Source organism: Magnolia sinica, chromosome 8 (assembly GCF_029962835.1).
Source record: "Magnolia sinica isolate HGM2019 chromosome 8, MsV1, whole genome shotgun sequence".
Classification (NCBI taxonomy): Eukaryota; Viridiplantae; Streptophyta; class Magnoliopsida; order Magnoliales; family Magnoliaceae; genus Magnolia; species Magnolia sinica.
In genome coordinates, this window is record NC_080580.1 from 2282668 (window position 1) to 2354577 (window position 71910).

The following is a 71910-nucleotide window of genomic DNA, read 5'->3' on the forward strand; positions in this document are numbered from 1 at the left end:
TGTGAGGCCCGGTTCTTCATGACATGGATTTCGCCAGTGATACTGTTTGGGCATCGGGAATTCCTCGCCTTGGAGAGCCTCTTCAAAGCTCATCGTTTCGGGTGTTTGATGATTCTTTCGACAACAATGGATTCCCGGCGCGGGAGCCAGGTCTTGAAACCTCTGGTGGATGCTGGTTTCAGAGTGATAGCAGTCACACCAGACTTGCCATTTCTGTTCAGAAACACGCCAGCAGGGGCCTGGTTTAATGAGCTGAAGAAGGGGAATGTTGATCCAGGCGAGATTCCATTAGCTCAGAATCTATCCAATCTGCTACGACTTGCAGTCCTATATAAATATGGCGGCATTTACTTGGACACTGATTTTATAGTGATGAAGAAGTTAACAGCTTTGAGGAACTCGATCGGGGCCCAGGCCATCGATGCAGAGACTGGGAATTGGAGCCGTCTGAACAACGCCGTCCTGATTTTCGATAAGCAGCATCCTCTCCTGTTCAAATTCATTGAGGAATTCTCACTCACTTTCAATGGAAACAAATGGGGCCATAACGGGCCGTATTTGGTTTCAAGGGTGGTCGCAAGAGTAGCCAAGAGGCCTGGATATAACTTCACTGTCTTGCCACCGATGGCCTTCTATCCAGTAGATTGGACTAAGATAGGTGGGTTGTTCAAGAGGCCGGAGAATCCGGCTACGTCGAGATGGGTTGCTGCGAAGCTGCTTCAACTGAGTGGAGAGACCTACGCGATTCACCTATGGAACCGACAGAGCAACAACTTGAAAGTCGAAGAAGGGAGTGTCATGGGCAGACTCATATCAGATCACTGTCTCTTTTGTAAGCATGCATACAGTGCCTCAATATAAGCTCCCTGATTGTTACGAGTTGTTCTTCCATTACATTATTCTTTTTCCATTCTTTCAATGTAAATAGGAAATTTAATTTTCAATCAGACTCATATCAGATCACTGTCTTTTTTGTAAGCATGCATAAAGTGCCTCAATGCTCCCTGATTGTTATGAGTTGTTCTTCCATTCCATTATTCTTTTTCCCATTCTTCCAATGTAAATAGGAAATTTTATTTTCAATCAGACTCATATCAGATCACTGTCTCTTTTGTAAGCATGCATACAGTGCCTCAATATAAGCTCCCTGATTGTTATGAGTTGTTCTTCCATTCCATTATTCTTTTTTCCATTCTTCCAATGTAAATAGGAAGTTTTATTTTCAATCTGAAAATCTCATACAAGAGAAGGAAATAGCTGTTTCAACTTTCAAGTATTAATACATGTAAATGTTCAAATTCCTTTGATTGTTTCCAAGGAATGGTAAACTAGAATCTGAAATTAATTATAAAAAATCAATGGGCATGATTCCTCTGTTCCAATCGTACACCAACATCTTCCACTGCCCATCGATGGTGGGTGGGAATCCCGACTCATTGTAGGATGCTGGACTGGAAATTATATGATAAAAACTTTCTTCCGCAGATGATGACCCTCAATCGTCTCAACCTCAGCTTGAATCCAAAACCTCTGCATCTCCATATGCCAAATCCTGGTAAAATTTTAAATGATTTTTTTCTCATCAATCGATGTTTGCTTTTTGCTCTCTTCTTTGCGAAACCCAAATCTCTTTCTCCAAAGCTGCTATCTGATGCAAACCCATTAAGAGAACCCAATCCAGAACCATTGTCGATTGGTTGGACTGTTTTCCTGGCTGCCCAATGCGACAACCCTTGAAAGTCTTCATCATCACTGCCCCACAGATATATAGGCTTGATTATGGGCGGCCCACTATATTCAGTGAAACGTGCAGACAGACTAGTATGCTCCATGTCAAACAATCTACTAAGGGACGTGCTTCCTCCTTTCATCAGATCTAGCAAACTGCTGCTTTTTCCTGACAAGGAAAATGAAGAACATGAGGCAGCAGAGGAAGAGAGAGAAGCCAACGAGGAGCAAGAGATATACAGAGATTTTTGGTAGTTGATTATCTGCCTGATCCTGTCCTTCTGAATCTCAGGATCAATTCTGCCCAGCATTTCATCATCAACTTCTTCAGTTATCTCCGACAGATTCTGAACTGCTTTCATCTTGGCAAAAATAACTAATTCATGCAAGATACAGGAACCTTATGTAATATGTTGTCACAAGCCCCGGAAAAGGATGATGTAAGGAAGAAACAGAAACTGGGACAATGCAAAGGAGGCTGGAAAACGACCTGGACCCATCTGTTGTTTGATGGGAAGTCATTCTCAATGGATAGAAATGCAGACAAATTTAAAATGCAAGTGACTGTTTTTATGTTTGTAAATGTAGAATAAATGATATCCATTTATCTGATCAGAAGGAAATAGCAAAATAATTGGTTGTGATTTCCATAATTCAAAACTCGAAAACTCGACTCAATCTTTAATCGACTTAATTCGATATTTTCATAATTAAATTTCTAGTATTTAGTGCATTTAACATGGTTATAACCCAAAAATAATTAAAACAGAAATTAGATAATTGTTTGTGATTTCCATAGTTCAAAAAACTCAAAGTCGACTCCAACTGTACCTGGGTCGGGTCAACTCAAAGACCCAACTGAGTCTTTAATCAACTTGATTTGATATTTTCATAATTAAATTTCTAGTATTTAATGCATTTAAAATGGTTAGAACCTAAAATAAATAAAATAGCAATAAAATAGTTGGTTGTGATTTCCTTAGTTCTAAAACCCAAAAAGTCGACTCACTGATCAACTCAAAGACTCAACCAAGTCTTTAATCAACTTGATTTGATGTTTTCATAATTGTATTTCTAGTATTTAGTGCATTCAAATGGTTAGAACCTAAAGCAATTAAGATAGCAATAAAATAATTGGTTGTGCTTTCCACAGTTCAAAAACTCAAAAACTGAACTCAATCTGTACCTGGGTTGGGTCACTTGAAGACTCGATCGATGATTCAATATTTTTATAATTAAATTTCTAGTATTTTATACATGTAAAGTGGTAAAGCTGAAGTAATTAAAATCACGAAAAATAACATGCAACCTTGTGGTTTTGTAAGCTTGCAGCACCTTCTTGCCTAGATGAGTGAGGTCGCCTGTTTGAGTCAAGTCTCCCGCCATTTTACTTTTGAAACAAAAGCGCGGCTGGCTAGGCAAGTGACTCAGTCAAGTCAAGCCAAGTTGAATCAAGTTTTCTGAGTTTTTTAGCTGACTTGATAGGTTGTGTCAATTCCCAACCGGGTCATGCCACTCAGCGAGTTTCCATGAGACTCGATTCAAAATCTAGCCTAGTCGAGTTGGGACTTGGCTGAGTTTTGAGTCGAACTACCAAGTTTTTGAACTATTATGATTTCTAGCAAGCCACAAGGTCACACCAAGGCTCAAACATCAATTTAAATTCATGTTTACTCTTAACCATGTGAAATGCCAATTGCACTCCAAGTTTAGGATATACACCCCTTTTTTCTCTACCTTCTGAATGTGTATAGATTTTTCTCCTAAGTATGTTTAGCCAAAGAGGAATTATATGATTAGCAGATTAGCAGCCCATGTCTTCGCACAGTACATACACATTTTCAATTCAGACAAGTGGGCTGCATGGTCCAGTAGTCCAGGCCATTGGACAGCTGAGTTCCATCATGGATGGACTATGCTCCAAATGTCTCCAATATAGGAAGATCTTAACCAAATTTGAGGTTCTAAAAGCTGTTGTATATTAACTTACTGGCTAGTTGTTAACAATGTCAAAAATCAACAATTAACCACTCCTCACCCAAACTAATATAAAAATGGAGATCGTAGTGTCTAACTGAGTTAGATTCGAGAATATAGTGACTACAAAAGAGAAGTAAATAAGAACAAATACGACATGTTAATGATCAAATAAAAATAAGAATGTTTAGACAAAGACTTGACTTCTAATACATCAGGACTTCAAAGTTCGACGAAGCGTAGAGCATTAGGCACGCCCATCCATGGGGATGGAACAGGCCAATGATCTGGATTACAAGACCATATGCACCACTCAGAATTGAAAAACTACATATAGCATCAGCATGCATAGATGCAGGTTGTGTATCATATGATTCCTCCTATGGAAATTTATTGAATTCCCAAGAATCTTTTAGAAGTTTGACACAGAGCTTCGTCCCCTAGAAAAGTCATCTCGTCGAGTTTTCAACCATTTTCTGTCAGTATTGCTTAACAAACAAGTAAATTGGAAAAGATCATAAAGGTCCCTCTAAAAATTTACAGAGCCAAAAGCCAGGAAAATAAGGGCCTTTAGGAAGACAACTGAAAATGAGTTCATCTCATTTTAGTTAATCATAATTATGTATTACAGATCTTGATCTCTATTACATAATTCCATTTTAATTAATCATAATTATGTATAAAAGACCACGATCTCTAATACATGATTATGATTTAAAAAATGAGGTGAAGACATTTCAGATCTCTAAGGCATGATTATGACTAAAAAAATGAGTTGAAGCCATTTTCAGGCGTCTACTGAACAGGGTGTAAGATTTCTTTTCAGAATGTGATCTGCAAAGATAAAATAAGGGTGTAAAACAGACAGAGGTACAAGAGTGCAAGGTTTTCGAATTTCTTGCAAACTCATGGGAAGACCCTAGGTGTCACACTTTTCCTTTTGATAAAGAGAGCAGGTCTATTGAAAGAGAACTAAAATCAAAGTGGAGAACAAATAGCACAAGGCCTGAAAACAGAAGAGAGGTAATATAAACTGCCACAAGAAAGCAAGAGAAAATCAATGAACTTGCACGTATCCTATCATCGTAGGAGTAGCCTACTGTAGAGAGGGGAAAAAAAAGGAAGAAAAAAGGAAAATCACTGGCATACAATCCCAACTAAAGCAATGCTCAATTCAGCAATAAGATATTGACATCTTCAATTTTGATCATGCTATCAAAAGCGCCCGTTCTTGTGCAGACAAAAAAGCTGGTTTTAAGGAATATGTCTAGAAGTATATAAACCAAGAGGAATTATATGATGTTGAAACACTGATGTACACAGTATACTCGGGCATTCAGTTTGTACTTTGTAACATTTTGGGGCACATGTTACTATAATCCAAAATTGTGTTGTAAAGTGATCATGTGTGGATGGACCATGACATAAAAATGTCCCAAATTGGTAGATCCAAGGCACCAATCTTGGGCACTTCTTTTTAGTGCTGACTATGGACCATTGTTGTATTTCCCTTTGAAACCATCCATTTGCAGGCCACGAACTAAAAGATTAGATATGTCCTATCGAGGAGATGGTCGAAGCATTATCGATGTACGGTGGGGCCGAACAGATGAACAGTCTGAATTTCTGAACCAAAGGCCCTGCTCCAACAAACCGAAAGCCCCAGCATATCGTTCATATCCTTGGGTTGAGGATCATAAAATTCTATATAAACAAGCATCTTACTGATTGAATAAGAACTAATACATGTATTTCAAGGAAAGCACCAATGTGCCATATAATTTCTTGCATTAAAGTGCTAATCTTGTCTTCCATCCAGATCATTTGGAGAGGTATTATATAACCATTATTGACATTTAGTAGCCCAAAAACAACTTGTTGAAATTGGATGCCCGATGACCACTGATGGAATATGTCAAGCTAGGCCCTTAAATCATTAGGGATTGTAACAAACCACCACACTCCACAACCCACGTCAGTTGTAACCCACTTTGTGGCAGCACTCACCTGGCACCTGGCCTCTATCAAGGTAGCGCCTTCCACCTCATGGATGGCCTGTAAATTGTTTAAGTCCTTCAAAGGGAGAGTCAATCTTTGAAAATATAGTTGTTGGGCTATAAATGGAGAGCCTGTAAATGTAATCACAGGTTTTTCTTGTAAATCAAATGGGGCTGAAAGCTGTAAATGATTTATAGCCTGTAAGAATGATTTACAGGCATTTTTTTAGCATCCAAATCCGGATTGTAAATCATTTACAGTTAGCCCCATTTACAGGCATACGAATGACCCCTACTCGCAATTTGCTCAATTCACTCTATAGAACTGGTTATTTCAATTCAATTCAGAAGTGCATCCAAATGCAGCTGAAATTAGCCAATGAAATGAGTATAGAATTGCCATAAAGATCAATTGGCTTTTATAAAGCCAAAAAACCCCTTAGCATGGAATCAGGATTTCATAATTTCATGAGAAAGAGAGAGAGCAGAAAAATGATTTCCATCCACTGGAAATGGCATTAAAGAATGAAAGTCCAATCGGCACTATGGAAACCACACAATATCAGCCATTCACCAAACAATTCAAAGAAGTAGTCACTGATTTGGAATTTCAAAAGCCAAGGAATGTATCATCATAAGAAGCTTAGTAGTGTAATAAAGAAATCAAAGCAAGTCACTTCTAACTAACTAAACAGAGACTCATCTGTTTTAATGTGGGACCCACAGAGGATCTCTTACCTTCTTCTTCCTGTGGTAAGGCCTCGCCTGATTTAAGGGTGTGTTAGGTTTCATCAATTTCATGATATTTAGGGCCTGTTCGAATGCTTGTAACTTTTCTAAAATGTAAGTAAGTTACAGGAGACTTTGTTACAGTTGGCATTTGCGGGAGGAAAGTCACAGGTGACTTTCTCTTAACCTTTAACTAAGTTACAGGAGAGAGCCGAAAACCTTACAAACGCTGGAGTCATTTTTCAAGTTACCTGTAACTAAGTTACAGGTAACAGTTGAAATTTTTGAAATGAAAATCGTCGGGAAGAATCGCACATGCATTGAAAAAGCGTACCTACCTTCTCAGACAGAGGGAAGGCTGAAGGGCCATTGAAGGCTATAAGCGGCCATTGAAGGCGAGGCTATAAGAGGTCATTGAAGTCTATCAGGCTACATGCGGGCGCAATGAGGCTGACATTGGGGAGAAACGGAGCTTTGTATTGAAGAAGGTTGGTGGCCATTGTTGTATAAATAGACATCCATCCCTTTCCAATGTCTTCATCTCCCTCTCCCCTCCATTTCCCTCTCCCAAGTCTCCTTCTCCCTCTCTCAGTCGACTTCTCCCTCTCCCATTGAGCTTCCACAAGGTACAAAACCCGTTTTCTCTCTTCTGCATTTTCCTTTATTTATTTATTTTTTTCCTTGTACGTTGACGGAGGCAGTTGGGTGAAGTGGCGTGGTTAATGCAAATGATCTATGGGGCCCACCATATTGTATTTGTTTTATCCATGCCGTCCATCCATTCTTTTAGATCATTTTAGGGCTTGATTCCAAAAACGAGGGATATCTAAATCTCAGGTAGACCACACCACCGAAAATAATAATGATTAAAAGTCCACCATTAAAAAACTAGTAGGGCCCACTGTAATGTTTGTTTCACATCCAAGCTGTTGATTAGGTCCACCTCAGGTACGGTTCCTTAGTTGGACCACACCACCGAAAATAATAATGTTACCTCAAGTTTTTTTTTTTTTTAAATGAATATGTGTAGAAAGTATATAAACAAAGAGGAATTATATGATGCTGACCCACTGATGTACACCGTATCCTCAAGATTTCAGTTTGCACTTTGTAAAATTTTGGGGCACATGTTACAGTAATCCAAATCCAAAACTATGTTCTAAAGTGATTATCTGTGGATGGACCTGACAGAAAAACTCTCAAATTCTACCAATTTGGGAATTTGTTTTAGTGCTAGAAATGGACCATTGCTGTATTTCATTTTGTAACTGTCTATTTGCACGTCATAAACTAAATAATTAGAGATGTCCTATTGAGGAGATATTAGAAGCATTATCAATCCATGGTGGGGACAACGAGGCAAACAGTCTGAATTTCTGAACCATGGGCCCCACTCCAACAAACCGAAGGCCCATACATATCCTTGGGTTGAGGATCATAAAATTCTATATAAACAAGCATCTTACTGATTGAATAAGAACCAATGCATATATTTCAGGAAAGCACCAATGTGCCATACAATTTCTTGCATTAAAGTGCTAATCTTGTCTTCTGTCCAGATCATTTGGAAAGGTATTATATAACCGTTACTGACATTTAGTAGCCCAAAAGCAACTTGTTGAAATTGGATGCCCGATGACAACTAATGGAACACGTCAAGCTAGGCCCTTAAATCATTAGGGATTGTAACAAACCACCACACTCCACAACCCACGTCAGTTGTAACCCACTTTGTGGCAGCACTCACCTGGCACCTGGCCTCTATTAAGGTAGCGCCTTCCACCTCATGGATAGCCTGTAAATTGTTTAAGTCCTGTAAAGGGAGAGCCAATCTTTGAAAATATAGCTGTTGGGCCATAAATGGAGAGCCTGTAAATGTAATCACAGGTTTTTGCCTGTAAATCAAATGGGGCTGAAATCTGTAAATGATTTACAGCTTGTAAGAATGATTTATAGGCATTTTTTTAGCATCCAAATCCAGACTGTAAATCATTTACAATTAGCCCCATTTACAGGCATATAAATGACCCCTAATCAAAATTTGCCCAATTCACTCTATTGAACTAGTTATTTCAGTTCAATTCAGAAGTGCATCCAAACGCAGCCGAAATCAGCCAATGAAAGAACGAGTATAGAATTGCCATAAAGATCAATTGGCTTTTATAAAGTCAAAAAACCCCTTAGCATGGAGTCGGGATTTCATAATTTCCTGATAGAGAGAGAGAGAGAGAGAGAGAGAGAGAGAGTAGAAAAATGATTTCCATCCACTAATGGCATTAAAGCATGAAAGTCCAATCGGCACTACGGAAACCACACAATATCAGCCATTCACCAAACAATTCAAAGAAGTAGTCACTCATTTGGAATATCAAAAGCCAAGGAATGTATCATCATAAGAAGCTTAGTAGTGTAACAGAGAAATCAAAGCCAGTCACTTGTAACTAACTAAATAGAGACTCATCTGTTTTAATGTGGGGCCCTCATAGGATCTCTTGCCTTCTTCTTCCTGTAGTGAGGCCTCGCCTGCTTTTAGGGTGTGTTTGGTTGCACCAATTTCATGATATTTAGAAATAATTTAAAAATAAAAATAAAAATTGCATACCAAGATATCAGCAGAAGATTACAGAGTGAGGAAACAAACAGTGGTTGACGAAGCAGGCAGGCTGAATCTTCTGTCATCAAGGCTGCTCATCTGGAGGGGCCAAAACGGATGGGTCATGCCCCCGGAAATGAGAAATGAGTCGATTTTCTTCCCATAGAGTGTGGACTGTTGACTACACCCCCCAATCGTATGCAACCAGTGGGTAACTTAAAATCAGCAGCCGGCAAAGAAGAATCCCAAAGCATTGCCAATCTAAAGTGGGTTGCAGTGTATGAACGGGTAGGATCGCCGAGCTTTGGCTTATACACGTCGAGCAGATAGCCTAACTGAAAGAAGATGTTTTGCTCGACCAAGAATCCCGGAATAAAAGAAATGAGAGAGAGAGAGAGAGAGAGAGAGAGAGAGGGAAGGAGGTATTGTTGGCCAGAAAAGAACGACCCAAAAAAATAGGGTGTTGTGGGTGCACTCAAACGTGCATGGGAGCGGATTAGCTATTACCTAGCATTTTAGTTACGGTTGTCAATGGGCCGGGCTCGAGCCTACCAAAATCTAAAATTTGAATAGGCCCAGTCAACGGCCCCGCCTTTAACAGTTCAAATTCTGGGCTGAGGTAAACCCCAAGCCCACCTCTGAGGGCAACACCACCTAATACGCAACCTCACCCTTTTGGCCGGGAGTTGATTCATGCTGGACGCGGATTGCATGTGACACCCTGTGAGGAAGTTTCTATGGTCAGAAGTTAAGTGGGCCCACACTGATGTTTGTGAGAATTCCACCCTGTTCATCCATTTTGCTGAATCATTTTGGGACATGAGCTAAAAAATGAGGTAAATCCAAAACTCAAGTGGGTCACACGTCAGGAAACAATGAGGATTGAATGTCCACCATTGAAACATTGATGGAGCTACATAAGTTTTCGATTGGGCTGATATATATATATATATATATATATATATATATATATATATATATATATATATATATATATATATATATATATATATATATTCAGTTCATCCTGGTAGGAATGACCTTATGAACTGATTGGATGGCAGATCAACATCACGATGGACCCCAAGGAGGTTTCAATAGTAGGCATTTTCCTGCCCACTTTTTCTCTCTTGTAGCCTACCTGACTTTTGGATCAGTGTCATTTTGGGGCTGATGTCATAACATGAGTTGGAAAAAATGGATGTACGGGGTGGATTTCTCTTTAACATCACAATAGGCACCCCTTGGCTTCTAACCACGGGAACTTCCAACTGCCTACTAATATTTGGCACAGTATGATGGTTCATGCATGGGCATGGAAGGGGATTCCCCCCCCGGATGGACTCAAATCCAGTTAAGGGCTCTCGGTGGCCTAGCGTAATGCATGGGTTTTAGCCATGTTGCCCATCCATTTTTTCATGTCATTTTAGGTATGAGCTTAGAAATGAGGCGGATTCAAGGCTCAAGTGAATCTATGATGCCATCCCATAAGTGGGCGCGTGTGCTTCCAAAAATGCATCTCATATCATCTGTGACTTGATTTTGGATAGCTATGGTACTGTTAATTCATAATGGTGCATTTAAAAGACTTAAAAGTTGCCAATAGCCCATAAAAGCCTAGAATTTATGGTCCACTAGACCCATAGAATCGCCTTAAGTTGGGGAATTAGCTAGATACTCTAAACTAAGATGACTCTTATATAAAATCTATGATCAAGGATTCTAGGTGAGGACCTTGTTGATGGATAAAGAAGGGGTTAGGCACCCATGTTGCCCATATTTGCATACAATCTCTACTTTACACGATTAAGTTTTTATTTTTTATTTTTAAAAATATTGAGGTTCCAAAAGGTGTTATATTAACTTACTAGCTAGTTGTTAACAATGTCAAAAATCAACAATAAGCCACTCCTTACCCAAACTAATATAAAAGGAGATCGTGGTATCTGACCAAGTTAGATTCAAGAATATAGTGGCTACAAAAGAAAAGGAAATAAGAACAAATACAATATGTTAATGATCAAATAAAAATAAGAATGTTTAGACAAAGACTTGACTTCTAATACACCAAGACTTGAAAGTTTGACAAAGAATAGAGCATACAATTGAGAGTTATGCAAACTATAAGCAAATAGTGTTTGAGAGGGATGATATGCAAATGTAAAGGCATGAAATAAAATAAATGGTCGAATTGCTGCCCATGTACATGGAGATGTGGGAGGAGAAAAGAAGAGATACGACACTCTTCATAAAAGGAGATGATCAGAGATACCAAATTCCAACCCTACTCCGTCGATCCTAAATTGTAAAGATGGCTTGGACGCTAGAATAGACTAGGTTGGAAGGTTTGGATGGATGTTGCTCACTTTCACTCTTTTTTCTACTATACTCTTGCTCTACCCTCACTTTCACTCTAACTCTCTAATATCTTCTTGTAATTCTCCTCGTGTTGTTGTTGTTGTATATCTCTTTCAACAAAAGGTGAGCCTCTATTTATAGAAGTTTGCTTGATTTTCTGATAATTAGTAGTAATTTGGAGAACAAATATACCATGTGAAATGATCTAATCGGCCAGGAGACACGTGTCATCAAGAATTTGCTTTGATAAGTGGTAAAATAATTAGTTTCACCTCTTAAGGGAGGTAGCGGTAATATTATTACCACTTGGCCACTGATTTCTCTTTACAACCATCTTAGGAAATCTTGGGAGAGATATTGGGATCTTTTTAGATTTGCAAAGGTTTGGGTGGCAATATTATTGCTGCCTCAACACAGTTTTTACATTTTTGAGCTCAACGACTCTTAAGGTGACTCTATGTGCACTTAGGCTTGTTGAAACGGCCTTGGGCGGCAATATCATTGCCGCTAATGTGTACTTTTGCCCATGCAGTGACTTACGCCAATCCAGTGATGATTTGTAGTGTCCTCAAGTTGTCAAATATCCTTGGGTGGCAATATCTTCACCCCCAGGTGGGGTTTACCTCATAAAATTTTACATAGAATCCAGTGGCTAGCTCATTTTATCCAGGTCGTCCATCGATTTTGCTAGCTAGCTCATTTTAAGGTATGAGCATAATATTGAAGTGCATCCAACGCTCAAGTGGCCTATACCACTGGAAAATGTAAGGATTGAATGCCCACCGTTCAAAACTTCTAAGAGCCACAAAAGCTTTTGAATTAAGCTGATATGTGTTTTCACCAAGGTCCTTGTGGCCTTATGAATGCGTTGGATTACATATAAACATAACTGTCCTAAGAAGGTTTCCGCAGCAGACCTTATCATCCTCATTGGTTTCCAGCGGTGTAGTCCTCCTGAACTTTGGACTCGTGTCCTAAAGTGAGCTGGCAAAATGGATAGCAACCCCGATAATATATATATATATATATATATAGAGAGAGAGAGAGAGAGAGAGAGAGAGAGAGAGCTCACAGACTCCTGATACCATGTAGTCCCTTATCGCTGGGGTCACCACGCAATCTGCAATATTATGAGATTCGGATGGAAAGTGGGTGGTGAGCACATCTGGTGAAATGATGGGGTGAGATTTGACTGTGGGGGCGCTCAATGATCACACATTAACTTTCTTGCACCCCTTTGCATGCAAATTAATTAATACTCTGGCAAAGAACGATGGTTGATGCACAGGCACATAAAAATGAGGTATAATAGTATGGCGATTCGCGCTTAGCAGGGACATGCAACAAGAAGCTCCGTGAGGCCAATATTGATGTGTGCGCATGCCATCTGCTCAGTCCATCTAGCTCATATCAGGACACGAGTAGAAAACCAGGTTCATACAAAATTCAAGTGGGCCACAGCAGAGGAATAATGGAAATGGGGACGCGCACCATTAGAAACTCTGTGTGGCCTATATCATTAAGGTAAGCACATCTAGGATGACCCGAGAAAAAATTCAAATATCAACTGGTCCAAAACTTTGGTGGGCCCAGGTAAGTTTTAAGTGTGCACCCCATGCCCCGTTTCATGTGGTGTGGGCCACTTAGGCTATTGGGCTACGTTTTGTCTTCGTCACTCAGTCCAAGGTGTCTCTGACTAACCATCTAGGCCCATGCTCTAAATAATGCCTGTTGGGCTTCCTAACCATCTAGGGCCATGTCTATAGGGTTCATGTTCTAACCATCCAGGTCCATGGCTGTACCAGCCCGCTACCCCAATATCCAGATCTGGGTCGTTTACCTTGACTTTATATGTATCAAGGCATACCCGACCCTTTCAGATGTTGGACCTACATCTTCTGTTCAGGCCTTAGTCACAACCTTAAGGTCAAGCTTTGCCCAAAGATGGATGGGATAGGCCCACCTTAAAACGGACGGATCAGAAAAGGCCCGACGGAGGCCCGATCGGAAGCGGAGGTGCTCCGGACTGTCAGAACTTAAAATGGACGTATCACGCAAACTGGAATGAGCTATCGAAAGTACCATATATAATTTTGGGGTAGGACGAGCTACTTTTTCCGCCCAACCCGGCGCCGAATATGCGAAATACCCGGATGGAAGTTGCGTGCGAGGATGTTCCTGTTGGCCAAAGGCAGGTGAGGCAACCATGATGTTTGTGAGAAATTTATCCTGTCCATCTGTTTGGCAGCTATGTTAAGAGATAAGCCCGAAAATCAGATAGATCCAAAAGTCAAAGTGTGTTGCATGATTGGAAACAGTGGGGATTGAACACCCACCATTGAAACATCTGTACGGCCCAAAATTTTGAATCAGGATGATATTTTTGCGTTTTCAGTTCATCGCAGGAGTATTGAACTTTTTTTTTTTTTTTTTTTAACAAATAGATCATATCCATGCTTTCACATCTGCATGCTGTAGCACAACAAACGTGGGACCAGCCGATAATATCCCATCTATTAAAGTGCATGTGATATCTAACCCTTCTTTTCCTTTCTTTTTCTTTTTTTTTTTTTTTTTTTTTGCATTTGGAAAACATGTGTAAGTAAATCTTGCCATGCACATAGTTGCATTTGGAAGTTTTATCATTCTCATGACCTATCTGGTCCGTCCATCAAATCTAATCAATTTTCATTTAGTACTATGCAAAAATACAATAATCAGGTGGTCCTAAACATCTGTAGCTGGACTTATCTTTTAAGAAATAATTTTGTCCATTATTCCTAGACACTGACTGGACAGGATGGATTATCTGATTAGTATGATTTTTTTTATTTTTTTTTTCATGACTGCCCATGAAGAGCAGACTGGACCTAATGGACCGTCCAGATAGGTGATGTGGATGCAAACAAGTACACTCAACCTGCTAAATCATTACCTTCCTTTGAATATAGTGTTGGATTTGTGGGCCACCCATGGCATGACTTTTTGTGGTCTATTCATTTCCGGTCTTTGTGACCTTATCAACAGGTTGGATGGCAAATAAACATTCCTGTGGCCTCCATGATTTTTTATTTTTTTTTAATGGTGGGGATTCAGTCACTACTGTTTCCTGTGGTATGGTCGGCCTAAGATATGGATCTGCAATATTTTTGGGATCATGCCATAAAATGAGCTTTCAAAATGGATGGACGGTATGGATGTAAGGCACATGAATCACAGTGGGACCCACGGTTAGGGATTCACCGACCTAGGTGGATCCTACCCAAACCGTGCCCTTAATGCATACCCTCCAACGGTGGGCCATATGGTTGATGGAACATAATAAAAGTCATTTAGATGGAAAACTTTCAGCATCCTATTATTAGAATTTTCCGTTTTGTATTCAGATCATTAAGTTTTTTCTTCTTCACCCCAAATTCCATAGCCACAAATCAATAGCTAATTAAGATTAGGTCTTTCTCCATTTGCTTTTCTACCAAGGTTTTATATACTTGGGGCCCACAGGATGAGAGGTCAAGGATCACTAACCTACAACCATGTGTACTGGAGCTGATGGTTGGGTGGCAATGAACCATGAGAGGTTGCTGCAAGGGGATGGAGGTTGGCCTCTTCACCTCTTGGCATCAGCCAATTAGACTTTGTTAGATTCTATCGTCTACTTAATCATGTTTTAGTACTTGTGAGAAGCAGCGCAACTACTGAAAAACCAGACCCAGTTCTCCATGACGTCTAGCCCACCAATGTGGGCCGGTATGAGCCGGTGATACTATTGCCACCCAACATATGAGCCCAATATCTACGCTAATGCAGGACACAAAATGATGATGGGTCAATTGTGAGTCCCGCCCCACATCCAAGGGACATCTTCCTTGACAAGGTAGGGCTAGGGACATCTTCCTTGACAAGAAACCTCGTTTCAACACTGAGGTCTTGGCATCAATTCCCTAATGGGGGTGGCTAACAGTGAAGTGTGATCTGAGTCCCGCCCCACATCCGAGGGACATCTTCCTTGACAAGGTAGGGCTAGGGAGTATCAGAAAAGCTCATTAATGTGAGCCCCAGGTGCGGCTCTTTGCTTCTCAACCTAATCTTTGGGGTCGGTGTAACATGGATTATATGATAGGCGTGGGTTCTGTCCCAGCCTGAATCTGTTGTACGGAGTTGATCCCTTGTTAATAAAATTATTTTGTTCGAAAAAAAAAAAAAACTGCCATTTCCACCATCCAAGTATTTAGAACATCTAGGCTGATGGTCTAAAGCTTGCCTATTGGGCTACTAACCATCTAGGAATATGCCTTTAGGGCTCATGCTCTAACCATCTAGGTCCATGACCCTGTACCAGCCCCTATTCATTATCAACATTTGGGTTGTTTACATTGACATTATGCATATCAAGGCGTACCCCAACCCTTTGAGATATTGGACTTGGATATTTTATTCAGGCCTCCGTCCCAAAACAAAGGCCAAGCCCAATGTAGGCCTACTTCCTGTAAACAATGATTAGGTAGAGTAGAACTTTAACCTCCCAAATCATGCTAGTCCACTCTTCAAATGAGGAACATGTACAGGTGCAGGCAAAGTGTTCCTATTTAATTAAAATCACAAAAAAAATCAAAAAAACATTTCTCTCTCTCTCTCTCTCTCTCTCTCTCTCTCTCTCTCTCTCTCTCTCTCTCTCTCTCTCTCTCTCTCTCTCTCTCGCTCTCTCTGATCTCACTCTCCGCTCTCTCTCTGCACCTCTCCGTCTCCACTCGATCTCTCTATACCTCTATCTTGATATATACACTGAATTTTCTGTGTATGTGCGTGAATCTCGGTTCTGTAGTAAGGGGTATTTTGTGTAATTTGGTTTTTGTATGCGCATGACTATGTACATTGGTAGTCCACTTCTGACATGACCTTCTCCTATCTTAATTTTTCGGATTCAAACCCATCATACACTGAGATTTGCTTTCTGCATTTTGAGATGCCTGCATACGCAAGAGTATTTATTTTGGTAGTCCTCCTCTACCATGACCCACACTCGCACTTTTTCGGATTCGGACCCATATCCATAGTGTATTAGCCTAAAAATGAAGTAGATCCAATTCACAGGCGGACCACACTATAGGAAACAGATCCAATTTTGAATTTGGTGTTTGGATTATCATCTTCTAGTTTGATTTTATTGCCAGTGGGTTTGGGTTTGAGTGTAATTAGGTTTTCCACATCACTAAAGGGCCCCATATGGTCATATGCATGTGCATTTGAACATGTGTGCATACATGTGTCCACATGCATATGCAAAAATCCAGATGCACAATCAGACAATAAATTACAAGGATATTACTAGTATATAGAAGGGCAAAATTTCAAACAGAGTATATGGAGTCATTTACCTTTAAGGCCAGCTCCAATGACCAAAGGTGGTATGATGATTTTAGCAACATGGTTGAGCAAAGCCGCTCTTGAAGAACAAACAACTGTTATTCTTATCATTTTTAAGGTGCTTATTTTATTGCATGATTAGATTTATAATTTGCTTTGTCTGATATAAAAAGGCTCACCCTAGATTGGAACATATACACAGGTTCTTCGTCACCTTCTATTACATAAGGCTTTGCCAGTACATATTTCAGCCATATTACAAACTGTTAACAGGTTGCGATTTTACTGGACATCAGGTGGCACTTGTTGTGGCCTGCCTTATTTATTTCTATATTTACATCGATGTTGATATTTGGGTTGTTTACATTGACATTATGCATATCCAGGCATACCCCAGCCCTTTGAGGTATTGGACTTAGATATTGTATTCAGGCCTGCCCAATTTAGGCCCACTTCCTGTAAACAATGATTAGGTAGAGTAGAACTTTAACCTCACAAATCATGTTAGTCCACTCCTCAAATGAGGAACCCTACAGAAAAATGGCTGTTTTGAAAGAAAAACACAAGCCACCTCAATATACACATGTGGTCCAAGTGATGAATGGTCATTCCTAATATTTTCCCGATGAAATGATTATAGACATTCAACAAAAAAAATGAACAATTGCAAGTAATTATCCACATTTAATAGGCATTGTTAGACCATATGCAATAGAGAAAGGCCCCACATTAACAGTTCATAAGGCCGTTGCATGTTTCCTCATTCTGTACCACCTTTCACACTAGCACAAGCACAAGTTGAAATAAACCAACTTCAAACATGAAGCTTAATCATAATTAACAATTACATGTCACATAACATAGAGATTAGAAAAATCCTTATTTTACTGATCTGGCAGCCTGAATTAGGACCAGAACAACACACATGCGGTTCTCACAACGAAATCTTCACATGAACATCACTGCATTTGCATTTGCCAGCTTTCACCTAGTCCATCTGGACATGCATTTAAGTCGTTCGGCAGGACATTACAATGTTAACACTTGGTGGTATATCAATGGACATTTGCAAAAAGAAATTATTCACATTCATCATGCAAAAGAACTTCATCCATAATGGGACTTTGCTAGATTATAATAGCATTTTGAAATGGGTTTATAAAATGTTCAGCGATTAAACACCTTAGAAACCCAATAGTTTTCTTATTATAAGTAGATAATATCTATATCCTATTACATTCATGATACAATCTTCCTTTGCCTAACACGGGACAAAATAAAGGAAAAGAAACAAATCTTCCCACATATAAAACATCAGTACAAGCTCACTCATAAGCCAAGATTATATATATCTAAAGCTTGTTCAACAAACTTATTGTATTTTGAAATCTTTCTTAACGAACTTGCAGTAATATCTCAGTAATGATTGAGGTAAGACGTACCTTCACCCCACAGTGGTGATCGAACTCGTATCTCTGTGAATTCTGACCTCAGATATAAGTCCTTGATTGCATGCATTTCCATGACAACATTTTTCATCTCCATTCGTTCTCTCGGAGATTCCAAGGAACACATCACACCAATTCTGACCATCAAAATCAAGCAATCACGCATTTTATTCCTTGCATTGATATGATTTCCACTGCCTTGAGTAATTTCTGCTTCTTCAAAGAGATATGGATCTACAATCTGCGTTACTCGTTCAGGCAACGCCAACTTGGCAAAATGATGAAGGCTTAGATTGTCTTTAAACATGTCAGCAGTTGGCCGCTTTCCAGTTATCATCTCCAAGAGAAGGATTCCATAGCTGTAAACATCTCCTTGTGTAGAAACTTTACCGCCCATTGCATACTCTGTAATTTGTACATCTCATATTTAAATATAAACAAATATTCCATTTAAACAAGTAATTATCATTTCTGTTTATCCTAAAGTTGGGAATTTCTAACATCAGAAGAGAAAGAAAGCACCAAATGTGAAAGTTCAGCCCGATCCAATGGTGGTATATGAAAATCTCCTTTGGATATGTATTGAGTACCTTTATTGATATTTATGCTAATTGAAACATTATGAGTTTCCTAAGTATTTAGTTGCCCATGGAAGTTCTTGTGGGCCCAAGTTATGTGGGTCAACATGAGAAATCTAATGCATCCCTCATCAATTTCAAAAGCTCATAATGGTACAGCTACTTAATAAATATTAAGATCCAAAACTCAAGTAGGCCACACAATACCTAACAATGAGAATGGAAATGCCGAATGTGGAGGCCTTCCTGGAGCCCACCATGATGTTTATACGACATCCAAACCATTCATCTGGTTACTCCCACTGGCATGAACTGAAACAATAAATACTAGCGTAATGCGAAACTTTTATGGCTTAATGAAAGTTTCAATGTTGAGCGTTTAACACTCAATGACTCCTGCCTTGTGGCTCACTTGAGTCTTGGATCTAAATAATTATTGGGTTGCTGTCCTATTGTCACCTTGGGCCCCATATAGCCTACACCCACGGAAGCTTTCCTTAGGAGTGGGGCACAAGTATCGCACAGATACACTTAAAATAATAAAATTAAAGAAAATGTATGAATCTTACCTGGAGCGACGTACCCAATAGATCCCTTCACCCCAAGTGATATGGTTTGAGCAACCTCAGATAAGAACCTCGATAGCCCGAAGTCAGCCACATGGGCAATCATGTCATCGTCAAGAAGAATGTTGCTCGGTTTTAAATCGCGATGCACGATTGGTGTTTGGCAATGGTGGTGTAGATAATCCAGTGCAGAAGCCACATCAAGCGCTATATTTAACCTTTGAATAAAGGTTAAATTCCCCCTCTGCTGGTCATACCCATCTTTGGGTAACCACCTGTCTAGACTTCCATTGTTCATGTACTCAAAAACTAAAGCCTTGAACTCGTTGCCTTTATAATCAATGCTTGAGCAACAGGTTAAGATTTTAATAAGATTCCGATGCCTAATGTTTCTCAAAGCTTCACATTCGGCCATGAAGCTCCTCAGAGCTCCTTGCTGTTGAAGGTTGAGGACTTTCACTGCGAAAACAGTTCCATCTCCATCTTGTGTTCCTTTATATACAGAACCAAAGCTTCCACTGCCAATCAAATTTGCAGAAGAGAAGCCATCTGTCGCTTTAAAGAGGTCTGCATATGATATGATCATGAAAGGATCCTCCACGGACGGCAGAACAGAAGGTTTCTTTCTCGACTTTCTTACCCAATACAGAGTGGTAACAAAACATGATAATGAAATAAGACACAGGGCAACACCAATTATTGAGAATTTTACTTTTGAAGCAAGAGACATCCCCAATTTCTTGGAAGCTTGGCTAGAGCACGCTGGCAATTTCAATTCTTCAATACCCCCACAAAGCTTACTATTTCCGAGTACCCAAACTTCACTGGCATTTCTAAAGACCCCTTGTTTTGGTAATTCACCCTCGAAATCATTGAAAGATAGATTTAGAAATTGCAAAGCAGAAAGGTTCTCCAGGTATTTCGGAATCTTTCCAGACAAGTTGTTGCCTGCAAGATCCAGGGATCGAAGGCCTCTTAGAGTACTAAATGTAGAAGGAATTGACCCTTGAAAGAAGTTCCCATCCAACCCAAGATACTCTAGGCTTAGACAGTTACCTAGTGTGCTTGGAATTTCGCCTGACAATTTGTTATTAGAAACATTCAAATTCTGGAGAGCTTTCAGGTATCCGGCTTCCAATGGCAGATCACCACTAAACGAGTTGTTTCCAACAAAGATTTCAATTAAAGAGGGAAAGTTGAAAAGTTGTTTGGGTAAGCTACCACTAAGATTATTATCAGCAAGGTTCAAAAACTGCATGTATGTACAATTTCCAAGACTTGAAGGTACGCTCCCTGTTAGACTGTTTTGGTGTAAAGAAAGTTTATACAACCGGGACATGTTTTGCAAGGAAGATGGAATATTTCCAGATAATTCATTTCTACCGAAGGAAAGAAACTCCATTCTTTTAAGCTTCCCAACACCAATGGGAATGGCACCCGTTAAAAAGTTATATTGCATAGACAACTTTGTTAAGCTGAAAAGGTTTTGAATCCCAGATGGGATGCTTCCGAATATCCTGTTATCACCAAGTAATAGCCGTGTCATTTGGGTCGAAAGATTAGCTATGGAGTCAGGCAACGCACCGCTGAGACGGTTAAAGCTCATGTCCAGTGTTTGTAAGCTAGTACAATTGGTCAATGAAACGAAAAAACTCAAGTCATGAGATTTCCCAGTTCCAAGTCGATTGTCGCCGAAAGATACCTTAGTGAGACTCTTGAGGCTTCCAAGATTCATAGGCACGGATCCACTAAACCTATTGCTCCCAAATGAAAGAAGAACAAGTCCCGAAGCGTTGGGTAATGAAACCGGTATGGGTCCTGTGAATTGGTTTCCATCAACATAGAGTTCTTGGAGATTAGGGAGGGCGATGCCTAAGTTGGATGGAAGATTTCCATTCAATCTGTTATCTCCCACGTCCAAAGCGGTAATGGATGAAAGATTATATAGAGAGGGAGGGATCCTACCTGACAGGTTATTAAAAGCAATTGCAAGCAACTCTAAGCTTACCAGCTGGCTGAGCTCACTTGGGATGCTGCTGCCTTCGAGACTGTTATCCGAAAGATAAAGGTAATTGAGAGACGAAAGGTTTCCAAGTGAAGGTGGGATGCTTCCTGTAAGACTGTTGTGACCAAGGTACAATCCGATGAGCTTTGACAGAGAGCCAAGATCAGTTGGAATCCTCCCTGACAGCTGATTCCCGTAAAGATGAATGACTTGGAGTTCCGAACAGTGGGTCAGATTTGCTGGAATTTCTCCGGTGAATGTGTTGTTGAACAGATCGAGATACTGCAAGCGGAACAAATGGCCAATCTCTTCAGGAACCGCGCCGTAGAATCTATTGCCTGTGAAATTGATGATCCTGAGGAAGGTGAGGTTTGCTATGTAGAGAGATATGGGGCCCACCAAGTTTTGGCCAACAAGGTTCAAGGCCGTGACCCTTTGAGGATGCCGGCGACCACCGCAAGTCACTCCTTGCCAGTGGCAGAAGTGGAGAGAATGGTTCCAGGAGCTCAAGGAATGGAGAGGATCGTCAGTTATCAGATGTTTGAAGTGGACCAAAGCAAGATGATCTGTTTCGTTGGAGAAGTTAGCAGCAGATCCCAACAACCATGGAATGTACATGGGAGAGAAAATGGTGGCATGGAGGAGAAATGACCAAATTGCACTTAGGCTCATTGGCTGGAGCTCCATTATTGGGTTCGTGAATGCAGGAAAGCCAAGGTGTGGAGACAAATAGGGAGTGGATTCCCCTCTATATCTTACGGAGAAGGGCCCACTTCTCGTCTGTTCATGACTTATGGTCGGTTGATTTCTTAGGTACCTTTTTTTTTTTCTTTTCTTTTTCACTCTACTTTTCTTTACGACTTCTGTTTGTTTTGACTGAAACAGGTTCAAAAGACTCGAAAACACGCGGAGATGCTTTTGCCTCTGTCACGACTCACATTTATGTGTCGTAACTACTGGAGCCCACACGGTGCATGGTGGTCCAGTGATACACGGGCCAAAGCTTGGATGGGGAGTTCCTGACAATGGCTTTAGTTAGATGGGGCTGATGTTTGGGAGAAATACATCTGTTCGTCTTTTTTTTTTTTCTTTTTTCTTTTTTTTTTTTAAAAAGATAATTTTAAGAGATGAGACAAAAAAATCAGGTGGATCCAAAACTCAAAGAGGCCCGGGAAAGGGAAAGCTGGGGATAGAAATGCCTATCGCTGAAACCTTCTTGGGTCTAACTTAGTGTTTATAAACCATTCAAAATCAGGTGGGCCTACCACTTTTGTTTTTAACAATCCCCAATATTTCCTCTCATGCGGCCCACCTAGCTTCATGACATAGGAACTTCTTGCAAAAGCCTTTTCCAGGAAATTTCTGTACAAAAAGCTTAAGCTAAAGGGAACGCCGATTCCCTGTGAAGGCTTTCACAAGAAATTCATGCAACAGAGAGCTATGTGGACCTACTGTGATGTCTGTGGTATATCTACCATATCCATAGCTATGTGGGCCCACTATGATGTTTGTGATATATCTATAATATATATAAGTTTTTTCATATTATGGCATGGCCCCAAAAATGAAGCCAATCCAAAACTACAGCGCACTGCATGAGAGAAAACGGTGAGGATTGGAGATCTATTATTGAAGAATTTGTAGGGTCACATAAGTTTTGGGTCAGGCTATTATTTTTGTGTTTCAAATTCATCTCACTAGGATATGGATGGCATATAAACATCACAGTGGATCCCAGGAGGTTTCAAGGGCCATTTCCCTATCCACTTTTTACGGTTTTGATTGCTGCACACAAAAGACTCCAGTCCCATTTTATGGGTCTGTTTTTTCCTCTTCTGTCTTTCTTTCTTAATTCAATTTTTTGTGAAACGATCCCAATACCTTGATTAGAACAGGTAGCCTTCCAGTTTGTGCAAGGGACATTTAATCTATCCATCATTTGAGCCTGCTCATGTTAGAATGGGAACCAAAAGATAAGGCCGTTCCAAAACTCAAGTGGACCACACCACAGGGGTGTGAATGGCTATATAAACACCTACACTGAAAACCTTCATGGGACTAGTTTGTGCGGGTTATATCCTATCTAATATACAATGCCCATTTGTACAAAAATAAAATAAAATAACTATGGGTCTTGGGAAGGTTTCAATGATAGGACTGGCCCACATGAATTTTGACCCGGCCATATTTTCACACTCAGGCCCTGATATTGGCCCGAATGACGGACAGAATGGGTGTGATGTGACAAATATTAAAGTGGCCCCAAGGAGGGCTTTGTTGCATAGGTACATGTAATGCACGGGTACATGTAATGCACGTGTATGGGTCCACACGGTTTCTCTTTCGGGCCTATTAGCGTGTGCAACATTGTGTATAAAATTTTGACCCGACCATATTTTCACATTCAGGCCCTGATATCAGCGGGCCCAAATGCCAGACAGAATGGGTGTGATGTGACAAATATTAAAGTGGCCCCAAGGACGGCTCTGTTGCAGGGTACATGTCGTGATACACGAAAAGAAAACACTAACTAATTGCATTACCCTACTCATAATCTTTGACAGTTGGAACAGACGTGGAAAGCAAGTCTACAAAAATCACCGGGACACGACTTGGGTGGATTCAGTATCCACTGAAACTCTGTTGTGCTCACCGTAAATTTATGTGGTTTATCTGCACTGTCCATCCATTTTTCTAGCTCATTTCAGGAGTTGAGCCTAAAATTGAAGCATATCCAGAACTCAAGTGGATCACACCACATGAAGCAGTAATAATGATTTTCACTGTTGAAACCTTCCTTGGGCCCACAGTAATGTTTATTTGTCGTCTAGCTTGTTTATAAGATCACATAGATACAGATGAAGGAAAAACATCCACGCCATCCATCGATTTTGAAAACTCATTTCTCAGGTGGACCTAGGAGAAAGTGGTAACCGGCCAATAAAAACTTACCTTGGGCCATAAAAGCTTAAAGCTTACATTTGTGTGGTCTTTTCATCCATGTTTTTGTGACCTTATCTACAGGGGCAAATAAGCATTCTGGTAGCCCACAAGAAGTTTTCAATGGTGGGAATTCAGTCACTACTGTTTCCTATAGTATGGTCCACCTAGGATTTGAATATACTTCATTTTTGGAATCATGCTATAAAATGGGCTTTCAAAATGGATGGTCTGTGTAGCTGTAAGGCAGATACATCACAGTGGGCCCCACTGGTGGGGATCCACCCAAACAGCACCACTTCTTTCCATCCCATCCCAAGTGAGAACAGAAATGAAAAGATTGGCATGGAATTCATCCCATACGGATAGAAGCAACCTAGTCTCTTACACTGAAATCTTCAAATCAGCCCGTAGCTGTCTGCGCCCCACCATTTTCTCCATGCGGCATCCACTCCATCCATCAGTTTCATATATACTCTTATTTTTACCGTAAAGTCTATAAATTGGCCCCAACGTGATGAAGAATGTAAATTCACACCTAAAACATTTAATCTCATGCAGTGTGGCCTGCCTGACCTATGGATCAAGTTGACTTTTTGGATATCTGTTCAACCCTAAAAGGATCGCCTGATGAATGGATTAGATGAAACATATACACCATGTTGACTACAGACACACATATATGACTCAGATTTCTCTCGCTGTTCCATCTTGTGTTGTCCATGTAAGTTGATTACATCTGTAAATCCATTTTCTTCCCCATCGATCACAGTAGATAAGAATTCTAGTTCTTAGTCTTCATATATTATAGTATGAATATTCCACATGACTCCATTGCGTACTGATGGTGAGATTGGCATAAAGCCAATTCTGATAAGCTTTTTGGACATTCACATTAATATGATTCCAATAAGGATTGAACCCAACATTTTTGCAAATCATAAGTTAAGCACTTAAACCAATCAACCGTACGAATGCTTAAGTGGGCTCATTGTATATTGCTAATTATCAAAATAAATACTTAGGACAAATTATTGAAACAGCATCAATTCAAATTCTAGATCTTCAAATTGAGAGTGATATTGATAGAGATTAAGATTTCTCACTAAAATCGATTATGTGAAAGATGCCCCAAATATAAAACTATAGGGGCGCACTTGGCAAATGGAGTGGATGTAAGAGTTACCTTGCTTAGTTAGGATGTTTTATCCACTGTTTGTACCATGTTGATTTGCTTTCTTTGCCTCACTTTTGAAATGAGAGGCCAGATCCTATGCATGCCACAAGTAGGAATTTTCTATTTGTTGTAAAGTGACAGGGCTACATCATCACACACCGCATTTAACGCAGTAGTGCTGACAACATTAATGATGATATGGACCAATCACAATGCAGGAAAATAGAAAATCTCTTTTGTGACAAGTAGAGGATTTGGATTCTCAAAATGAAACTAGGATTTCTTGGTAAAAAAAAAAAGAAAGGGAAGTAGATTTCACCTTATTTGCGCTTAACTTAGATATTCGAGAGATGGGAGTGGTCAACTGTAGTCCGATGGTGTCGTTTGATAAACTGAAAAATAAACTTTGAAAATTAAGTTAAGTGCTTAAAACTTATAATAATAAATTGTAATTTTGAAATACTTTTTGCATATAGATTGGCTAAAAGTGAAAATAAACTTTAATAGACTTTCAACAGCATTTAGCCTTCCTAATGCCATTTCTTTTGAATTTATACCATGAGATTCCCTACAGTTTAGTAGGTATATGTCCCAAGGAAAAAAAAAAAAAAAAAAAAAGTGAAGGGAGGGGAGCTAAAAGAAAACTATATTTTTAGTAAAAAATAATTTAAGCACTAAATAATTTGAATTTGCCAAAAGATTTGATTTGTAAAAGTGCTTAAAATAAGTGATAAATGCTGAAAATAAAATTTATCAAATAGCACATTAAGTTATAAATAAGTAAAATCGAAAAGTGGCTGAGGCTCAGGCAGTTTTGGATGGTATTAAGTATTGCATCAAATTAGGGCTGTTCCTTTCCCCTGTTAGTAAAATCTTTTCTTCTTAAAAAAAATAAAAATAAATAATAATAATAATAATAATAATAATAATAATTATTATTATTATTATTATTATAATAATAATAAAAATCTAGGCCCATGCTTTCAGGGCTCACGCTCTAGCCATCCAGGCTCATCCCTGTACCAGCCCACTATACAATATATCCAGGTCGTTCACATTGACTTTATGCATATCAAAGCATCCCCGGCCTGTTTAGATATTAGGCCTAGATCTTGTGCTCAGGCTTCAATCACAAGCTTAAGGCCTAGCACAGCCAAAAGATTTCTGGGGTAGGCCCACCTTCACTCCTAACCAATGATCAGGTCGAGTAGACCTCTATGCCTACCACTGGTCAAATGGGCAACACGTACCAGAAAAATGGAAGTCTGCTGGAATGTAGTGGCATTTTGAAAGGGGTTTTATAAAAATCTTTCATCAATTAAACATCTTAATTACTCGATATGCCTTTTATTATAACAAGATATGTTCATCCTCCTACATTCATGATACAGTCTCCCTTTGCCTTACACCAGGATAAAATTAAGAAAAAAAACGAAAGACATCTTCGTAAGACAAGACTAAATATATTTAAAGCTTATTCAACAAACAAATTTTATTTTGAAATCTATCTCAACATAACTATGAATAATGTCTCAGTAATTTCTGAGTTCAGATGGACCTTCGCCTAACTGCAGCGACCTAACTTGTTTGTCGCTTTGAATCCTGACCCCAAGATATAAGTCCTTGATTGCATGCATTTCCACAACAACATCTTTCATTTTCATTCGTTCGGTGGGTGATTCAAAAGAACACAACACACCAATTTTGACCACTGAAGTCAAGCGGTCACGCATTCTATCTCTTGCATTGGCATGATTTCCACTATCTTGAGTAACTCTGGCTTCTATTAAAAGAAATGGGTCTACAATCTTCATTACTTGTTCAGGCAATGCAGACTTGGAGAAATGATGAAGGCTTAAATTGTCTTTAAACATCTCATTGGTTGGCCCCTTTCCAGCAATCATCTCCAAGAGAAGGGTTTCATAGCTGTAAACATCTCCTTGTGTAGAAGCTTCACCGCCCATCCCATACTTTGTAATTTGTACATCCCGTATTTAAATATGAGCCAACATTTAGATACAAATAAAGTTGGACGTTATATTGAGAGAGAGAGAGAGAGAGAGAGAGAGAGAGAGAACACTCCATTTAAACAAGTAATTATCATTTATATTTTGCTGAATTTCAAAATTTCTAAAATCAATAGATGTGCTATGAACTTTGGCCAGAGAATCTATACTCATTTATAATCTTATTATTAATGTTATTTTTAATTACTTGATTATCTAATGAAATCCTACTCTCACTGTAGCTCTAAGATTTTTTTTTAATTACTTGATTATCTAATGAAATCCTACTCTCACCCCATTTAAACAAGTAATTATCATTTATAGTTTTGCTTCAGGATTTTTTATTTTTTATTTTTATTTTTTTTAATGACTCTATTCATTTCATATTCAAGAAGCTTTACACTGATGATAAACAAATTTGGGCACCCCCCAAACAAAAACTAGGGGAAACCTATCGTAAGGACGACAAAAACAAAAACTGGATGAAGGGACCTAAACCGGGCCACACTGGCCACCAACACTTATCCCCTGGCTGCCCCCTAGCCCACTTTATCAAGGAAGAGGAAGATAGATTGAGATGTAATTCGATACATCTCATGGAGGTGCATGGTTTCTATTAATAACTTGAGAGGAGAACAATCAGCCATTGATTTGGAGGGCTGTTGCAAGATATACATGATAACTGAATATTGTGAGGCTAATTATAACTGTATGAACTGGGGCCCACCATGATGTTTATATGCCATCCAAACCATTCATCTGGTTACTCCCACTGGCATGAACTGAAACCATAAATATTAGCGTAATGTGAAAGTTGGCCCAATGAAAGTTTCAATGTTGAGCCTTTAACACTCAATGATTCCTCCCTTGTAGCCCACTTGAATCTTGGATCTAAATAATTATTAGGTTGCTGTCCTATTGTGAGCTTCCGAAATTGATGGATAGATTGGATTTCTCAAAGACATCACCTTGGGCCCCATATAGCCTACGCCCACGGAAGCTTTCCTTAGGAGTGGGGCACAAGTATCGCCCAGATACACTTAAAAGAATAAAATTAAAGAAAATGTATGAATCTTACCTGGAGCGACGTACCCAATAGATCCCTTCACCCCCAGTGATATGGTTTGAGCAACCTTAGATAAGAACCTCAATAGCCCGAGATCAGCCACATGGGCAGTCATGTCATCATCAAGAAGAATGTTACTTGGTTTTAAATCGCGATGCACGATTGGTGTTTGGCAATGGTGATGTAGATAATCCAGTGTAGAAGCCACATCAAGCGCTATATTTAACCTTTGAATAAAGGTTAAATTCCCCCTCTGCTGGTCATACCCATCTTTGGGTAACCACCTGTCTAGACTTCCATTGTTCATGTACTCAAAAACTAAAGCCTTGAACTCGTTGCCTTTATAATCAATGCTTGAGCAACAAGTTAAGATTTTAATAAGATTTCGATGCCTAATGTTTCTCAAGGCTTCACATTCGGCCATAAAGCTCCTCAGAGCTCCTTGCTGCTGAAGTGATCCAGACCATCGAACCTTAAATCGGGCGTATCTTACAATCTGAAATGAGTTATCTGACGTAAAATATATGATTTTGGGGTAGAACGAGCTACTGAAGCCAACCAACCCCGCTATGCCGGGTTGCGCAGCCTGGAATTGTAAAAAAACCCCTGGATCGACAGTCGTTTCCCTGTTTTAATTTCGTTTTTACTATAAATAGTAAGTTTTAGTTTGATTATAACTCTTCATCCGTCGGGCTTTAGGAGTTGCGCCCAACGTGAAAAGAGCTTAGAATAATTAGGAGAACGGTTTGGTGAAGCCAAATAGGACACTGACTATTTTTGGCCGAAAACCTTGCACACTAGTAGACATCACGACCGTCTAAATATAGTAAGTTTACTATTTATAGTAAGTCACGGATTCTAAGAGTTTGAGTTGTAGTTTGATTCTAATTTCTTTCTCATTGCTTGGTACCCCTATTTAAAGGGTTGTGAACTTGTTTTTATTCTTCAATTAATCAATTTCGAATTTCTTAGAATTTATTTTTATTTTCTGCTTTCTTTCCTCGTAGATTCGAGAAGTCTCTGTGAGGAGTCCAGAGAAGCTCCGTGGATTCAGAGTAGTTATCCTCATCACGTTCATCCCTGCGTCATTCTCAAAGCTTCACATTTGGCCATGAAGCTCCTCAGAGCTCCTTGCTATTGAAGGTTATGGACTTTCACTGCAAAAACCGTTCCATCTTGATCTTGTGTTCCTTTATATACAGAACCAAAGCTTCCACTACCAATCAAATTTGCAGAAGAAAAGCCATCTGTCGCTTTAAAGATGTCTGCATATGATATGATCATGAAAGGATCCTCTACAGACGACGGAACAGAAGGTTTCTTTCTCGACTTTCTTACCCAATACAAAGTGGTGACGAAACATGATAATGAAATAAGACACAAGACAACACCAATTATTGAGAATTTTACTTTTGAAGCAAGAGACATCCCAATTTCTTGGAAGCTTGGCTAGAGCACGCTGGCAATTTCAATTCTTCAATACCCCCACAAAGCTTACTATTTCCGAGTACCCAAACTTCACTGGCATTTCTAAAGACCCCTTGATTTGGTAATTCGCCCTCGAAATCATTGAAAGATAGATTTAGGTATTCCAAAGCAGAAAGGTTCTCCAGGTATTTTGGAATCTTTTCAGACAAGTTGTTGCCTGAAAGATCCAGGGATCCAAGGCCTCTTAGAGTACTAAATGTAGAAGGAATTGACCCTTGAAAGAAGTTCCCTTCCAACCCAAGATACTCTAGGCTTAGACAGCTACCTAGCCAGCTGGGAATTTCGCCTGACAATTTGTTATTAGAAACATTCAAATTCTGGAGAGCTTTCAGGTATCCGGCTTCCAATGGCAGATCAATGCTAAACGAGTTGTTTCCAACAAAGATTTCAATTAAAGAGGGAAAGCTGAAAAGTTGTTTGGGTAAGCCACCACTAAGATTATTATCAAAGAGGTACAAGAACTGCATGTATGTACAATTTCCAAGACTTGAAGGTACACTCCCTGTTAGACTATTTCCCTCTAAAGCAAGTAAATACAACCGGGACATGTTTTGCATGGAAGATGGAATATTTCCAGATAATTCATTTCTACCGAAGAAAAGTACCTCCATTTTGTTAAGCTTCCCAACACCAATGGGAATGGCACCCGTTAAAAAGTTATATTGCATACGCAACCTTGTTAAGCTGAAAAGGTTCTGAATCCCAGATGGGATGCTTCCGAATATCCTGTTACCTTCAAGTGTTAGCCACGTCATTTGGGTAGTAAGATTAGCTATGGAGTCAGGCAACGCACCGCTGAGACAGTTAGCGTCCATGTACAGTGCTTGTAAGCTACTACAATTGGTCAATGAAACGAGAAAACTCAAGTCATGAGCTTTCCCAGTTCCAAGTTCATTGTAGCCCAAAAATACCTTAGTGAGACTCTTGAGGCTTCCAAGATTCATAGGCATGGATCCAGTAAAACTATTGTCCTCAAACGAAAGAATTACAAGTCGTGAAGCGTTGGGTAATGAAACTGGTATGGGTCCTGTGAATTGGTTTCCTCCAACATAGAGTTCTTGGAGATTAGGGAGAGTGAGGACTAAGTTGGATGGAAGATTTCCATTCAATCTGTTATATCCCACGTCCAAAATGGTAATGGATAAAAGATTGTATAGCGAGGGAGGAATCCTACCTGACAGGTTACTAGAATAAATTGCAAGCAACTCTAAGCTTACCAGCTGGCTGAGCTCACTTGGGATGCTGCCCTCGAGATTGTTAATTGAAAGATAAAGATAACTGAGAGACGAAAGGTTTCCAAGTGAAGGTAGGATGCATCCTGTAAGACTGTTGTAACCAAGGTTCAATTTGGTGAGCTTGGATAGAGAGCCTAGCTCAGTTGGAATCCTCCCTACAAGCTGATTCCCGTAAAGATTAAGGACTTGGAGTTCCAAACAGTGGGTCAGATTTGCTGGAATTTCTCTGGTGAATGTGTTATTGACCAGACTAAGATACCGCAAGCGGAACAAACGGCCAATCTCTTCGGGAACCGCACCGTGGAAGCTGTTGTTTGCGAAATATATTGATGATCCTGAGGAAGGTGAGGTTTGCTATGTAAGGAGATATGGGGCCCACCAAGTTTTGGCCAAAGAGGTTCAAGGCCGTGACCCTTTGAGGATGTCGGTGACCGCAAGTCACTCCTTGCCAGTGGCAGAAGTGGAGAGTATGGTTCCAGGAGCTCAAGGAATTGAGAGGATCGTCAGTTATCAGATGTTTGAAGTGGACCAAAGCAAGATGATCTGTTTCGTTGGAGAAGTTAGCAGCAGATCCCAACAACCATGGAACGTATATGGAAGAGAAAATGATGGCATGGGGGAGAAATGACCTAATTGCCCTTAGGCTCATCGGCGGGAGCTCCATTATTGGGTTCGTGATTGCAGAAAGCCAAGGTGTGGAGAGAATTAGGGAGTGGATTCCCCTCTATATATACGGAGAAGGGCCCACTTCTCGTGCGTGCATGACTTGACCAAGCTACTAAATAATAAATGCTCGGTTGATTTCTTGGGTACTTTTTTTTTCTTTTATTCTCCTTTTTCACTCTTTTGACTTAAATACGTTCAAAAGACTCCAAAACACGGAGTTGCTTTTGTCTCTGTCACGACTAACCTTTATGCGTCGCAGATACTGGAGCCCACACGGTGCATATGGTGGTCCAGTGATACACAGGCCAAAGCTTGAACGGGGAGTTACTGACAAAGGCTTTTGCACGAAATTCATGTGCAGGGAAGTTGGATGGGGATGATGTTCGTGAGAAATCCATCAGTTCATCTTTTTTTTCTTTTTTTTTTCATTTAATTGTAGGACATGAGACCAAAAACTCAGGTGGATCCAAAACTCAAAAAGCCTCAGGAGAGGGAAAGCTGGGGATAGAAATGCATATCAGTGAAACCTTCACTAGGTCCAACATGTGGTTTATACATCATCCAAACTATTTATAAAGTAGTCACTTTTGTGGTCATTTGAATGTTTCAACAATCCCCAGTATTTCCTCACATGTGGCGTACTTGGGTTTTGGATCTTCTTAATTTTTGGTTGCATACTCTAAAACGATCTTATAAAATGGATGGACATGATGAATTTCTCACAAACATCACAGTGGGCCCACCTAGTTTCCTAGCATAGTAACTTCTTGCCAAAGCCTTTCCAGGAAAATTTGTATCCAAAAAGCTTAAGCTAAAGGGGATGCCGATTCCCTGTGAAGGCTTTCATAGGACGGGAAATTCATGCAATGGAGACCTATGTGGGGCCCACTATGATGTTTGTGATATATCTACCATATCCATAGCTATATGGGGCCACTATCATCTTTGTTATGATGTTTGTGAAATTTCTACCATATCTATCAGTTTTTTCATATTATGGCATGAGAGAAAACAGTGAGGATTGGACATTCATCATTGAAGAATTTGTAGGGCCACAAAAGTTTTGGGTTAGGCTATTATTTTTGTGTTTCAAATTCATCTCCCTAGAAACGACTATATGGACGGTATGGATGGCATATAAGCATTACAGTGGACCCCAAGAGGTTTCAACTGTGGGCATTTCCTAACCCCTTTTTCCTGTTGTGCAGCCCACTAGAATTTTGGATTTACCTCTTTTTTGGGCCATACCTAGCGTGATATGGAAAAGTGGATGAACAGAGTAAATATCTCACGAACATCACAATAGGCCCCACTGAGCTTTCCATCAGGGTAATTCGTGTCCAGGTTAAGTGGTGACTGAGGCCATCACTAACTGGAGATAGAATTAGAACAAATGAAAAGAAAATTTTCTGCGGGGTTTGGTCCTCGTGAGTTATGGATCGGACTAATTATTGGCCCTAGGATCTAAAAAGAAAGGGACCCACCTAATGTATGGAGCAAATGCCACATGCACAACAGAGTGGCCCACTAGGCTTTGATTGCTGCATACAAAAGACTCCAATCCGATTTTATCGGTCTGTTTTTCCTGTTCTGTCTGATCTCTTTCCTAAATTATTATTTTTTTTGAGAAACTATCCCAATACCCTGATTAGAACAGATAGCCTTCGGGGATGTGAAAGGGACATTTAATCTATCCATCATTTGAGCCTGATCATGTTAGAACGGGAACCTAAAAATTAGACCATTCCAAAACTCAAGTGGACCACACCACAGGGGTGTGAATAGCTATATGAACACCTACCCTGGAAACCTTCCTGGGACCCGTATGTGATGTTTTTATCCTATTTAAACTGCTCATAATGTGAGTCTCAAAGGGCCCATATGAAATTTGACCCAACCATATATATTTTCACCCTCAGACCCTGATATCAGCTGGCCCATATGATAGACAGAGTGGGTGTGATGTGACAAATGTTAAAGTGGCTCCAAGGAAGGTTTTTTGCGTGGGTAAATGTAATGCACATGTATGGGTACACACTGTTTATCTTTGGAAGCAGCGTGATACACGAAAAGAAAACGGTCACCGATTGCATCACACTACTCAGAATCTTTGACAGTTGAACGGACGTGTAACAAAGATCTGTTAACAGATCTTTATTCAAATTCAAATATTTCCTTGTATATAGCAGAATAGTTGAGTCTTCCTTAAGACTAGGACTTCCTCTTGTATTTAGGAGTGATCTTGTTATTCCTCTGTGTATATGTACTCTATTTCGTTTAATGAAAATTAGTGGAAAATCATAATTGATTCTCATTTCTACATGGTATCAGAGCCCATATCGATTCCTCCCTGTTAAGTTTTTTTCTTCTCTCCTTCTCTTCTTTCCTCTCTTGTTTCCCTCTTACTCTCTTGCTGTCAAACACCAAAATGACAACACCAAACTCCACCAACATTACCTCTACCACTAGTCCTCCAAACACCGAAATTCCTCTTATCACCATCAACATATCGGCTCAAGCACCACTCAAACTCACCTCCACAAATTACCTCTCTTGGAAGCTGCAATTTGAAACTTTATTTATTGGATATGACCTCATTGGGTATATCGATGGATCCAAACCATGTCCTCCCATCACCATCACAGCAAATAACACTGCCACAACCAATCCTTCTCCTAAACTTTGGATTCGTCAAGATCAACTGTTGCTAAATGCCTTAATTGGTTCTCTTTCCCCTACTATCATTCCCTTTATTGCCCAAGCCAAGACTGTCAAAGAAGCATGGACTATCCTTGCTAACACCTATGTCAAACCCTCACGTGGTCGCATCAAACAAGTCAAAACCAAACTTAAGAATCCAACAAAAGGTAGCCAGAATGTCACAGAGTATCTTCACTCTGTCAAAGCTTGTTCTGATGAACTAGCCATCCTAGGGGCACCACTGGATCCTGAAGACCTCACCGACAAGATCCTAGATGGCCTAGGTGACGACTACAAGGAACTAGTCTGTGCGGTACAAGCTCGTGACACCTCCATCTCATTTGATGAGCTCCACGAGAAGCTACTCTCCTTTGAAGCCTCTGCACCAGCAATCACAAGTTCAGAAACTTCACTTCTAATCACTGCCAATCCAACAAACAAAACAAACCATCAATGGCGCCCAAACAAAACTAATAATTGGAGTATCTCCTCTCCCTCACATGCACCTGCTAGCAACCAGAATTGGTATCCACCTGAACTTTGCATCAATCTGGTCAGCCCCCCAGTTGTCTACTGCGACAATGTAGGTGCAACACAGTTAAGTTCAAATCCAGTCTTCCATTCTCGAATGAAGCATGTGGCAATTGATTATCACTTCCTCCGTGATCAAGTTCAATCTGGTGCTCTTCGCGTGGCTCATGTTTCATCTGCAGACCAGCTTGCTGATCTTCTAACAAAACAGCATGTAACAAAGATCTGTTATCAGATCTTTATTCAAATTAAATATTTCCTTGTAGATAGCAGAATAGTTGAGTCTTCCTTAAGACTAGGACTTCCTCTTGTATTTAGGAGTGATCTTGTTATTCATCTGTGTATATGTACTTTATTTCGTTTAATGAAAATCAATGGAAAATCATAATTGATTCTCATCTCTACATTAAACACTTTTAAATAAGTCATCGGGACGCGGCTTGGGTGGATTCCGGATCCACTCTACTGAGTTATGATAATGCTTCATCGTACTGAGTAAACTCTGTTGGACTCACCATACATTTATGTAGTTTATCCACACCGTCCATCCATTTTTCCAGCTTATTTTAAGGGTTGAGCCTAAAATTGAAGCATATCCAAATCTCAAGTGGATCACACCACAGTAAGTAGTGGGAATAATAATTTTCACCGTTGAAACCTTCCTAGGACCCACAGCGATGTTTATTTTTCATCTAACCTGTTTATAAGATCACAGACACAGATGAAGGAAAAACATTCAGCTTGATCCAAAACTTTTGTGGCCCCCAAGAATTTATCTGTAGATATTCAATTCACGTTGTTTCCTCTGATATGGTCCACTTGAGCTTTTGATATACTTTAATTTTGGGCTGGACCCCTAAAATGAACTGGAAATGGATGGATAACATGGATAAACCACATAACATGGGCTGAACAGAGTTTACTTAGCAGCAATCGGCTTCCCTCACCAAGACGGTGAGATCCTTGACAATGCTGCCAACTGTGATTTATGTGTATTACATACGTGCTGCTTATCTATTTCGAAAACTCATTTTAGGAAATTATTTTAAAAAAATGAAGCAAATACGAATCTCAGGTGGACCATAATATAGGAGAAAGTGGCAATCAGCCAATAAAAACTTGGACTGCAAAAGTTTTGGATCAATTTGGAATTTGCGTGGTCTCTTCATCCGGGTTTTTGTGATTTTATTAACAGAGGCAAAATAAGCATTCTGGTGGCCACATGAAGTTTTAAATGGTGGGGATTCAGTCACTACTGTTTCATGTAGTATGGTCCACTTAAGATTTGGATCTACTTCATTTTTGGAATCATGCCCTAAAATGAGCTTTCAAAATGGATGGACAGTATGGATGTAAGGCAGATACATCACAGTGGGCCCCACTGGTGGAGATCCGCCCAAACAGCACCCCTTCTTTCCATCCCATCCCAAGTAAAAACAGAAATGAAAAGAAGGGTATGGAATTCATCCCATGTAGAAAGAAGCAACCCAGTCTCTTATTATGAAATCCTTGACAACGACTCTTCAAATCAGCCTGTAGCTGTGTGGGAATCACCATTTTGTGCATGCGGTATCCACTCCATTCATCAGTTGCATACTCTTATTTTTACCGTAAAGTCTATAAAATCACACCTGACATTTAAGCTCATGCATCCTAAACATTTAAGCTCATGCAGTGTGGCCTGTCTGACCTATGGATGAAGCTGAATTTTTGGATATATGTTCAACCTGAAGGGATCACCTGATGAATGGATTAGACGGAACATACACACCATGTTGACTACAGACACACACCTATGACTCAGTTTTCTCTAAGCTGTTCTATCTAGTGTTGTCCATATAAGTTGATTACATCTGTAAATCCATTTTCTTCCCCATGAATTCCAGTAGACAAGAATTATAGTTCTTAGTCTTCGTATATTATGGTATGAATATTCCACATCAATCCATTATGCATGGATGGTGAGATTAGCATAAAGCCAATTCTAATAAGCTTATTGGACATTCACATTAATGTGATTCCAGTAAGAATTGAACCTACATATTTGCAAATCATAAGTTGAGCACTTTAACCAATCAACCGTTAATGCATAAGCGGGCTCATCATACATCGCAAATTATCAAAATAAAAACTTTGGACAAATTATTGAAACAACATCAATTCAAATTCTAGATCTTCAAATTGAGAGTGATATCGATAGAGATCAATTAAGAATTCTCACTATTTCTTCGATTTATGGACTAAATTTGATTTAGTGAAAGACGCCCCAAATATAAGACTAGATGGGCGCACTTGGCGAATGGAGTGGATGTAAGAGTTACCTTGCTTAGTTAGGAGGTTTTACCCAGTGTCTGTACCATGTTGATTCTGCTTTCTTTGCCTCCCTTTTGAAATGAGAGACGGGATTCTATGCTTGCTACAAACAGGAATTTTCTGTTTGTTGAAATGTGATTGAGCCACATCATCGCACACTACATTTAATGCAGCAATGCTGACAATATCAATGATGATGTAGACCAATCACAATGCAGAAAAATAGGAAATCCCTTTTGTGACAAGTAGAGGATCCGGATTCTCGAAATGAAAGTAGGGTTTCTTGGTAAAAAGAAAAGGGAAGCAGATTTCACCTTATTTTTTCCTCTTGACCGATGCGCTTAACCTAAATATTGGAGAGATGGGAGTAGTCAATTGGATTCTAATAACTATCGATGGTGTCGTTTTATAAACTGAAAAATAAACTTTGAAAATTAAGTTAAGTGCTTAAAACTTATAATAATAAATTGTAATTTTGAAATACTTTTAAGGATAGATTGGTTTAAAGTGAAGAAATTTTAATAGACTTTCAACATACAGCCTTTAGCCTTCCTAATGCCATTTCTTTTGAATTTATACCGTGAGGTTCCCATCAGTTTAAGAGGTATATGTCTCAAGAAAAAAAAAAAAAGTGAAAGGAGTGGAGCTAAAAGAAAACTATATTTTTGGTAAAAATTAATTTAAGCACTTAATAATTTGAATATGTCAAAAATAAAAATAAATAAATAAATCGTAAAAGTGCTGAAAATAAGTGATAAAGGCTGAAAATAAAATTGATCAAATAGCACATTAAGCTATAAATAAGTAACATTTAAAAGTGACTGAGGCTCAGGCAGTTTTGGATGGAATTAAGCATTGCATCAAATTGGGGTTGTTCCTTTCCCCTGCTAGTAAAATCTTTTCTTCTTAAAAAAACAGGGCTCACACTCTGGCCATCTAGGTCCATCCCTGTATCAGCCCACCATCCAATATATCTGGATCGTTTACATTGACTTTATGCATATCAAAGTATCCCCGGCCTGAATGGGGGCTCCCACCCAGGTTGGAAATGGAGATACTAGCTTAACAGAATCGAGAGGCTCAAGCTAAGAGGTCAGGTACGGTTTGTCCATATTTTCTGTGAAGGCATCACTCCGGCTGACACAGTGGCCCATTTGGGTAGCGATAGTCATTCTCATGGTTTATTCATTTTTCTGATCTTACTCCACAGGTCAGAGGGCTCCTCTTCCTAAACAAGGTGGGGCTGGGGCGATTAGGGAGCTTTAGGGACTCTCTTCTGCCGAATGGCTTCTTCCTAGGGCCTTTGAGGTTTTTGTTGTTTTTTCTTTTCAGTGTTAGCTATGATAGGTGTTCGCAGGTCTTTTTCTCCCGGGGACGCCCAAATGTATATTCTGATGATAGTTTGAAATGAAAAAAAGGGCCATCTCTTGCCCTGTTTTCCAAAAAAAGAAAGTTCACATGGCAAATTTTCATCCTATGTTACAGTAAATTGGAAGGGTGAGGATCATTTAACATGTAAAAAAAGAAAGCATCCCCAGCCTGTTTGGATATTACGCCTTACATCTTTAGATCTTGTGTTCAGGCTTCAATCACAAGCTTAAGACCTAGCACAGCCAAAAGATTTCTGGGGTAGGCCCACCTTTACTTCTAACCAATGATCAGGTCGAGTAGACCTCCAAGCCCACCACTGGTCAAATGGGCAACACATGTACCAGAAAAATGACCGTTTACAGAGATAAACACCAACGACTCCAATGTACAAACGTAGTCCACCTGATGAGCGGATTTTCGTAATGTTTCCCCCAATCAAATGATCCTAACCATTCAACACCAAAAATAAAAATAAATAAATAATTGCAAGTAATTGTCCACATTTAACAGTCATGATGATGGAGCACTTTTTAGGGATATATGGGCAACTCTTATCCACGTGACCTATGGTATGAATGAGTTGGATCACAAGAGGAAGGCCCCACATTAACAGTTTATCATGCAGAGCAATTGCTGAATCCAACGGTCACGTTCTCGTTCTCGTTACTCTAGTAAAGATATGGTGCCACCCTTCAGACTTACTGAAGCACAAATTGAAATAAACCAACTTAAAACATAAAGCCTAATTATGAAAAATAAATACATGCATGCCATGTACTATTAAGATGAGAAAAATCCTCATTTTATTAATCCCGCAACCAGATAAATGCGTAGTTCTCACAAGGAAATCTTCACATGATCACATGGTAGCATTTACATTTGTTGGCATTCACCTAGTTACCTGGATATGCATTTAGGTTGGGGCAGCAGGACATTACAATATGTTTGGATGATTCTAACACGCTTGTTGATGTTGTATGGATGGGCATTTGAAAATAGATCAGTGACATAAATTCATCAGGGAAAAGATCTTATAATCCACAATGGAAATCTGCTGGAATGTAATGGCATTTCGAGAAGGGTTTTATAAAAAAAAAAAATCATCAATTAAACATCTTAATAACTCAATATGCCTGTTATTATAACAAGATGATATCTTCATCCTCCTACATTCATGATACAGTCTCCCTTTGCCTGACACCAGGATAAAACTAAGAAAAAAAGAAAGGAGAAAAAAAGAAAGACATCTTCGTAAGCCAAGAGTAAATATATTTAAAGCTTATTCAATAAACATATTTTATTTTGAAATCTATCTCAACATAACTACGAATAATGTCTCAGTAATTTCTGCGTTCAGATGGACCTTCACCTAACTGCAGCGACTTAACATGTTTGTCGCTTTGAATCCTGACCCCAAGATATAAGTCCTTGATTGCATGCATTTCCACAACAACATCTTTCATTTTCATTCGTTCGGTGGGTGATTCCAAAGAACACAACACACCAATTCTGACCATTGAAGTCAAGCAGTCACGCATTCTTAATCTTGCATTGGTATGATTTCCACTGTCTTCAGTAACTCTGGCTTCTATTAAAAGAAATGGGTCTACAATCTTCATTACTTGTTCAGGCAATGCAGACTTGGAGAAATGATGAAGGCTTAGATTGTCTTTAAACATCTCATCAGTTGGCTCCTTTCCACTTATCATCTCCAAGAGAAGGATTCCATAGCTGTAAACATCTCCTTGTGTAGAAGCTTCACCGCCCATCCCATACTCTGTAATTTGTACATCCCATATTTAAATAGGAGCCACCATTTAGATACAAATAAAGTTAGATGTTATATTTTGAGAGAGAGAGAGAGAGAGAGAGAGAGAGAGAGAGAGAGAGAGAGAGAGAGAGAGTACTCCATTTAAACAAGTAATTATCATTTATATTTTTCCAGAAGTTCAAAAATTCTAACATTAATAGATGTGCTATGAACTTTGGCCAGAGAATATATACTCATTTCTGATCTTATTATTAATTATTAATGTTATTTTTAATTAATTGAGTAGCTAACGAAATCCTACTCTCACTGTAGCTCTAGGAATATACTTTCACTGACTTCTAGGATTGTGTTATGGCCTAAAATTTCGGATAGCTCTAGGTACATGTGGTTTAATCAATGTACATTGCTCTACCAATTCAACCCAGAAGAATGAGGTTAGCCCAGTGTTTGTTTGAAATAGGTCTCACTGGATCGATGTCTCTGATTTTCTAAATGTAAACCACAATAGCATAGTCTACTATTGTTGTACATGTGCCACCAAGAGAATCCATCCATCCATCTGACAGTACTCCATGCATCTATAACTAGATAAATTCTATGTTTTATGTGTACTTCTACATATAACACTTTTTTTCCCTACCAATGTGTTTCCTATGTAGAAAATCCACCGTGCAGATGGTGGGATACACCACCAGATGATCTGGGACAATTACTAGGATGGCCCATTCCTTAGGAAGCCTGAACTGTCAAAATTAATGAAAATTCAAATTATCTGACTTAGTACCACCGTGGATCTCCTAACGTCTAAATTTTTCCGATTTTAGTCACCCAATTGATTTTTTTGTTAGAGCCGTTGTTAGCATGATGCAGAGTTTTACACAATTGATACATTTACAAGGTGTGAAAGCTCACCGGTGAGAAAGCAAGCACCAATTAAATGTGGAATTTTGGCCCGATCCAAGATGTGAATATGTCTCCTTTACATATACATTGATTAATATCATTGATATCTGAAACCTTATTAGTGTCCTATAAGTATTGAAGTGAGAATTAAGTCACCTGCCCATAGAAGTTGTTGTGGGTCGTAGCTATGTCGGGCCCACCGTTATGTCAGTGAGAAATCTAATTGGTCCATCCATCATTTTGGTAACCTCACAATAGTAAAGAAACCTAACAATTTTATATTCAGATCCAAAATTCAAGCGCGCCCCACATGACAAGAAACAGTGAGAATGGAAATGCCCACAGTCCAAGCTTTCCCAGAGCTCACCATAATGTTTATACAGCATCCAACAGCATCCAAACTGTTCATCAGGTTATTCCCATTGGATGAACTAAAAAGACAAATATTAGCCTGATGGGTAACTTTTATGGCCCATGAAAGTTTCAATGGTGAGCTTTTAATCCTCACTATTTCCTACACTATGTGGCCCAGTTGAGTATTGAATCTGAATAATTATTAGGATGACATCCTATTGTGAGCTTCTGAAGCTGATGGAGGGTTTTGGATTTCTCACAAACTTTCCCATGGGACCCACATAGCCTCGGCCCACAGGAACTTTCCTGGGGGTGGGGCATAAGCAATATTCACATCACACAGATTATTAAAAAAAAAAAAAAAACCAAGAAGAAGAAGAATAGGAAATATATGAACATCTTACCTGGAGCGATGTACCCAATAGATCCCTTCACCCCAAGAGAGCTGGTTTGAGCAACATCAGATAAGAACTTTGCTAGCCCGAAATCACCCACATGAGCAATCATGTCATCATCAAGAAGAATATTGCTTGGTTTTAAATCGCGATGAACGATTGGTGTTTGCAAGTGATGATGTAGATAATCCAGAACAGAAACCACATCAACAGCGATATTTAGCCTTTGAATGAAGTTTAAGTTCCTCCGTGACTGGTCATGTCCATCTATGTGCAACCAGTTGTCAAGTAGACAGGCTGAAACATACCTTGTATAGACCTTGTATAGCTAGCATACCTTATATAGTTGATTCTGATTTTATTTCTTTCCTTTTATAGATGCTGTAATCTCTATATATTCAACCCCTTTGGGTTGTCTCAAATACACAAAAGCTTTCAGCTCGTCTCGGTTTACATGGTATCAGAGCATCACTGATCCAAATCCGGCACCACCTGTTGCAGATCCGACTACCCCCTGCTCTTCCGACCGCCCCTGTTGCAGATCCGGCCACTCCTTGCTTGTCCGAATGTCCCCTGTTGAAGATCCAACCACCTCCTACGCGTTCGACCGTTCGTCCGACCACCCCCTGCCTGTCCGACAGCCCCCTGCTGCGCGTCCGACCACCCCCTGTTGCGCGTCCGACCACCCCCTGCGCGTCCGACCACTCCTGTTGAAGATCCGACCACCCCTGTTCCAGATCCAGAGCTCCTGTTGCTGTTCCTATTCCGCCAGATCCAGATACTGCTACCCCTTGGGTATCTCCTGCTGTACGGTACACCTAAAACATTCTTCTGCTGCAACTCTTTGCGTGCTTTATATTAATTCCGATCAATGGACAAGAACTCATCACGTATAGAGGCCCCAAGGTGTAGTTTTGATGGTACCAACTATTCACTATGGGCCATCCATTTTCAGAACTTCCTGAAGGGTCGTGGTTTGTGGGGACTAATTGATGGATCTGTTACTATTCCCACTTCCACGGATGCCGATAAATTTGCTGATTGGGAAATGAACAATGGACGGATTATTACCTGGATTCTCGATTCAGTCGATCGGTCCATTGCTGTTGGCCTCACACCTCATCGCACGGCTAAGGCAATGTGGGAGCATCTTCAGACAATTTATCAACAAAGTAATGCGGCCCGGTCATATCGTCTGGAACAGGATCTCGTTAACCTTACTCAGGGTGACGACAGTATTCAATCATTTTATTCTAAAATTGTCACAATTTGGACTGAGATGGCCTTGATGGATCCAATATTTCCTAATGACTTTAGGATTTTCCAAACTATGCGCGAGAGTGCGCAAGTTCGCCAATTTCTTATGAAACTGCGTCCGGAATTCGAGCATTGTCGAGCTGCTCTCTTGAACCGTAGCCCTACTCCTTCATTGAATTCAGTTATTAATGATCTATTGGCTGAGGAACAACGACTGAAAGTTCTATCACTTCCTTCCTCGACTCCGGGATCCTCTGATATGGTGCTTGCTGTGTCCACCACTACATCAACGCGTGGCTCCTCTCCTTTAACATGTCGCGGCTGCAACAAGGTGGGTCATGTTGTTGCTCAATGCAAAGAATGGTGCGCTTATTGTCGACGAACTGGTCATGGCATTCAAGACTGCCGTACACGTGCATATGCATCTTCTTCCGTCCGTGGACGTGGTGGTCGTGGTCGTGGCCGTGGTCGTGCTCTTTCTGCTACTGCTGCCACTATTTCTTCCGAGCCGACTGTTACTGATTCTACATCTACTGTTTCTGCTGAAGGCCTTTCATCTCCGTTGACTCCTGCGATGCTCCAGCAAATAGTTCAGGCCCTTTCTGCGGCCGGTATGTCAGGTATATCCCCATCTTCTACATGGTTCTTCGATTCGGGTGCTTCCAATCATATGACCGGTGCTGTATCACATCTTCGTGACATTCGTCCCTACACCGGCAATCAGGCTATTTCTACTGCGGATGGCACTAGACTACCTATTCAGTCTGTTGGATCATTGACTTTCTCTCCTTCTGCTCATCGCCAGTTCACCCTTCGTGATGTGTTTCATGTCCCTAACCTCTCCTCAAATTTAATTTCAGTTGGTCAACTCACATCAAATAATTGCTTAGTCATATTTCTTCCCAACTGTTGTTTTGTGCAGGATCTGGCGACGGGGAAGGTACTTGGGAGGGGTAGGCGGCATGGTCGTCTGTACGTGCTGGATTTTGATCCATCTGTCACTCCGGCCCGTTGTTTCTTTTCTCCTTCTTCATCAGATATTTCTTCAGCAAATAAATTGTGGAAACTATGGCACTTTCGCCTGGGTCATCCACATTCCGATCGGTTACTTCAGTTAATTTCGTCTGGCATGTTAGGGAATATTTCTCTTAATAAAAATGATTTGGATTATTCTTGTTCTTCCTGTTGTCTTTCAAAAAGTAAGTGTGTTCCATTTTCCCTAAGTACTACAAAATCATCTTCTATGTTTGAACTTGTGCATACGGATGTTTGGGGTCCTTCACCAATTATGTCTCTCTCTGGGTTACGATACTATGTAATATTCATTGATGATTTCACACGTTACACTTGGATTTACTTTCTGCAATCGAAGTCACAGGTTTTTGAAAAATTCAAGTTATTTCACTTTATGGTGGAGACTCAATTTTGGGTTCCAGTTCAAACTCTCCGCTCTGACTCAGGGAGGGAATATCTCTCAACCACTTTTCGTATATTTCTTCAAGGTCATGGGATTATTCATCAGACCACCTGTTCTAATATTCAACAACAGAACGGGTTGGCTGAACGAAAAAATCATCATATTATTGAAACTGCTAACACCCTGATGACAACTATGAGTGTTCCTCGTTCTTTCTGAGCGGAAGCAATGTTACATTCAGTCTACTTAATTAACTGGATGCCAACCAAAGTTCTAAACAGTAAATCTCCCTACTTTGTTCTCACCGGCTTACCTCCTGCATATTCCGCATTTCATGTTTTTGGTTGTATCTGTTATGTTCACCTAGCTTCACGTGAACGTAACAAACTATCTCCAAAATCAGTCAAATGTATGTACTTGGGATTTGAGAAAACTCAGAAGGGTTTTCGATGTTATGATCCTGTTTCTCGTCGTGTTCGGGTTTCACGACATGTTATTTTTCTTGAACACATTGCCTTTCATTCATCTCTTCCTCCTCCGCCCACTCCAAACTCTCTTGGTCTAACCGCCTTTCTTGAAATTCCATTTGCCTCAAGTACTCTTCCTCGTCCATTGCAAGTTTACTCACGTCGATCACGTACAGATCCACCACCTATTACTTAACCCGAACCTACTGTACCTGTTGTAGATCCCGAACCTTCATCGATACGTCGTTCCGCTCGGGAACATCGAGCGCCTGATCGGTTGATATGCTAGAGCATTAAATCCATGCTTTAAGCACCCTTTTCGGTCCAGGCTCGTACATACACTCTGCATTATAAACACGATTAATCAGGCCATTAAGCGGTATCATGTGTGTAAATCTATGTAATAAATGGGTCTGATATGCAATATTTGACCCTCAACACTAATTGGTAGCAAATGGATTTATTCGGTCAAACTCAAGTCCGATGGATCATTGGATCGATACAAGGCTCGACTTGTCGCTCAGGGATACAAACAGGAATACGGAATTGATTATGATGAGACTTTCGCTCCCGTGGCCAAGATGAAAACTGTTCGTACTCTTCTGGCTATATCTTCTGTTCGCTCATGGCCACTCGCTCAGATGGATGTGAAAAATGCCTTTCTTCATGGAGATCTTCAAGAAACCGTGTATTTGAAACCTCCTCCTGGCTCCTTAATCCCTGACAATAAGGTATGTCGTCTAAAGAAAGCCCTGTACGGCCTCAAACAGGCACCTCGGGCATGGTTCTAACACTTTCACGATGTTGTTACGGGTGCTGGCTTTACTCAAAGTGGTCATGACCCATCCTTATTTTTGCGCATCACTGCTCACGGAATTGTCATTGTTCTGGTCTATGTTGACGACCTCCTCCTGACTGGTAGCGATGCTACTGGCATCTCGGCTTTAAAGGAAGTTCTGCAATCCTCCTTCAAGATGAAAGACCTCGGCCATCTCACATACTTTCTTGGGCTTGAAATCTCACGTTCTAAACGTGGGATCCTGGTCAGCCAGCGTAAATATGCCAAGGATCTTCTCGCTTTGGCATCATTGACAGATCAGAAAACAGTTCAGACTCCCTTAGAACTTAACATTCATTATGGCCGCGACGATGGTGATCTACTTGCACAGCCCGACTTATACCGTCGTTTGGTTGGGAGTCTGGTTTACTTAACTATGACTCGCCCTGATATTGCCTACGCTGTCCAAGTCGTCAGTCAGTTTGTTTCTGCTCCTCGGACTCTTCATATGACTGCAGTGTTACGCATCATACGGTACATACGTGGAACGCTAGATCGATCACTGTTCTTCTCCTCTACAGCGACTCTGGACCTTCGTGCTTATTCGGATGTTGATTGGGCTGGTTGTGCTCTCACACGAAGATCTACCACTGGCTACTGTGTTTTTCTTGGCACTTCTCTCATCTCTTGGAAGTGTAAGGAGCAGGCCACTGTTTCCAAATCAAGCACAGAAGCCGAGTATCGGGTGATGTCCGCTACGTGTAGTGAGCTTGTTTGGTTACGTGGACTTCTTTCCGACTTGGGTGTTCTTGTGCAGAATCCTACTCCACTCCATGTTGATAATCTTAGTGCCATTTAGATTGCCTCTAACCCGATTTTTCATGAACGGACGAAGTATATTGAAGTTGACTGTCACTTTATCCGCGAGAAATTTTAGTCTGGGCTCATTTCTCTACCACATGTTGCATCCCATGATCAGATTGCAGACATTCTCACCAAGTCCCTAACTTCTGCACGTCACTCATTTCTCGTTGGCAAACTATTACTTGTCGATGACCCACATTAGTTTGAGGGGGATGTTAGATAGGCTGAAACATACCTTGTATAGCTAGCATACCTTATATAGTTGATTCTGATTTTATTTCTTTTCTTGTATAAATGTTGTAATCTCTATATATTCAACCCCTTTGGGTTGTCTCAAATACACAAAAGCTTTCAGCTCGTCTCGGTTTACATAGCAAAACTAAACACTGACCAATCCTTAAAATCAATACTTGAGCAGCAGGTTAAGATTTTGATAAGATTCCGATGCTTTATATTTCTCAAGGCTTCACATTCGGCCATGAAGCTCCTCAAAGCTCCTCGCTGCTGAAGATTGAGGACTTTCACTGCGATTCTAATTCCATCTCGATCTAGCGTTCCTTTATATACAGAACCAAAACTTCCTGTACCAATCAAATTTACAGAAGAGAAGCCATCTGTCGCTTTAAAGAGTTCTGCATATGATATGTTCATGAAAGGATCCTCCATAGAAGGCACGGCAAAAGGTTTCCTTCTCGACTTTCTTACCCAATAAAGAGTGGCAAAGAAGCATGACAATGAAATAAGAGATAGGACAACACCAATTATTAAGAAGTTTACTTTTGAAGCCAGAGACATCCCCTGTTTCTTGGAAGCTTGATTAGAGCACGCTGGCAATTGCAATTCTCGAATACCCCCACAAAGCTTACTATTTCCAACTACTGAAACTCCGCTGGCATTTCCAAAGATCCCTTTTTTTGGTAATTCACCCTCGAAACGATTGTAAGATAGATTTAGATACTGCAAAGCATAAAGGTTCTCCAGGTATTGTGGAATCTTTCCAGACAAGTTGTTGCGTGAAAGATCCAGGGATTGAAGGCCTTTTAGAGCAGTAAATGATGGAGGAATTGATCCTTGAAAGTAGTTCCCGTCGAGGAAGAGATACTCTAGGCTGAGAAAAGTGGCTACCCAGCTTGGAATTTCCCCTGACAACTTGTTATACGAAATGTTCAATACCCCAAGAGAATTCATGTTACCAGCTTCCAGTGGCAGATTACCAGTAAAAGAACTGTTTCCAGCAATGAGTTCAACTAAAGAGGGAAAGCTGAAAAGTTGTTTGGGTAAGCTACCACTAAGATTATTATCATGGAGGTATATGAATTGCATGTTTGTACAATTTTCGAGACTCGAAGGTACGGTCCCCATTAGATTGTTTCCATATAAAACGAGTCGGTACAATAGGGACATGTTGCTCAAGGAAGATGGAATTCGCCCAGATAATTCATTCACATTCAAGTGAAGTATCCTCACCTTGTTAAGCTTCCCAACACCAACGGGAATGGTACCCGTTAAAATGTTCCACTCCATACTCAATGTTGTGAGGCCGAAAAGGTTTTGAATGCCAGATGGGATGCTTCCGAATATCCTGTTATGTCCTAATGAAAGAAACATCAGCTCTGTCGAAAGATTAGCCATGGAGGTGGGCAATGCACCACTGAGACGATTAAAGCTTACGTCTAGTACTTGTAAGCTACTGCAATTCATCAAAGAATCGAGAAAAAACAAGTCTCGAGCTTTCCCAATTCCAAGTCGATTGTCAGCCAAAGCTAGTCTGGTGAGCCCCTTCAAGCTTCCAAAATTAATAGGTATGGATCCACTGAAACTATTGATAGAAAGCTCAATACGTACAAGTCCTGAAGCATTGGATAATGAAACGGCTATGGGTCCTGTAAATTGGTTTCCTGAGACATAGACTCCTTCGAGATTAGGAAGAGTGAGGCCTAAGTTAGGTGGAAGATTTCCGTGAAAATTGTTAAATCCTACGTCGAAGGTACTGATGGAGGAGAGATTATAGAGCACGGGAGGAATCTTGCCTGACAGTTTATTAGAACCAATTCCAAAAATATCTAAGCTTACCAACTTGCTGAGCTCACCAGGGATGCTGCCCTCTAGATTGTTTGCTGCGAGAATGAAAATAATGAGATTAGAAAGGTTTCCGAGTGAGGGTGGGATTCTTCCCGAAAGACTGTTCTCAGTAAGGCTCAATCCCAAGAGCTTCGGTAGGAAACCAAGTTCGTCTGGGACCTTCCCTATGAGCTGGTTTCCGTAGAATGCAATGCCTTTGAGTTCGGAGTAGTTTGCAAGAGTTGCTGGAATTTCTCCTGTCAGTGTATTGTTAGTCAGTTGCAGAAGTTTCAAACGGAACAACCGGCCTATCTCTTCAGGAATCGTCCCGTGGAAGCCATTGCGTCTGAGATCGATTCTCCTGAGGAAGGTGAGGTTCCCTATGTAGGGAGATATGGAGCCCACCAAGTTCTGGCCCATGAGGATCAAGGTCGTGACCCTTTGAGGATGGCGGCGACCGCACGTGACTCCTTGCCAGTGGCAGATGTGGAGGGTATCATTCCACGAGCTCAAGGAATGGTGAGGATCGTCAGTTATCAGATCTTTAAAGTGGAGCAAAGCAAGCCTGTCCGTTTCGTTGGAGAAGCTAGCGGCAGATCCCAACAACCATGGAACGTTCATAAATATGACTCCATCACGCAACATATGACCAAATTGCCCTTAGGCATACGGACGGGAGCTCCATTATTCAGTTGGTAGATGCTCGAAAACCAAAGTTAGGGGAGAAATATGGACAGAAGCTCCTGTAGATATAGAGAGGGATTTTGAGCCAATAGTCTCATGGTAATGCCAAAGGCTCCCAAAATCAAACCTTTACAAAACAATGACTTCAATGGCTCTCTACCAATTTAAAAAATAAAAATAAAAAACTAATTAAAAAAAAGGAACGAAATTGCCCTTACTTAAGCTTAGTCCGTATACGAACCTTTGTCTTCTTCTTTTTCTTTGTTGTTTCCGTAGTACTCTTCATCTTCCTCTTAAATATATCTTTCGATGACCTACCACCACATCATCTGACTGTCTGTATTCTCTGGCGTACGGTTACTGCCATCAACTTCTCCAGCATATAAGTATCACCAACAACTTCTATAAACCTAAAAACAAATGTTATTTTTACTCTGACGACCACATTTCTTAAAGATGAAAGCCATTAATTGGTGGAAGATATTTTGAATAAAAAAATTTATTTTATTGCTTTGCAGAATAGCATATTCTTAAAGATCGAAGTTACTTTTGGTTGTAGATAGAGAGGAATAACCGTGATTGTTGTTGTAGGAAGAAGTGATTGTCGGAAGGGACTTGGGGTAGAGAGGAATAATTGTAACTGTCATGTGGAAGACATTGAATGAGATAGAATTTGAATGCCATAATGTGTTACCTTCGAAGACAATGAACATATATATCATTTGTTAAGAGTAAGGATGTCATGTGTTAAGGGACTGGGCCGCGGTGTCATGTGATAAGGGTCAAGGTTGTCATGTGTTAAGGGTCTGGGTCGGGGTTGTCATGTGTTAAAGGTCTGGGTCGTGGTTATCATGTGTTAATGGTCTGGGTCGTGGTTGTCATGTCTTAAGGGTCAAGGTTATCACATGTTAAGAGTCAAGGTCGTGGTTGTGATGTGTTAAAGGTTTGGGTTGTGGGGCCCATCGTGGGATATGTGTTAAATCCACTCTGTCCATTGGATTCAGAATTTAATTTAACACTATATGAGATAAATAATGAATTACATATAAAATATTTGTGGCCCCCAAGAAGTTTTCAAGGGTAGGTTTTCAATCTTACTGCTTTATGTGGTGTAGTCCACTTAAGCCTTTGATATGCCTCATTTTTGGGCTCATGCCATAAAATGATCTTTTAAAATGGATGGACGTTGTGGATAAAATACATACATCACAGTTGGCCCATAGGACCATTCATCTCTAGCTAGGTCATACCACCATACCTTTGATATGCCTCATTTTTGGGCTCATGCTATAAAATTATCTTTCAAAATGGATGGACATCGTGGATAAAATACATACATTATAGTTGACCCATAAGACCATCCATCTCTAGCTAGGTCCTATTGCCATATATGTGTTGCATCCCTTCACGTGGACCTGAATTTTGAGCAAAAGCCTTTTACCAAAGTTCCTGGCAACGGAAGTTATGTTGGGCCCACCGTGACGTTTGTGGGAAATCCACTCCGCCCATCCATTTTAGGAAGATCATGTTAAGACATGAGACTAAAAATTAGATAGATCGGAAACTCAAGTTGGCCACACAACTAGAAATAGTGGAAAGAGGTTGCCTACTGTTCAAACCTTTTTAGGCTCCATTGTGATGCTTATATGCAATCCAAACTGTTCATAAAATGGCCCAAATGCTCATAAGTTCCTTACCATGTGGATGAACTAGAATAATAAAAGTATTTAATCCGAACCAAAACTTGTGCAGCCCCTTGAATGTTTTAACCATTGGCATACAATTTCCATTGTTTTCTATTGTGTGGATCACTTGAGCTTTTGATCTACTTCTTTTTTCAGTTCATGTCATAAAAGGATTTGTCAAAACATGTGAACGGTGTGGATTTCTCACAAACACAATAATGGGCCCATAGTGTTTACTCCATCTGAATCCCTCTCACCATCGGCCATTATGGGTGTTGGGCTCAAAGCAAGGGGCAGCTTCAAACAGGTAGGATGACGAATAAATATCGCAGTGGGCCTTAGAAAGATTTTAATAGTTGTTGTTGTATGCCACCGTTGCTTCTCCGCCTCAGATTTTTGCCTACTTCATTTTTGGGATCATGCCATGAGATGAGTTGCCAAAACAAATGGATGGCATAAATATACAATGCATACATTGAGGTGGGCCCCATAACCAGGGTAGTCATTGTTGGTTCCAGGGTCACAGCTAAGTCGCATCTGATATGGGAAGCTGCATATGGGCAGAACCTATGAGCATGTGTACACTCCACTGGATTCCACTTGTTGCTGCTCCACCGAATCATCTCCATGTTGTTTGAGGATTTTTCTCATTGCGTGTTAGCTGTTGGCTGGACTTTCGTATCCGAGTCTCCCCGTCTTCATCCAATGTGAAAACAAGTTAAAATTCATTTTGCTCTCTCCTTCGTGGAATAATGCCCTGTTTGTGGAAGTTGACTGTTTGGCTGGACTTCTGCTTCCTGGACGCCTGTCTTCATCCAACATAATTAAAATAAATAATAATAATAATAATGAGGCGAAAAAAACAAAGGAACACGACTTGACTGTGCCCCGCCTGCAGGTAGTTCTTGTTGATAGAAGGTATGTGGGCCAACGACAATGTTTGTAAGAAATTTACCCTGTTCATCCGTTTACCAGCTCATGTTAGGACACTAGCCCCAAAATGAGGTAGATCAACCGTCGCTTGGTGGTAAACAGTAGGATTGAATGCCTACCATTGAAACATCCGTGGGGCCATGGATCAGGATAATATTTCCTGCCATGTGGCTCAATCTCCTCTCCCAAATGTTTCCTTGTCAACCGAATCTAATATTTTTAGGACTAATTTCCTCAAGTTGATGCCAGAGTGGTCACGTGTAATGTATCTATGGAAATCAACCGTTGGTCCAAAATAAACTTCTATTGGGCAGTCCCACCATTTCAATCAGTGCAGGAAATTGAAGAAATCATTGGATGGGACTGGCTAATATGTATCATTTTTAGAAATAGGCAATGCATGAAAGGGCCCACTAGATGGACAGCCTTGATGCATATATAATACCTTCACTAACGATGTGAAGAAATGCCTCTGCCGTACCGATGAGGCTGTCCTCTTTGTACACTCTGTGTGCCCAAAAAATCAGGTCAGTCCCCTTAGCTATGGACAGTTCAGATAGGTGATGCATGTGCTAACGCAACTATGTGCATGGTAGGGTTCTAATACACTCAGCCCATTGATCATTACTCTCTTTTAAACATAGACATTCCTCGTAACACCTTTATTATTATTATTATTATTATTATTATTATTATTATTATCATTATTATTATTCTATGTGGTACTATGAGGTCGACCTCATGGAAACTTCGCATGAGACTCAGCTGTGTGGGTCCCACCATGATGTGTGTCAAACATGATCAACACCATGCCTTTAATGGGTCCCCTTTAGTTTATGTTATATCCTAAAAATCAGCGGTATAGAAAATTCAGGTGGGCCATACCATCTAAAACCATGTGAGGACATGCCTTAAACATATAAAATCACTTGGTGGGGCCCACATAAGATTTTGATGTGGCCTAAACTTGGTCTGACTCCTCATATAAGTGTGACACACACAATAGATGGGATGGATTTATGAACAACATCTCGATGAGCCCAATAAATGATTATGAATGTTTTAATGGGATGATAACTCCTCTCAACTGTTGTATGTGGTGTGGCTTGTGGCCCAAGTCATGTATTGGCTTGAGGTTTAAGCTCCCGTCACACCATGGAATGGTGCATCTAACTAATGGGGTAGATGTTTGACACACATCACGATGGGGCCCACACAACTCAACCTCACGAGAAGTTCCCATGAGGTCGACCTCGTAGTACCATTTCCCATATGTATATAGTCATGCTCACTTGTGCACCTACACGTGTCATGGGCATCTAATCCGAATGGTCCATGTGATGCGGAATCCCATAAAACTCCAAGGGACAAATTTTCACCCTGATCTAAAATTCTGGTGGACCATAGAAAAGAGAAATGCAAATCGAGGGAGGAAACTGTTTTCATTTTTCATGGCCCACCATAGTTTTGGATCAAAGTAAAAAATTGGGCCTAGAGAGTTCCATGAGGTGTTGCTTCACATGAACCATTCAGATTTAGGATTCACATCACGTGTTATGACATACCAAAATAGTTAGCATGAGTTCCGTGCGAACTAGCTGAGCATTGGGGGATATATATATTATTGATGATAAGCCTAGGATGTTCCATTGTCAAGGTATTTGAGGCAGCCAACCTTACCTTTTTGTTTTTTCCTAAGGTTAGATGCAATAAATCTAGTCCTAAGAAGGATCTTACTGCAATGCGTCTAGTTATACTTAGGGATGTACACGAATCGAGCTAGCTCTGTTAGCTCGCTCGACTCGAAAAAGCTCGATTCGAAGTTGAGTTCGAGCTGATTTTTTGAGCTCAAAAATGAGTCGACTCGACTCGGATCAAATCCAGCTTGAACTCGACTCGACTCGAGCCAGTTCAGTGACTCGGTTACTTTGATATTGATGTTGCTCACCAAGTGTTTGATGAAATGACTCAACGAAGTGTGGCCGGTGGCAAGGAAGGTATGTATATGAAACAAATACCATTTTTTTTCTTGATTTTTATGTTGCTTAAAAGTGTTTGATAAAATACCTGTAAAACCATTGCTGTTGTATGTAAAACAGTGAGATTTTGAAGGTGCAGTCCATGTGTTTGTGAAAATGCTGCACAGGCGAACTCGGCTCGAACTAGCCCGAGCTGCTGACTGAACCGAGCTAAGCTGGCCAGTCAGGCTCAAGGACCGAGCCAAGCCGAGTTCGAGCTGGGGTCAGCTAATGGCCGAGCCGAGTCGAGCTAAGGCCAGCTCGACTCAGTTCGACTCGGCATACACCCCTAGCTATACTTTAGAAAATCTCTAGGTTTTATTATGTGCCAATTGAAAACGTCTTTTCACATGTCCTACATTTTCAACAAAGGATGTCATAGTTGCCGGCTGCTTTGTGTGAAATAAATTTTTTTATAGTTTGGACTTATTCACATGTATGACCTGAGCAAAGTCTATTATAATATGGCAAATGAAAATGTCATTTCTATATATCACGTCGTCTATTTCTTAGATTTATTCACATGTATGACCTCTGCAAAGGCTATTATAATCTGCCATGAAAATGTCATATTTGTATTAGGTTGTCAAGTACTTCTTGAATTTATTCACATGTGACCTGAGCAAAGTCTATTATAATCAGCCAAATGAAAATGTCATTTCTGTATGTTAGGCTGTCTACTTCTTATGGGACTTATCACGCTAGGATGTTTCTTAAATTTGGATAGATGTACATGCATGACCTGAGCATGGTCTACTATATTCTCCATTTTATGGAACTGTTGGAGCTTAAGCGTGGGGAGCTTTGTGGATCTATTCAAAGGCACATGTGCCAATATGGCATACGTGTGCCAGATCTGATCAATCCACTGGGTGGATGACAATGTTTACAACTTCTTTTCTGAAAATCTAGACATTTCAGATCGCAGGTGGGCCACATTGCACAAAACAAATGGATGAGTGACTCAGTTGGGGAGTGAAATGGTCTAATGATGAATATAATTTTTAATTGTATCTTCATAAAATTCTTCTAATATTGCGGTCCTGGTAATGCCAAGTCTGGTTAGGCTGTGATTTTGAAGCCACCCTGATGTATGTAATGTATATCGCCGTCCATTAGTTTTTCCAGCTCATTTTAGGTTATTAGCCCAAAGATGAAGCACATCCAAATCAAAGGTGACCACATCATAGAAAACAATGGTGATTGACCATTAAAAACATCTCGTGGGCTACAAAAGTTTTGGATCAAGCTGATATTTGTGTTTCCTTCATTCAGATCAATGTGTCCATACAAATAGGTTGGATGAGAAATAAACATTAGAGTGGGACCTAAGTAGTTTTTCATGGTAGGCGTTTAATCACCACTGTTAATTTCCAGTAGTGTGCTCCACCAGAGGTTTAGATCTACTATTTCTTTTTGCATGATTAATGGGCCATGCCCTAAAATGAGCTGGGAAAATGGATGGATGGCGTGGATGTACACATACATCTAGGTGGGCCCTGGTCACGGCCTAACCAAACGGGTGTTACCCGGACCTTACCGACTTGGCTCCCAACATTATCACATTCTTGATCCAATTTCCCTTAATTATTTGGTCCACATTTCCACCTTTGTCCTTCCAGTAATTGGAAAAAAAAAACAAAAAAAGGCAGTTGTGCATGATGGTTAGCGCAACCAAGCCAGCTGAAAACAATAGTGATGGGATATCTACCATTAAAATCCTCCTAAGGCCCACTGTACTGTTTATTTGACATATAATCTATTGATTAGGTGGTCATACAGACCTAGGTGAAGGGAAAAAAAACAAAGATCAGCTTGATCTAAAACTTTTATGGGCCCCAAAAGGTTTTTAATAGTCGACATTCATTCAACACTATTTCCTATAATGTGGCCCGCTTGAGATTAGGATATAACTCATTTTTTGTTTCATAACTGTAAAATGATTTAAAAATATAGATAGACTGCATGGATGGAACACATATATCATGTTGGGGCCCACAGAGAACCAACCATCAGCCAATGGCCTCATGTAGCTTCCGCGAACAAAAACTTCCTGCGTGTCAGGCAAATTGGATTTCTGTTTTTAATTTTAATTTTTCACGTTGGATGAAGAGCGAAGACCAACGTATGGGAATCAGAAGTCGCTTTGTTTCTTTCCATCAAAGGCTGGAGTACAGGAAATAAAAGTCGCTTTTGTTTATTTCCACAGAGACCGACGAAGACCGGCGTCCAGGGAAATGGATTGGCCTGACACGCAGGAATTTCTTGTTCGCGGAAGCTACTTGAGGCCCACTTCTTTGATGTTTATGAGAAATCCAACCCAGGACATATAAACATTACAGTGGCCCCAAGAAAGATTCAACGGTCAGCATTTTCTTCCCCACTGTTTCCTGTTATTGGATCACCTTCATTTTTATATTCATATAGTGGATCCCATGACGGATCATAATCGTATCAGAAAACTCAGCCATTGATGAATTGAATTTCTCAATTTAAACTAAGATCCTTGCTGGTATTCCGTTATTAACCATCATTAAAGGTCACTTTCAGTAAGCTAACATCATCTAATTTGCAAAAGCTTTGCTATATGGCCCATCCACTGTGCCATGTGGGCCCACCAGGGGAACGGTCTGGATCGTGTAATTGACATCCCACATGTTCAATTTTGAACGGACTATAAGTTGCACAGTGCAGGTGCACCTATGATGTCTTTAGTGGGTCCCACCCTAATGTATGAAGGAAGTTACAAACGAAAAAGTGGGGCCCTCCACTAATCAGGCATATCAAGCACGTACATTGAATGTGGACGATTGGCAAAAAATTCTCGGTGGCTGAGACTTCTCTGACATTATGCCATCATTTCTAAAAATGGAGTTGACCCTTTGACCGTATGCCATCACAGTTTTAGGGCAATCCATACCGTCCAAATCACTGGCCCAAACGTGGATGGTCTATAGAAAAAGATCGAGCTGAAAAGATGGTGGCAATGGCGTGATTTGTCCCTCAGACTTCAGAGCTAGTTTTTAGTCATCCAGTCATTATCCATTAATTTAATGGTTAGGATTTCTTAGTCCGTGTGATATTAGAAGCATGGTTCATGATGATGTGTCACACAATCTGGACGGTCTGGACAGCCCTACATTACTGCAGATCGAGGCAGACATGATGATTTTGACGACTGACTGTGAATTGGACATGATTCACTCCAGCGAGGAAAATAGATTGGGTGGTGACCCCAACACCACCTAACTAGGTGATGTTGTGCGCTGTGGGCCGAAAGTGATGTATATGTTTTATCTACTCCGTATATCCGTTTTGAAGGCCTATGTTAGAGCTCGAACCTAAAAATGAAGTAGATCAAAATCACAAGTGGACCACACCACAGGAAACAGTGTTGATTGAATGCCCACCGTTAAAAACATCTCGGGGCAAAAGTTTTGGACGTGTTTTCTGTTCATCCGGGCTTACTTGACCTTATCAACAGATTAGATGGCAGATGAAAATTACTGTGGGCCTAGGAAGGTTTCAAAGGTAGATTCTTATCCCCACTCTTTTCAGTGGTGTGGTCCACTTGAGCTTAATATCAGCTTGGTTTTTGGTTTCATCCCTAAAGTGATATGTAAAAAACGTATGGACGGCATGGATATAAACAATACATCACAGTGGGCACTGAAGCACCCAACACCACCTAGCTGGGTGATGCTGGGTTCACCACCCAATCCCCTTCTCCAAACAAGACCCAACCGGGCCCAGCGTCTCCTCTATCTCTGGGCCAGGCTAGTATGTAGTGAGGCCCACTCGGATGACCCACCTGACACATGTGGCGGACTATACAAGCGCGTGTGAGCTTTTGGCATTCCGTTGCAATCAGCGTTCTTTGATTTGGGGTGTAGATCTCGTGATTCAATGAGGGCCCGGGCAGAAACACGTGTCAGAGATCTGAGCTCATGGCAGACGTGGCACAGATCTCGACCACTCATCAGGTAGTTTGCACTGTGAACATGCTACACACCTGAAATCAGGGTAGTATTACTTATCATCTGAGTCATACATTTATTAAGTTAAACATGAAAGGTTGTAGTTTTTTCTAACCGCCCATCTTTATATTAAAAATTTGACATTCCTCGTCAGCAGTTCAATTTTTTTTTTTCTCTTGGCATTTCCACCATGCACACTTCCTAATGGCCTCGATCTATGACACGTGCACCCCCAGCCAGGATCTCTACACGTGCTATGCCCAGGCACATGAGGGCATTTCCATTGAATCACCACCCTATTTGATATATACACTGGAAGAGTACATAAGAGGCATATCCATGCACATACCCGTGGCATACGTGTCACACATATAACAAAATCCAAGTCATCCATATAGTAGGATCCACCGTGGAATGAAGACATTCCTAAAATCATAGCAATCGGACAATCCGGTGTTACCCGGACCTTACCGACTTGGCTCCCAACATTATCACATTCTTGATCCAATTTCCCTAAAAAAAAAGCAGTTGTGCATGATGGTTAGCGCAACCAAGCCAGCTGAAAACAATAGTGATGGGATATCCACCACTAAAATCCTCCTAAGGCCCACTTTACTGTTTATTTGACATCCAATCTGTTGATTAGGTGGTCATACAGACCTAGATGAAGATTAAAAAAAACAAAGATTAGCTTGATCTAAAACTTTTTTGGGCCCCAAAAGGTTTTTATTAGTTGACGTTCATTCAACACTGTTTCATGTAATGTGGTCCACTTGGGGAAGAAAATGCTGACCGTTGAATCTTTCTTGGGGCCACTGTAATGTTTATATGTCCTGGGTTGGATTTCTCACAAACATCAAAGAAGTGGGCCTCATGTAGCTTCCGCGAACAAGAAATTCCTGCGTGTCAGGCCAATCCATTTCCCTGGACGGCGGTCTTCGTCGGTCTCTGTGGAAATAAATAAAAGCAACTTTTATTTCCTGTACGCCGGCCTTGATGGAAAGAAACAAAGCGATCACTCTTCATCAACGTGAAAAATTAAAATTAAAAATAGAAATCCAATTTGCCTGACATGCAGGAATTTCTCGTTCGCGGAAGCTACATGATGCCCACTTCTTTGATGTTTCTGAAAAATCCAACCCAGGACATATAAACATTACAGTGGCCCCAAGAAAGATTCAACGGTCAGCATTTTCTTCCCCACTGTTTCCTGTTATTGGATCACCCTCATTTTTATATTAATGGTCCCACCATGATATGGAGAAAAGGAAGTACAGGGAGGATTTCTCACGAACCTCATGATAGGCCTCGCCGGAAATTCTATAGGCCTGGGGCCACAGGCAGCTGGCATTCATAAACACGATGCCTTGTCTCTTCACACTACAGAATATGTGGACCTGGCCTCGCCTAAGTACTTTGGGTAGTGTACATCACAGCACTAAGGTGGGTACTGTGTATAGGTGGCAAAACCCTGTGAGCCTAACCCGATTTATGTGTTTTATCCACACCGTCCATTCATTTTGCCAGATCATTTTAGAAACCATGTTTAAAATGAGGCAAATCCGAGGCTCAAGTGAACCACACCACATAAAGCAATGAAGTAATGGCAACCATTGAAAACTGCATAGGGTCTATCTTGATGCTTATTTGCCATCGATATGAGCTGCACCCACTTGCACCCTTTAGCCCGAGAGCTAATTGATGCACAGGCAAACCAAAAAAAAACACTAGTGACGAAATGAATAATACCAAAGTGATTTGCTCTCTACTCAGATACACTTGTGAACAAGAAGCTCTATGAGGTCCACCTAGCTCATATTAGGACACGAGTCCAAAATACAAATTAAAACTCAACTAAGTGATGCAGGGGAGGATGTGAGACTCCTCACAAAATTCTTGAATCCATGATGTTTATTTAACGTTAAATCGAGTACATTTAGGATGGAGAGAAAACCCAAATTCCAACCCAAAACTTCGGTCGGCCGAGCAAGATTTTAATAGTATGCATTGCATACCTATGTTTCTTGTGGTGTGGCTTACTTGAGTTCTCAATCAATCTAATTTTTGAGACGTTATTAATGAGAGCCTGCACAAATAAACTGCAAGTATGTACACCACGTTTGAAGTTGGGCTGTTAGGCTACTTTTTTATGTAAGTAATATATATGTGCTTTGTTAACTCGGCCCAACATGCCTCTAGCTAACTGTCTGCCCCATTCCTGTTAGGCCAACTAACCATCTTGGCTCAAGTCTGTAGGTCTCAAGCTCTAATCAACTAGGTTCTTGCCTTTACCAGCCCACTATTGGCCTTCTGCATGATCAAGCTGACCAATTTAGATATTTGGCCTAGATCTTGTGTTCTGGCCTCTGACAACCTTAAGGCCTAGCCAAGTACAAAGATGCCTGCGTTAGGCCCTCCATCACCACCAACGTATGATTTGGTAACAGTAGCCCTTCAACCCCACAAATCATGTTGGGTGACTGGTCAAAGAGGGAACACATGTACAAAAACATGGCCATTTAGAAAGACAAAGACAATCGACTTCAATGTAAACATGTGGTCCATGGGGTTGGGTTTTCTGGTACTTATGGGCCAGAATCTCATCTTTTAAAAGAAGGTTTAACTTGAAGATCTCCTTTTCGCCAAGAGAGGCTAACGGAGTGGCTGATAGGCTGGCTAAACTTGGAGCCGACCGCAAAGGCTTCAATTTCGGTCTACCCTCGAGCTCCCCGCTACTTATCGGGCCGGGTTCGCTCTTTTTAGACAAGGTGGGGCTGGGTGCGGTCAGGTTCGCCTGACCCATATAGTTTGGGTAGAGTCGAGCTGTCAAGTTCCGGTCCAATTGGCTGCTAGAGCAGATTGATCGTGCTGTCCAATTTTGGACCCGGAGATGCTTCTAGTTATTGGATGTTATTTGGACACAGTTCGGATGCTGATTTTTGGGCTGCTGGAATCATTTCAGCAGGGGCTGGGTATGGAAATGCAGCAGTAGGATTTTTTGAAGGTGCCCTGTTCCTGCAGTGGCGTGGAACCAACTGGTAGCTGTAGCTAAGTCTCCCTTCAGGGAGCTTTTTTGCCCATCTTTCTAGCCGCTTAATTCGCCATTCCACAATTGGGGTTGCTGGTATGTTGGTTGATCATGGCCTCAAGACTGATGGAATTGCAAGATTCCGGGCCTCAAGTGGATGCATCTCCAAGCCGTTGTAGTTGCTGCGGTGCCTAGGTCGATGTACCTTTTAGGAAGATTTGAATCCTTTTGATTTGATTTTCTGGCTCATGAGCTGTGGCGAACTCTGTGCAAGGCCCAGCTAGATGGACTAGTAATGCAGCGCTTGCCGAAGACTAGTGGCTTTCCGCTTCCCACATCGGGCTGATTCTGCAATGCTTGTTGGGGCCGCCTATCTGTGGCTTGTTCTCAATGGATGATTGTCGGGTTTGTTCGATAGGGCCAGCAGTGAGCAGGGTGTATTGCCTGGTTTTTGTTCAGCATGGTGGATGACCCTCTGTAGAGTTGTTTTGGTCCCTCTGCCTTGTTCGGCATGGCAGTTGCCCTTCCTTTTTTGGGTAGCTCTTTTTTTTTCCGTTGGCCCGACCGGTCATAGGGTTGGCTTGACCAGTCGTAGTTACTTAGATTCGTTCCATGATTTTGCGCGGATTTCGTATCGCAAGTCCTTTCGCAACTGGGATGCGAAAATGAGTTTCTTAAAACTATAAAAAGGGGTCTCTAGGGTTTTTCTAAGTGATGATGTGTGAAGAAAAAAATACAAGAGAGTTTCCTAAAGGGTTTAGGGCTATCAAAGGTGTGAGAGAGAGAGAAAGAGAGAAAGGAAGCTTGTGGAAGGGAGGCTATGCTCGTAGAGGTGATCTACCATATCTCAGCGTTTTCACGTCCTTGTAATTGGTGAGATCTCTCTGTTTTTCTTTATTCTCTTACTGTTTATCTGCTCCTGCGTGAGTGATGAAGGTTTGATCCAAGTAAGGTGTGCTTGTGATCGGTTATAACGTTCTACTTCATAGTGGATTGTTGATTTGGATGAGGTCCCGTGGTTTTTACCTCTTTGAGGGTTTTCCACGTAAAAATCTCTTGTGTTGTGTGGTTTGTGCTTTGATTTATTTCATTGCTTTATTATCCCATAATTCTGGTTTGTTTTAGGAGGCTAGATCTTAAGGTTTTGTGTAAGGCCGCCAACAAAGTGGTATCAGAGCTAAGTTCATTGAACGGATTAGGATCAATTTTGAATTATGGAAGGTGGCTCATCAAGGATGACTAGCCTCAATGGTTCTAACTGGACCATATGGAAAGCTAAGATGGAGGACTTGCTTTATTGCAAGGACTTATATTTTTCAATTTTAGGCATATCAACAAAATCCAAGGATATGTCTGATGATGATTGAAAGAAACTGGACTGGAAGACGGTGAGGTTTATTAGACAATGGTTGGATGATTCCGTATTCCACTATGTGTCTACGGAGATCTCAGTCGCTAGCCTATGGCTGAAATTACAAGGGCTGTATAAGAGGAAGATAGCCGGTAATAAGATTTTCCTGATACGACGACTTGTGAATCTCAAGTTCAAAGATGGTGGTTCTGTGGCTGATCACATGAATGAAGTCAACAATATATTGAACCAACTCTCTGTTATGAAGATGGTCCTGGATGATGAATTGCAAGCTTTGTTATTGCTTAGTTCGTTGCTTGACAGTTGGGAGACATTGGTGGTGTCTCTAAATAACTCCGTGCCAGACGGAAAGATATCCATGGAACAGGTAACCAGTTATCTCTTCAATGAGGAGATAAGGAGGAAGTTTCAGGGGTCTACTCAGCAAGAGGCCATTGTGACACAGGAATAGGGGAGAGGAGAGTACAGGAAGGGTAGGAAGGCCTGAGATAAATCAAGAGGCAAGTCGAGTACCAGAAAAGATGTTGAATGTTAGAATTGTGGCAAGAAGGGCCACCATAAGCATGAATGTTATAAAACTAAGAACGACAAGAAAGGAAAAGAAAAGGAGAAGGAAGATGAATCAGATTCCACTGCGGTCACTTCAGATGGCAATGTTGTAGTTATTCTTTCAGCAGATCACGATATATGTCTCACGGCTACGAGTCAGGACACCGACTGGGTGGTTGACTCAGGAGCTTCTTTTCATGTGACTCCATGCAGGGATTTCTTCACAAGCTACAAGTCAGGTGATTATGAGACTGTGAAGATGAGAAATTCTAGCGTATCGAAGATCGTAGGGGTCAGTGATATTTGTGTGAAGACCGATGTGAGCTGCACATTGGTTCTCAGGGATGTGAGACATATCCCAGACCTTTGCCTTAACTTGATGTCGATGGGAAGTTTAGATGATGATTGCTATGAAAGCCGGTTTGCTGGTGGGCGCTGGAAGCTCATCAAGGGTTTGTTGATCACAGCCAGAGGAAAGAAGTGTTGCACCCTTTACAAGGCAAGTGTCAGTGTGTGCAAGAATGGGTTGAACGCAGTGAAAGATTCAGCTATTGACATGTGGCATAGGCGTCTAGGACACATGAGTAAAAAAGGGCTTCAAGTACTAGCGAGGAAGCGGCTCATTCCAGACGTGACAGGTATACCTCTCAAAACCTGTCTTGATTGTTTATCAGGGAAACAGCATAGAGTTTCATTTATTAAATTTGTTTCTCATGTTAATAAAGTGCATGCATTAGATTTGGTTTATTCTGATGTTTGTGGTCCTATGAGGACAAAAACCTTGGGTGGGGCATTGTATTTTGTTACTTTTATAGATGATGCATCTAAGAGGGTTTGGGTTTATGCTTTGAAATCCAAGGACGAGGTCTTTGGTGTGTTTAAATTGTTTCATGCTATGGTCGAGAGAGAGACAGGTAGATCATTGAAGTGCATCCGCACTGACAATGGTGGTGAATACATCGGTGACTTTCATGAGTATTGTAAGTCCCTGGGTATACGGCATGAACAGACGGTTCCCAAGACCCCCAGCATAATGGTGTGGCTGAGCGAATGAATCGCACCATTGTAGAGAGAATCAGATGCATGTTATCCCATGCGAAGTTGCCCAAGATGTTCTGGGGAGAAGCAATGCACATAACAGTGTATTTGATAAACAGGTCTCCATCAGCCTCATTGAATGGAGAAGTACCCGAGAAGCTGTGGATTGGACAGGATCCATCGTACAGTCATCTCACAGTGTTTGGATGCAGGGCATCCATTCACGTACCAAAGGACGAGAGGTCCAAGCTCGATATGAAGATTAGGCAGTGTGTGTTCCTGGGGTACGGTAATGAAAAGTTCGGTTACAGATTGTGGGATCTGACAGAGAAGAAGCTTGTCAGGAGTAGAGATGTGATTTTCTTTGAAGATCAGTGCATAGAAGACATTGATAAGCCAGAGAAGAACCAGCTTAGTTTAGGTGAGCTAGAGGACATGGATCCAATTATTCCTCCCGTGGTACCTGATGACGGGGGAATACAATAAGATGCAGAGGACGAGAGAGTTCCTACAAAAGATGGACCAGGGGAGCAACCCCCAGTTTTCTACTAGCATCATCAATAAAAGAAACAAAATAATGTGAGCTACCAAGAGATGATACTGTTGAGGGTCAAATATTGCATATCAGACCCAGTTGTTGTCTAGATTTATGAACATGGTACCGTTTAATAGCTCATTTTAATCATGTTTCTGTTGCAAGGTGGAATTGCGAGCTGGGACTGGATCGGGATGCTAAAAACATGGAATTAACGTTCAGAATGCACCAAGGCAAGGGACAGACCCCAGGAAACCAAGATCGACGGATGTGCATGCCAGGGATTCAAGAAAATTAAGAAACTGAAGCTCAAGCGGCCTGAAAGTTAGCCAAAATGCAAGATCATTGGGTTTCCATCATCTGTTTGGCTCGAAACTTTATATATGGCTCGAGGACCAAAAACTAACCGTACACGTCAAATTTCAACCATTGGATCCTCGTGAAAGTGGCTGAACTAACAGATCAGTCTATAAAACCCTGATTTGGGGCCCACCCGCTGTCCAGATACTCTCTAACTTCGGCCCCCATGGCTCAAATGAAATGGGGAACAAGATGGATGGTGTGGATTTCTCATAATCATCATACAGTGTACATAGTACACTTTTTGCACTAAGACGTGCATGGCAAGATGCTGACCGATACTTTTTTAAAAAGAAGTTCAAAAATCAGCCAGCGTCTTCCACGCCGACCGTCGGTTGATCCTTGTGGGCCCCACTCATCATCCGTTTAGATGATCTGAACCGTTAAATTGTTGCAGGAGACGGCCAAGACCAACGCCTAGGTTTCCTTCTTCCACCATGCAAGCGTATGCATGTTCCCAACCGTCAATCGCAGAATGGACGGCGGAATAGAAAACGACGTGGGCCACACCGATTCTAATAAAAAACTAGCCATTTCGAATTGGTTTTTCGAGTAGAGTTCAATGATCGGTGTGGATTTTTTAACTGACATCAATCGTAGGCCCACCGACCATCACAGCGCTAAAACTCGCAGGCTCTGTTTCGCAACAGAGCCTGCGGGCGAATCTTGTGGGCCACCACCGTACTTCATCGGTCAGATCTGGACCGTCCATCAGAAGCCCATGCTCCCTGTAATCCTAGCCTAGATGACAGAATGACAGAAGTTAATGAATATTGGCTTTAAACCGTCCAAACAAGACAACCGACGGTGAAGTAAAAAGTTGTGTGCCTCATCAACAGAAGGCCAAAAATACACCTTCCGACCGAAATTCTAAGGGGAACAAGGTGGACGGCGTGGATTTTTCAAATGTTAGCTGAAGTGGGCCCCACCAATACATCAACGTAAGTTGAGTTACATTGGCACGCCCTTACGCAGCTCCCACCGACCCCAGCTGCGTGAAGGAGGTTCTCCACCTACTTCAGCCCTTTACGCACACCTCCACAGGGGGTAGCACCGACTCTCCTATGCCCGCCTATAAGAAAGAAGAGAGAAAGGGAAAGGGGGAGGAGGTTGGCCAGGAGATTGGAACGTGAAGACAGGGAGAAGAGAGAGAAGTTTTTTTTCCTTTACTTTTTCTTTTGTTTATTTGTTTATTTTAGCCCATTCATGTGTGGCTAAACCCCTTAACTATGGCTAAGAGGTGAAGCCTGTAGCGAGATGGGAGATACTATTCAAGCTTTTAACTTAAATTCATGAACTGAATTTGATTTGTGTTGATTATTAAAAGAATGTTTTTCTTAGTCTTTAATGGTCTGTTGTGACTGAAATTACAATGGGTCTGCAATGGCTTTGAATATTTCTTTTTCCCTTTTTGATGTTTATGACGTTAGGAGCCCTGTTGTTTACCATCGTCTCCTAGGCATGGTTGGATGATGGTACCCTTCCTAACTTTCATGCACTGATTGATTAGTTGGTAATTAGTTTAATCCTGTTGTTTGTTTTGTCTCCTAGGCATGGTTAGATGATGGAATCCATTCTAATTCATATACTTTTCATCTCTTGAAAACCAGATCAAGTAAGTTCAGTTTAAATTCCATAATTCTGGATGCAGGCATAAGTTCTCCCTGATCTCTACAAGTGGATCCTCTGAATCCCTAGTTTCCTTTCTCTGAATTCCTTAAAGTTTTAGATAATTCTTCCATAATTATTCCTTAAAATTCTATTTGGTTAGATCACATCTTAGTCTAGTTCTAGTTCTACTTGGTTTTAGATAACGTACAGGTATCAGTCCCTGTGGATTCGACCTCGGTCTTACCGATTTTATTACTATAGTCACAGATAGCCGTCCAAGAGGTACTCGCCGCATGAGTACATTATGCTCACTGATGGGGGAGAGCCAGAAGATTATTCTGAGGCCCTAGCCGACGAGCATAAGGGGGAGTGGTTGAAAGCTATGCAAGAGGAGATGGAATCCTTGCATAAGAACCACACCTATGATATGGTGAAATTGCCTAAGGGCAAGAAAGCTTTGAGCAACAAGTGGGTGTTCAGAAAGAAGGTTGAGTAGAAGAATTCACAAACGAGGTTCAAGGCCAGACTTGTGGTGAAAGGGTTTGGTCAGAGAAAAGGCATAGACTTCGAGGAGATATTCTCACCAGTGGTGAAGATGACATCCATACGGGTGTTGCTTGGGTTGGCGGCTAGCATGGATCTGGAGATAGAGCAGTTAGATGTTAAAACTGCCTTCCTCCATGGTGACCTGGAAGAAGAGATCTACATGCACCAACCAGAGGGGTTCGAAGTCAAGGGCAAAGAGCATATGGTGTGTAGGCTGAGGAAGAGCTTGTATGGGCTGAAACAAGCTCCACGACAATGGTACAAGAAGTTCGACTCGTTCATGTTACAGCATGGGTATGACAGAACGGAGTCGGACCACTGTGTGTTCACGCGCAAGTTCTCAGATGGTGATTTCTTAGTTCTACTGTTATACGTTGATGACATGCTCATCATGGGAAAAGACATCAAGAAGATTAATATGTTGAAACAGGAGTCGGGCAAGTCGTTTGCGATGAAAGACTTGGGCCCGGCTAAACAGATCCTAGGAATGGAGATAACTCGTGACAGAAGCAGCAGAAAGCTTTGGCTGTCACAAGAGCGGTATATTGAAAAAGTCCTAGAGCGGTTCAATATGAATGCAGCGAACCCGGTCAGTACTCCACTGGATGGTCACTTCAGATTGAGCAACAGGCAGTGTCCCAAGACGAAGGCAGAGGTGGATGAGATGCAGAAGATACCCTACGCGTCAGCTGTAGGAAGTTTGATGTATGTTATGGTGTGTACACGCCCAGACATAGCATATGCGGTTGGTGTTGTCAGCCGGTATCTTGTCAATCCTGGCAAAGAGCATTGGGCAATGGTGAAATGGATCTACTCCACATGAATTCTTTCCTTCTAGGTCTGTGAAAGCAATGCCTGTTACTCTTAGGTTTGTCATGCAAACTTTATACTAATATTTGGGAAGAAGGGACATCTGAAGGGAGAGTAAATCTAGGATGTGCTGTATGCCATTATAGATTTGGACCATCCAACTCAAAATCAGATCCATGCGATAGATAGATTACACGTCAATGTGCCAGGGAAAAAAAGAATTCGATAATCTTATGATCAATCATGTCAAATACTTACGAAAAGTATTGGTTGTTAATAAAACAATCCAACTATCCAAATTTAATATGCATATGTACTTTCACTTGTACTTTCCTTACAAGCATAGTTTCTTAGTTTTTGGTACATAATTCCTCTTTAATGAGTCTTAACTGATGAATGGCCTAGATCTTCGACACGTGTGTCACTTTACATAACTATGATAGGCATTCTAAAATCCCTCGATGTATGCATATGTATTGATGGGATTTTTGTTCCGTGTTCGACCGGTCGTGAGCCTGCACAACCAGTCATGGGCTGGTGTTCGACCAGTCGTGGGGTCGAGTCGTAACTCGACTCAAAGTCCAGCGAGTTTGGACTATTTTTCTCCGGGGTGCTTGACCGGTCGTAGGTGGTTCACGACCGGTTGTGGGTGGCGCACGACTAGTTGTGGTTACGCAAATTCGTTCCGCGATTTTGCACGGATTTCATGTCGCAAGTCCTTTCGCAACAGGGATGCGGAAGGGAGTTTCCTAAAACTATAAAAAGGGATCTCTAGGGTTTTTCTAAGGTATGATGTGTGAAGAAAAAAGCACAAGAGGGTTTCCTAAAGGGTTTAGGGCTATCAAAGGTGTGTGTGTGTGCGTGAGAGAGAGAGAGGAAGCTTGTGGAAGGGAGGCTATGCTCATAGAGGTGATTTACCATATCTCAGCGCTTTCACGTCTTTGTAATTTGTGAGATCTCTCTGTTTTCTTTTTATTCTCTTATTGTTTATCCACTCCTGTGTGAGTGAAGAAGGTTTGATCCAAGCGGTGTGTGCTTGTGATCGGTTGTAACGTTCTACTTCATAGTGGATTGTTGATCTGGACGAGGTCCCATGGTTTTTACCTCTTTGAGGGTTTTCCACGTAAAAATCTCTTGTGTGGTGTGGTTTATGCTTTGATTTATTTCATTGCTTTATTATCCCATAATTCTGGTTTATTTTGGGAGGCTAGATCCTAAGGTTTTGTGCAAGGTCCCCAACAAAGTGGTATCAGAGCTAAGTTCATTGAACAGGTAGGATCGGTTTGGAATTATGGAATGTGGCTCATCAAGGATGATCAGCCTCAATGGTTCTAACTGGACCATATGGAAGGCTAAGATGGAGGACTTGCTTTATTGCAAGGACCTATATTCTCCAATTTTAGGCATATCAGCAAAATCCAAGGATATGTCTGATGATGATTGGAAGAAGATGGACCGAAAGGCGGTGGGGTTTATTAGACAATGGTTGGACGATTCCGTATTCCACCATGTGTGTTAAACCATATCATGTTTGTTGAGGATCGAATATTGCATATTAGACCCCAATTACTACATGGATTTATGTACATGACACTGCTTAATGGTTTAATTTAATCGTGTTTGTGATGCAAGGTGAATCTAGGAGCGTGGACTGAAAAAGAGTACTATAAGCGTGGAATTAATGCTGTGAAGTCACTAAAGCAAGGGATGAACTCCAGAGGACCAAGATTGATGGATTCACACGCCAGGGATCCGAGGAAATCAAGCCGTTCACATTAAAGAGGCCCAAAAATGGTCCAGAATGCAAGATCACAGGGTTCCCGCTATCCGATTGGCTCGAAACTTCATACATTTGCTGGGGGCTATAAATAAACCATACATATTAAATTTCAGCCATTGGATATCTCGAAAAGTGGCCCAGCGGACAGATCGGCCCCTTAATTCCCTAAGTGGGGCCCACCTGCTATCTAGATATGCCTCAACTTCAGATTCAACACCTTAAATGGGGAGACCAATTAAATGGATGGAGCTGATTTCCTAGAACCATCATAGTGAAACCCACCTGAGTTGGGTGTGCATAGTGCACAAGTGCACTAGCCGTGTACGGCAACGAGCCTCCTTCCTAAAAATGGAAACTCCGTTTTCGTTCCAACATGCATAACGGGGACTTACGCTATGATCTTTATGGGCCAACACCGTGCATCAAAGGTCCGATCTAGACCGTCCATAAGACTCACATGGTCCCTCTCAGCCACGCCTAGGTGACAGAATTGAATAAGACAATGAAGATTGGTTTTTCAACCATTCAAAAGCGGGATGGTAGAGCAGAAAATCAGGTGGACCGCATCAAAAGCAATCCAAAAGCAGCCATTTCCAACTGAAATTTCGAGTAAATTATAATGGACGGCATGGATTTCCAATTAGAATTCGATCATGGGTCCTCTGACACCACCGACTTAAAATGGAAATTTTCGTTTCTTCTGGCGTGAAGCAAAGCACCGTTTGGTCTGTAGTGGGTCTCCATTATGGTCCAAATGCTCAATCTGAGCCGTCCATCATGTACAGTGGCTCGATTTAATCAAACCCATGTTGACCTTGTGCACTCATGCACGTACACGTGCTGGTTTCAATGGTTACAAACGGACAGCCCTGCACAGATTGCAGCTTGATTACTACCTTTGGCCGCGTCAATAACATTCCAAAACCACCTATATCTTGCTAAAATTTCCTGTACAATCCAATGAATGGATTGGATCTTGTGAGCAATACCAAGAAATGGGTCCCACCAACATCCAGCGTTAGTTAGCAGGCCCTGCTGCGCCTGTTGCTGCGAAAGCCTTTTCCACACCGACTGACCTCCACCGACCTTGGCTACTATAAAGAGAAGAGAGAAGAAGATCAGCGGGGCTATCTTTAGACGTGGAGTGCAAAACAGAGAGAGTAGAGTTGTTATTTTTCTTTCTTTTTTTTCTTTTTGTTTATTTTATTTTTCGTTAAGAGATTTAGCCTAATCATGTTGCTAGGCTAAACCTCTTAGCTAGGGCTAAGAGGTGAAGCTTGTAGCGTGATTAGGATGGTTGCTTTGTTTTCATTCATGTCCTGTTGAACCTTATGGATTCTAATTTGATTATTAAGGTATGCTTTTAGTTTTTAATAGTTTATTGTGACTCAAATTACAATGGATCTGCGATAGCTTTAAGTATGTTTTTCCCATTATTGAGATTGTGAAATTAAAAAGACCTGTTGTTCACCATCATCCCATGGGCATGGTAGGGTGATGGAATCCTTCCTAACTTTCACAATTCTCTTACGATTGGCTATGAGTTTAGTAAATTGCTGTTGTTTATCATTGTCTCCTGGGCATGGTTAGGTGACGGAATCACTTCCAAATCTTCACCACTCTTATCTATTGAAGATTAGATCCATCTGAAGTTCAGAAATCTAATAAATCTCTTCTTACCAATTGGATAGGATAGGAATCTGATTCCAATTGTGTCATTGAATTAATGCAAGGTAACTTTTCAATTGCTACAAGTGGATCCTTGGCACCCTAGTTTCCACCTTTATTTTTATTAGTTTTTAATTAATCTATTCACAATTATTTCCTCAATTTCATTCAGTTTAGATTTCATCTTAGTCTAGTTCTAGTTGTACTTAA

At 40.9% G+C, this 71910-nt stretch overlaps 5 protein-coding genes and 1 long non-coding RNA gene across 9 annotated transcripts in view; 1 reads left to right on the forward strand and 5 right to left on the reverse strand.

Moving 5' to 3' along the window:
• LOC131252580 (uncharacterized) overlaps positions 1 to 963 on the forward strand; it is a 1634-nt gene extending 671 nt beyond the window's left edge. Inside the window, exon 1 of the mRNA XM_058253197.1 lies at positions 1 to 963. This exon is cut by the window's left edge and continues 671 nt beyond it. Within this exon, the coding sequence (XP_058109180.1) occupies positions 1 to 861 (861 nt within the window). The 3' untranslated portion in view covers positions 862 to 963.
• A 6911-nt stretch (positions 964 to 7874) lies between these two features.
• LOC131252581 (uncharacterized) lies at positions 7875 to 9940 on the reverse strand. Of its 4 annotated transcripts, none has more exons than XR_009174558.1 (2): positions 9073 to 9940; positions 7875 to 8954 (listed from the first exon to the last, which is right to left on the reverse strand). It is a non-coding gene; the product is annotated as an uncharacterized LOC131252581 (long non-coding RNA). The 4 variants fall into 4 exon arrangements; XR_009174557.1 differs by having other exon boundaries at positions 9056 to 9940; XR_009174559.1 differs by having other exon boundaries at positions 7875 to 8937; positions 9034 to 9940.
• Positions 9941 to 17937: 7997 nt separating this feature from the next.
• Positions 17938 to 22077, reverse strand: LOC131252582 (probable LRR receptor-like serine/threonine-protein kinase At3g47570). The gene is made up of 2 exons (XM_058253198.1): positions 19345 to 22077; positions 17938 to 18602 (listed from the first exon to the last, which is right to left on the reverse strand). Exons 1-2 carry the CDS (start codon positions 22031 to 22033, stop codon positions 18166 to 18168), a joined length of 3126 nt encoding a protein of 1041 aa, XP_058109181.1. The 5' UTR covers positions 22034 to 22077; the 3' UTR covers positions 17938 to 18165.
• A 4918-nt stretch (positions 22078 to 26995) lies between these two features.
• Positions 26996 to 28959, reverse strand: LOC131253771 (probable LRR receptor-like serine/threonine-protein kinase At3g47570). Its single transcript, XM_058254911.1, has 2 exons — positions 28548 to 28959; positions 26996 to 27414 (listed from the first exon to the last, which is right to left on the reverse strand). The coding sequence occupies exons 1-2, from the start codon at positions 28957 to 28959 to the stop codon at positions 26996 to 26998; spliced, it is 831 nt and encodes a 276-aa protein (XP_058110894.1).
• Positions 28960 to 29941: 982 nt separating this feature from the next.
• Positions 29942 to 31922, reverse strand: LOC131253772 (probable LRR receptor-like serine/threonine-protein kinase At3g47570). Its single transcript, XM_058254912.1, has 2 exons — positions 31708 to 31922; positions 29942 to 31565 (listed from the first exon to the last, which is right to left on the reverse strand). The coding sequence occupies exons 1-2, from the start codon at positions 31920 to 31922 to the stop codon at positions 29942 to 29944; spliced, it is 1839 nt and encodes a 612-aa protein (XP_058110895.1).
• An 8069-nt stretch (positions 31923 to 39991) lies between these two features.
• On the reverse strand, positions 39992 to 49751 carry LOC131253773 (probable LRR receptor-like serine/threonine-protein kinase At3g47570). The gene is made up of 4 exons (XM_058254913.1): positions 47456 to 49751; positions 42774 to 43067; positions 42272 to 42559; positions 39992 to 40616 (listed from the first exon to the last, which is right to left on the reverse strand). The coding sequence occupies exons 1-4, from the start codon at positions 49749 to 49751 to the stop codon at positions 40177 to 40179; spliced, it is 3318 nt and encodes a 1105-aa protein (XP_058110896.1). The 3' UTR covers positions 39992 to 40176.
• Positions 49752 to 71910: the final 22159 nt, after the last annotated feature.

What these genes read in the sequence shown, in the direction of transcription:
- LOC131253773 (XM_058254913.1), bottom strand. Translation starts at nt 49,751, where the DNA reads ATGTTGCGTGATGGAGTCATATTTATGAACGTTCCATGGTTGTTGGGA. An exon ending in AATCTTAACCTGCTGCTCAA is followed by an intron (nt 43,068 to 47,455) that starts GTATTGATTTTA and finishes TGTACCGTACAG; the next exon opens with CAGGAGATACCCAAGGGGTA. An exon ending in GGCGGTCGGAAGAGCAGGGG is followed by an intron (nt 42,560 to 42,773) that starts GTAGTCGGATCT and finishes GGTATGTTTCAG; the next exon opens with CCTGTCTACTTGACAACTGG.
- LOC131253772 (XM_058254912.1), bottom strand. Translation starts at nt 31,922, where the DNA reads ATGGAGCTCCCGCCGATGAGCCTAAGGGCAATTAGGTCATTTCTCCCC. An exon ending in ACTCTCCACTTCTGCCACTG is followed by an intron (nt 31,566 to 31,707) that starts GCAAGGAGTGAC and finishes CGCAAACAACAG; the next exon opens with CTTCCACGGTGCGGTTCCCG.
- LOC131253771 (XM_058254911.1), bottom strand. Translation starts at nt 28,959, where the DNA reads ATGGCCGAATGTGAAGCCTTGAGAAACATTAGGCATCGAAATCTTATT. An exon ending in TATTGGGTACGTCGCTCCAG is followed by an intron (nt 27,415 to 28,547) that starts GTAAGATTCATA and finishes TGGGCGGTGAAG; the next exon opens with CTTCTACACAAGGAGATGTT.
- LOC131252582 (XM_058253198.1), bottom strand. Translation starts at nt 22,033, where the DNA reads ATGGAGCTCCAGCCAATGAGCCTAAGTGCAATTTGGTCATTTCTCCTC. An exon ending in TATTGGGTACGTCGCTCCAG is followed by an intron (nt 18,603 to 19,344) that starts GTAAGATTCATA and finishes TACAAATTACAG; the next exon opens with AGTATGCAATGGGCGGTAAA.